The sequence below is a fragment of the Bufo gargarizans genome, chromosome 6 (assembly GCF_014858855.1).
Source record: "Bufo gargarizans isolate SCDJY-AF-19 chromosome 6, ASM1485885v1, whole genome shotgun sequence".
NCBI lineage: Eukaryota > Metazoa > Chordata > Amphibia > Anura > Bufonidae > Bufo > Bufo gargarizans.
Genome location: NC_058085.1, coordinates 249,402,883 through 249,474,971, shown reverse-complemented (window position 1 = coordinate 249,474,971; position 72,089 = coordinate 249,402,883). Strand labels below are relative to the sequence as shown.

The 72,089-nt window shown below is 44.0% G+C and overlaps 1 protein-coding gene across 2 annotated transcripts; it reads left to right on the top strand.

Moving 5' to 3' along the window:
* The first annotated feature begins 27,323 nt into the window (after positions 1-27,323).
* On the top strand, positions 27,324-57,216 carry CARNS1 (carnosine synthase 1). 2 transcript variants are annotated; one of them, XM_044297306.1, is made up of 10 exons: positions 27,324-27,449; positions 29,478-29,493; positions 30,211-30,472; positions 44,394-44,483; positions 44,569-45,032; positions 45,118-45,322; positions 45,962-46,047; positions 46,277-46,508; positions 53,283-53,566; positions 54,379-57,216. In XM_044297306.1, the coding sequence occupies exons 2-10, from the start codon at positions 29,491-29,493 to the stop codon at positions 55,765-55,767; spliced, it is 3,015 nt and encodes a 1,004-aa protein (XP_044153241.1). In that variant the 5' UTR covers positions 27,324-27,449; positions 29,478-29,490; the 3' UTR covers positions 55,768-57,216. The 2 variants fall into 2 exon arrangements, with proteins under 2 accessions (XP_044153241.1, XP_044153240.1); XM_044297305.1 differs by having other exon boundaries at positions 27,328-27,449; positions 29,472-29,493.
* Positions 57,217-72,089: the final 14,873 nt, after the last annotated feature.

The window sequence follows — 72,089 nt, the reverse complement described above, 5'->3', positions numbered from 1 at the left end:
GGTGACGTCATATCACCGCGCCGGCCCACGTATTGAGGCCGGCGGTGCGCATGCGCATGGCGCCAATAGGGAGACTGCAAGCGGGCGCCGCCAAGTTTAAATAGACCGGCGGCGCCCCGCTCAGCAGTCAGGTAAGTGACCCGGACCACCACCCACCCACATACAGAGAGGATCATCCCTGGACGAAACGAGCCCCCCTGGATAACGAGCATAAGTATCACCCCCTATACCACCAACGCTATCTACCCCCTTCTATAACCCTCCTATACACTATCTACCCCCCCTATACCACCAACGCTATCTACCCCCTTCTATAACCCTATCTACCCCCCTATATCACCAACGATCTACCCCCTTCTATAACCCTCCTATACGCTATCTACCCCCTCTATAACCCTCCTATACACTATCTACCCCCCCTATTCCACCAACGACCCTCCTATACCCTATCTACCCCCCCTTATACCACCAATGCACCCTCCTATACCCTATCTACCCCCCTATACACCCTCCTAACCTCTTGTCTCCCTTATTTTCCCCATACCCTTACTGCCCCCTATAATATACCCTCATCCCCTGTACCCCTGGTGACCCTCATCTTCCCCTGTCCCAGGTCCTGTTCCCCGGTGTCTCTACCCCCGCGGCTGTCCTGCTTACCCCAGCAGCACCGTTTATGAAATAACCCCTGATTTTACCCCGTAGGGATAGTATATAGACAGGTTTGGGTGGGCGTCCGTTAAAGTGTATGAATTGTCGTTAATACTAGTTAGATCTTGGGGTGGATTTGGGACTGTGTTAGTGTAGTTAGTACCGTGTTAGTGTATTGTATTAGTGTGTGTATCTATATTATAGTGTATTGTATTAGTGTGTGTATTTATATTGTAGTGCGCGGTTATAACGATATATATCTATCCCCTTGTTATAGATATATATAGTTATAAACCTAATACCTTTATGGTTGTAAAGTATCGCCGCAATAGAGTTAGTATATTGTTGGCATTGTATTACTAATGTATTATTAATAAATACCGTGTCATTTATACCTATTGTGTAACGTGTGATTACTAGTGGTAGTCAGTAAGGCGCGTGCAGCTAGTTTAGTGATTAGTGTAGGGCAATTAGCAGTGATTTGTTATTCATTAAGGCTTAAATAGGCGGAGTCATCATAAGACGATTACGCCTATTTATGAATATTAATTATCGAGATTTGCATAAATATCAATAATTAATATCCCCTTTAACAGATCACAATATGAAAAAGAATCACAATTATAACACCATATTAGGTCTGACATACATTTTGTAACTATCTGAATCCCATCTTCCAATTCTTTTTATCAAAGCCTTATCCAAACCCATTCGAGAGGCTTCAGTAGCCGCCCCAAAGCGAAATGAATGGGATGAATAACGCTCAGATCCTAAACCCAACAATGACAAGCATTTTTTAAACACAGCATTAAATTGAAATTTTTACAAAGAGGAACAATCCTCATGAATTAAAAAACAATTACCTCCAACTGGACGAACCTCTAGAAATTCCTTAACCGCTAGCACTGGGCAAATTTCAGAATCCCAGATCCGATTTAATGAAACAACTGAACCTCTACCCACTTGATCTGTCTTGGATTTCCTGATTGCAATTACAACTGAATTTTCAAACACTTGAATATAAGACAATAACAATGATGAATCTGCACGAACATTAGGGGCAACTAACTCACTGACTCTGAATGCACCAAAAAATGCTAACACAAATGCTGATCTAAACAACCTAAATTAAAAAATTGAAGAAGAAATATGATTTACTGAAACAATTAACTTAAACAATGAATCAACTGTGATCGGTCTACGAACATCAGCAACAAAACTACCTTTCTTAACCCCTTAGGGACACAGCCTTTTTACACCTTAGGACCAGGCCATTTTTTGCAAATCTGACCAGTGTCACTTTAAGTGCTGATAACTTTAAAACGCTTTGACTTATCCAGGCCGTTCTGAGATTGTTTTTTCGTCACATATTGTACTTCATGACACTGGTAAAATGAAGTCAAAAAAATTATTTTTTTTGCACAAAATAATACCTAATTTACCAAAAAATTTCAAAAATTTGCAAATTTCAAAGTTTCAGTTTCTCTACTTCTGTAATACATAGTAATACCCCCAAAAATTGTGATGATTTTACATTCCCCATATGTCTACTTCATGTTTGTAGCATTTTGGGAATGATATTTTATTTTTTGGGGATGTTACAAGGCTTAGAAGTTTAGAAGCAAATTTTGAAAATTTTCAGAAATCTTCAAAATCCCACTTTTTATGGACCAGTTCAGGTTTGAAGTCATATTGTGAGGCTTAGATAATAGAAACCTCCCAAAAATTACCCCATCTAAGAAACTACACCCCTCAAGGTATTCAAAACTGATTTTACATATGTCGTTAACCCTTTAGGTGTTGCACAAGAGTTATTGGCAAATGGGGATGAAATTTGAGAATTTCATTTTTTTGTCTGATTTTCCATTTTAACCCATTTTTTCCACTAACAAAGCAAGGGTTAACAGCCAAACAAGACTGTATCTTTATTGCCCTGACTCTTCCGTTTACAGAAACACCCAATATGTGGCCGTAAACTACTGTACGGCCACACAGCGGGGCGTAGAGTGAAAGGTGCGCCGTTTGGTTTTTGGAAGGCTGATTTTTATGGACTGGGTTATTTACACCATGTCCCATTTGAAGCCTCCTGATGCACCCCTAGAGTAGAAACTCCCTAAAAGTGACCCCATCTAAGAAACTACACCCCTCAAGGTATTCAAAACTGATTTTACATACGTCGTTAACCCTTTAGGTGTTGCACAAGAGTTATTGGCAAATGGGGATGAAATTTGAAAATTTCATTTTTTTGCCTTATTTTCCATTTTAACCCATTTTTTCCACTAACAAAGCAAGGGTTAACAGCCAAACAAGACTGTATCTTTATTGCCCTGACTCTGCCGTTTACAGAAACACCCCATATGTGGCCGTAAACTACTGTACGGCCACACAGCGGGGCGTAGAGGGAAAGGTGCGCCGTTTGGTTTTTGGAAGCCAGATTTTGCTGGACTGTTTTTTTTACACCATGTCCCATTTGAAGCCCCCTGATGCACCCCTACAGTAGAAACTCCATAAAAGTGACCCCATCTAAGAAACTACACCCCTCAAGGTATTCAAAACTGATTTTACATACATTTTTAACCCTTTAGGTGTTGCACAAGATTTAATGGAAAATAGAGATACAATTTCCAAATTTCACTTTTTTGGCAGATATTCCATTTTAATATTTTTTTTCCAGTTACAAAGAAAGGGTTAACAGCCAAACAAAACTCATTATTCATGGCCCTAATTCTGTAGTTTACAGAAACACCCCATATGTGGTCGTAAACTGCTGTACGGTCACACGGCAGGGCGCAGAAGGAAAGGAATGCCATACGGTTTTTGGAAGGCTGGATTTTGCTGGACTGTTTTTTTTGACACCATGTCCCATTTGAAGCCCCCCCTGATGCACCCCTAGAGTAGAAATTCCAAAAAAGTGACCCCATTTTAGAAACTACGGGATAGGGTGGCAGTTTTGTTGGTACTAGTTTAGGGTACATATGATTTTTGGTTGCTCTATATTACACTTTTTGTGCGGCAAGGTAACAAGAAATACCTTTTTGGCACAGTTTTTATTTTTTTGTTATTTACAACATTCATCTGACAGGTTAGATCATGTGGTAATTTTATAGAGCAGGTTGTCACGGACGCGGCGATACATAATATGTATACAATTTTTTTTATTTATGTAAGTTTTACACAATGATTTCATTTTTAAAACAAAAAAAGTTTTAGTGTCTCCATAGTCTAAGAGCCATAGTTGTTTCAGTTTTTGGGCGATTATCTTGAGTAGGGTCTCATTTTTTGCGGGATGAGATGACGGTTTGATTGGCACTATTTTGGGGTGCATATGATTTTTTGATCGCTTGCTATTGCACTTTTTGTGATGTAAGATGACAAAAAATTGCTTTTTTTACACCGTTTTTATTTTTATTTTTTTACGGTGGTCATCTGAGGGGTTAGGTCATGTGATATTTTTATAGAGCCGGTCCATACGGACGCGGCAATACCTAATATGTATACTTTTTTTAATTTCTGTAAGTTTTACACAATGATTTCATTTTTGAAACAAAAAAAATGATGTTTTAGTGTTTTCATAGTCTAAGAGCCATAGTTTTTTCAGTTTTTGGGCGATTATCTTAAGTAGGGTCTCATTTTTTGCGGGATGAGATGACGGTTTGATTGTTATAATTTTGGCGTACATGCGAACTTTTTGATCACTTTTATTACCTTTTTTTTGGGAAGTAAGGTGGGCAAAATTTCTATTTCATCATAGTTTTTAATTTTTTATTTTTATGGCGTTCACCGTTCGGGTAAAGTAACATGACCGTTTTATAGATCAGGTCGTTACGGACGCGGCGATACCAAACATGTGTAGGGAATTTAATTTTTTTCATTTTTAATCAGTGATAAATGTGTTTTTTGATTTTTACTTTTTTTTCACTTTTTTTACTTTTTTTTTTACCCAGACCCACTTGGTTCTTGAAGATCCAGTGGGTCTGATGTCTGTATAATACAGTACTGTACTCTATATAGGGTACTGCACTGTATTTTACTTACACTGAACAGATCTATGCTTTCAGCACAGATCTGTTCAGCACCATGGACAGCAGGACGCCTGAGCAGGCGTCCTGTTGCCATGGGAACCTTCCCCGTCTGCCACAACTTCGCAGATGGGGAAGGGTGAGGACTGGGGTGTCGGGGGGCTGTCTGGGGGCTCTCTCCCTCTCCCATCGGGGGGCTGCAAAGGCACAGCAGCCCCCCGATCGGAGAGGGAGGGAGCTCCCTGCGCTGTTAACCTTTTCCATACAGCGGTCCGTACGGACCGCTGTATGGAAAGGGTTAAACGGCTGACATCGCATCAACGATGTCAGCCGTTTATACCAGGGTGCCAGCAATGTGCTGGCACCCTGGTATACCCACTAGAAACCAACGATTATTCAAGGGGAGGCGGGCGGGGGATCGCGATCCCGCCTGCCGCACCGCCCGCCTCCCGCACCGCCCGCAACCCTCCCCCTGCACCACCCGCCCACTAAATATCATTCAGGGGTGCAGGGGGAGGAAGAACATATATATTCTGGGCATTGTAAAGTTTCTGATCCCCGCGGTCAGGGACCGCGGGGATCAGAAATGGCAAAAAGCGCATCAAACCGCAGGTCTGAATTGACCTGCGGTTTGTTGCGATCGCCGACATGGGGGGGTCACGGGACCCCCCCGCGCATTTAGCCTAGGTGCCTGCTCAATGATTTGTGCAGGCACCTTGTTCCGATCACTGCCAGCCGGGCGGCAGTGATCGGAACAACACATGACGTACCGGTACGTCATGTGTCCTTAAGTACCAGGGCATCATGACGTACCGGTACGTCATGTGTCCTGAAGAGGTTAAAACCTTTCATAAACTGCTTTACTGTAAAATAACTATTAATAGGAGAAAAACCCAAACCCGCCCTAACCAATTGACAAATAAAATCCATAACTGACCCCACTTTGCTATGAATTTTTTTTTAACTGTACTCATTACAGAATCGCACCCATTTGTTCCATGCTAAAGCATACCCACTCCCAGTATTAGGTGCTAGCAAATTCCGGATCTGTTCACACATCAGTGCCAGATTATCTCCCATAGGTAAGGTGGACACGGGATGCCTTCCTTCTCTGCGTTCGGAACCAGGGCATAGAATTCCGACCAATGCGCACGAGAAAGAGAGTCTGCTATAGTATTCAATTTACAAACCGGATTCCAAAAAAGTTGGGACACTATACAAATCGTGAATAAAAACTGAATGCAATGATGTGGAGGTGCCAACTTCTAATATTTTATTCAGAATAGAACATAAATCACTGAACAAAAGTTTAAACTGAGAAAATGTACCATTTTAAGGGAAAAATATGTTGAATCAGAATTTCATGGTGTCAACAAATCCCCAAAAAGTTGGGACAAGGCCATTTTCACCACTGTGTGGCATCTCCCCTTCAACTTACAACACTCAACAGACGTCTGGGGACCGAGGAGACCAGTTTCTCAAGTTTAGAAATAGGAATGCTCTCCCATTCTTGTCTAATACAGGCCTCTAACTGTTCAATCTACTTGGGCCTTCTTTGTTGCACCTTCCTCTTTATAATGCGCCAAATGTTCTCTATAGGTGAAAGATCTGGACTGCAGACTGGCCATTTCAGTACTTGGATTCTTCTACGCAGCCATGATGTTGTGATTGATGCAGAATGTGGTCTGGCATTATCTTGTTGAAAAATGCAGGGTCTTCCCTGAAAGAGATGACGTCTGGATGGGAGCATATGTTGTTCTAGAACCTGAATATATTTTTCTGCATTGATGGTGCCTTTCCAGACATGCAAGCTGCCCATGCCACACGCACTCATGCAACCCCATACCATCAGAGATGCAGGCTTCTGAACTGAGCGTTGATAACAACTTGGGTTGTCCTTGTCCTCTTGTCACGAGGGTGTCAAGAGCCACGCCTGACTCCGTTGTACCCGGGGTCAGGAGGTCGCAGCGGTTGGCTGCACGCTCTATGTAAGATAGGGATGTTTCCTCATTGTAGCTTTCTGGGTTTGCTTTGCAAACCCTTTTGGCTCACTCAGGGATCCGTAGCTCCTTCTCTCAGCTGTTCCTTGTCCAGCACTCCCAATCCTCCTTATATTCCCCTCTCACACTTCTCTGGTTGCCAGATATAGAGCTTCCTGCCTGGACATCTATTCTGACCCACTGGAGCTGTGTTGCTGCGTTCTCTGATTGTTGCTTTAGAACGCTACCCTCGGGATCCCTGTTGAACCTTTGTGGACAGTTGTTGTCGTCCACCTGGGTGTTTGTGTTTGTCTGTGTTTGTCTGTCCTCTCCCTGGTGTTTCCCTCTTAGTGCAGTGGTGAGGACTAGCGATCCCACCGGCCCGTTCATTATCTAGAGTTCATTTCAGGGAAAGCCAGGGTTTAGGCACGTGATCGCCGCACGGGTGAGGAACCCGTCTAGGGACGTCAGGGCAGTCAGGTGCCAGCCGCAAGGAGAGTTAGGGGTCACCACCTTTCCCTCTCCCTTGGGCAGGACTTTCCCTTTTTCCTCCCTGTGCGTGTTGCCAGTCATTACACCTCTTTGGTCCGGATGACATAGCGTCCCAGATTTCCAAAAAGAACTTTGAATCGTGACTCGTCTGACCACAGAACAGTCTTCCATTTTGCCACACTCCATTTTTAATGATCCCTGGCCCAGTGAAAACGCCTGAGCTTGTGGATCTTGCTTAGAAATAGCTTCTTCTTTGCACTGTAGAGTTTCAGCTGGCAACGGCGGATGGCACGGTGGATTGTGTTCAATGACAATGGTTTCTGGAAGTATTCCTGAGCCCATTCTGTGATTTCCTTTACAGTAGCATTCCTGTTTGTGGTGCAGTGTCGTTTAAGGGCCCGGAGATCACGGGCATCCAGTATGGTTTTACGGCCTTGACCCTTACGCACAGAGATTGTTCCAGATTCTCTGAATCTTCGGATGATGTTATGCACAGTTGATGATGATAGATGCAAAGTCTTTGCAATTTTTTGATGGGTAACACCTTTCTGATATTGCGCAACATTGTGGGAATTGGTGATCCTTTACCCATCTTGGCTTCTGAGAGACACTGCCACTCTGAGAAGCTCTTTTTATACCCAATCATGTTGACAATTGACCTAATTCGTGTTAATTGGTCTTCCAGCTCTTCGTTATGCTCAAATTTACTTTTTCCAGCCTCTTATTGCTACTTGTCCCAACTTTTTGGGGATTTGTTGACACCGTGAAAATTTGAATCAATGTATTTTTCCTTTAAAATGATACATTTACTCGGATTAAACGTTTGATCTGTCATCTACGTTCTATTACAAATAAAATATTGACATTTGCCATCTCCACATCATTGCATTCAGTTTTTATTCACAATTTGTTTAGTGTCCCAACTTTTTGGGAATCCGGTTTGTACTAGCTATATACGTAGTCTTGAACCATATATTTTTAGAAAGACAACACAGAACCACCACATGTAATAACTTCACTACCATCTTATTGCTAGAAGATAAACAATTCACCGCAAACAATACCTCTTTTTTATCAGTATGCAATAACACTCTCCTATCAGCTAGCTCCTTATCCCAAATAATCTATGAAACTACTAATGGAAATAATTCAAAAAAAACTAAATTTTGTGTAACCCCTCCTGCTCTCCAAGACTCGGGCCATGGCTCAGCCAACCACTGACCTTGCAAAAAAGCTCCATAGCCCCAAGAGCCAGAAGCATCCGTGATTAAACCAAGTGCATCCGCATCTATAAACTCCCGTTGCCAATGGTTGCCAAATGCTAGTACCATTAAAGTGAATCAAGAACTCCTTCCATACTCTAAGGTCATCTTTTAACTCTCTAGATAATCTCACATGCGATGATGGAGATTTAAGGCCACTAGTAGCCATGTATAACCTTCTTGAAAATATCCAACCAATAGGAATAACTCTGGAAGCGAACGCAGACAGGCCTAACAAACTTTGTAATTCTCGCAATGTTGTTTTCTTAACCACCGACATCCTTCTAATCAATTCCTATAGTCTGCTCACTTTTTCAATGGGAAGCCTAAATTCCATTGATGCCGTATCTATTGTTATACCCAAGAATTCTATCAAACGACATGGCAAAACAGTTTTCTCTGCTAATGGGATACCGAAATGACTGCAAACCTCATAAAAACGATTTAACACAAAGAACAAACATCTGAACTAGGAGGGCCAATAAACAAAAATTTATCAAGATAATGCATTAAACCACCTTCTTTAACTGAATATATACAAACCCAATGGAAAAGACTCAAAATAAGAACACGATAAAGAAAAACCCATCAGCAAACACTTATCAAAGTAATATTCCCCTTCAAATTGAAATCCTAAAGAATTAAACCCCTCTGGGCACACTGGTAATAAACGAAACGCTGATTTTATATCTGCTTTAGCTAATAACTAAGCAATCCTGACCAAACAAATTCAACAACTTAACTGCCTCATCAAAGGAACTATAAGATACAGAACATAACTGACTTTCAATTTCATCACTAAGAGAATGTTTCTCAGGGTAAGATAAATGATGGATCATCCTAAATTCTTTGGAAGCTTTCTTAGGTACCAGACCCAGAGGGGAAATACGAAAATCTTGAAATGGCAGATCTGAAAAAAGACCCACCACTCTTCCAGCCAGAACATCCTTGTTATTTTAGTCCCTAACCACTTCAATATTTAAATGGACAGCATTTAAATTCTCAGTCCAAATACATCCTGGACCTGTAAATCTGGGAACAAAGAGACCCTCACTAAAACCTCTAAACAGAAGCTCTGCCTTCTCCCGATTTGGATATATTTCTAACCACGGAAGCATGTTTTGTAACTTCACCGAAGTCTGTGCTTTTTGTAAATTCACGACTAGTGTAGGTCTGTTGGGATCCAGAAGCCCTTTTGAAACACCTGAACATAGGGTGTGGACCGGAACAGTCTGAGTATTCATACTTATACCTACATGAATTCAGCCATTTACACGCAGGCTCGTTGAAGGTGAAACATGAACCCTTCTTTATAATATTTTGTGATCCTCCACTCTGCTGCTTTGCTGAAACAACTGATATCTGAAGAAGCATCAGACTGAGCCATAAGCCCACGTCCTTGTTTCCCCACTTCAAACCTGGGTGAACTGCTCATTTCTGTCAAAAAGTTTCATCATATTGAAACCACGAAAACCCACCGAAATTACGGTAAGCCTCCAAAATCGTATCAACATGCTGAAACAATCCAACACATAATTGGGGATACTTTGCAACTAAAATAGAAGCATAGATACAGAATGCCTGTAAGCAATTGTTAAATGATCTAGGTACGACTCTCCTCCTTTCATCCTCTGACCTTTCATCCGACTTTTTTATCAACTTTGAAAACCTCTTTGGCAGAAGGGAGCAGGGATAAAATGTCCACATACTCGCCTCGCCAAATCTTTTCTTTCACAGCATTAGTCAGATGAAAGCCCAAGGGTGAAGCCTCGCAGGACAAAGCCTCTTTCAGACAAGACTCATTAACCCCTACTGCATTTTCAAGAACTGCTCCCCACCCTCACCAGAAGCAACAATAGCCACCGATGAAGGACGGTCAGCCCATGCCACAACAGGCGAAGACAAAGCTGGTTCAGCCCTAGCCGCTGCACTTTGGCCCAGATCAGAAAAGACTCTAGCTAAACCCTGTAAGAAGGAAATATTTTGATTATCAGGCAGCAATGAATGCCTGCCACTGCTCTCACCACAGCACTGTTGCTCCAGGTCTTTAGGCGGCAACCTAGTTATCTCCTCAGGGCCAGGCTGCGAGACCGCTGACCTGGGAGGTGACCGCTGGTGCCTGCCCACTCCTGAACTTTTCTGTGGCGAGTAAGCAACTCTTGGTCTCTTCCTAGCAGATGACCTGGCCGGCGCTTCCAAATGACGGGATCCTACACGGACAGCCACTTCCGGTACCAGACTTGGAGTTGAAGCACTTCCGGGCGCATCGTTGTGACATCTTGTACGTGGCTCCTCCTCCAGCGTGTGAGCAACTGCCACCTGCTGAAGAAGTCACACTGGACATCGGCAATATCGGCGCCTCCCCAGCCAGAAGGTAAGAGCTCTTTTGTGAATCTGGCTGAGGAGAGCCTCAACTCTGTCGAGCTCCATGCTCATCAACTGGACAAACCTCTAGAAATCCCGGTAACTTGAATTAAGAAATCTGTAAAACCAGCGCCGCTCTTCTGCCTTCACAGCCGCTGCTTCTCTGGTCCAGACGTCAGGAAAAACTTCTGACCGCCGCTAGTTCTTCTTCACTGGAGCTGCCGCCGAATCCCCGCTGATGCCGACACCGCCGCCGATTCTTCAACCGAAGGAGATGGACAAACTTCCAGCTTGAATCTTGACACGGTGACTGAATCCTCAATGTAAGCCCCTCCATAAATAGCTAAAATTCCCACCACAAAAGGCACTCCACCAATCAAAGTTCAAGTTAAAATTGGAAATATGCCCAGCAAACAGGCAGCAACAGATTTAACCAATAGTAACACTGGGTAAGCTTGCCCAGCAACCATCCAGCAACCAAATTGACCAATCCTGACGATGTCTGAACTGTCACTGGCTTACTGTAAATCTGAGGAGAAAATAAGCGAAAATGGGTGGGGGGAGAGAAAATACCACAAAAAAACATACTATGTCTCAATGACACCATGAGGGGCAAAGCCAGTTCTGGCTATGCCCCTAACAATCTTGTGCTGTCTTGTATCTCGATCACGAATCCCCACGTCCGTGTTTAGGCCTAGTTATACGCTACTGCGGGTTGGTTTCTTACCCTATATAATCCTGTTAGCGGACTGGGCTTATGTCAAACAAAAAACTGGTGGCAATCTTCCTGGGCTGAGAACGCGCTGTTTCATTGGGGCAGTGAAAAGGCTCTCTCAGCTTGTTGCCTCTCTGTGCCCGTGTGGACAGGAGGGGTCTGTGAAAACTGTATCAAAACTGAACTTACCCGCTCCTCCAGGAGGGCGTAACGTCACGCCTTGGTAACCAGTGACCATACCGTATCTCGCTGGCTCTATGTAGTTGACGTCTGACATCAGTCGGGGTATAGTATTCATCACACCACTAATATTTGTTCATTGGGAATTGGACCTCTGGGATGCCCATTTCTATACATTTTTGCAGTGTGGCTTTCAGACCATATCACAAACATAAATAGTAACGTTATACAGTACTGACCCTTCAGCCAGGGGCATTGCTAGGGCCTTAAAAGATCTGGTGCTCAAGCCCCAATTATTATGGCCCAGTTCTCTAAGTCGACCCCCTCCCCCGCACTTTCCTGTACTTGCTATACAGCAGCACATACTTGTCACATCTATTGCCTCCAAGGTGACGTCTCCTCTAATGTAGGTCTTCTCTGTCATCATCTTCTCCATTTGGTCCGAACAACTTCTTTCAGCAACGTCTCGTCTCTGCAGAGTGTGACTCACAGACACCTTAGCTTCCTCACTTTTCTATCATCATCCCCAACCTGGAGTCCCCCCAGTGTTATTCTGCTTGCTGTGCTCCCCAATAACCCCAAATACTATCCTAAACAAAACTGCATGACCCCCATAGTGCTCCTCATAGTCCCATCAATAGTAATTTCCTTCTAGAATGCCCTCATTAGTAACACTGTTCCATACAGTGCCCCCAACTGTGATAATGCTCCCCAAGAATGCCCTCATTAGTAGAAGAGCTCTCCAGTATTAATAATACCTTCGCAGAGCCCCCAGTAGAAATTAGGCCCCCTATTGTTCCCCCAGTGGTAATAAAGCTCTCTACAGACCCCTCAGTAGTTAAAAGGCCCCATAGTGCTCTTAGTAGAAATAAGGTGGATCCATAAGTCCCTCTTATAGAGCCCCCAGTATTAATAAGAACGCCTAATGTCCCCTGAATTTATAATACCCCTACAATGCCCCCTGTAGTTATATTCCTCCCTCCACCATACAATCCCATGTAAATAACATCACACCATCTCTCCTGGTCCCTCCAAAATACAGTCCCATGTAAATAACATCACTCCCCTCCCTTCGCCGTAGAGTCCTGTGTAAATAACATCACACCATCTCTCCAGCCCCCTCCAATATACAGGGAGTGCAGAATTATTAGGAAAGTTGTATTTTTGAGGATTAATTTTATTATTGAACAACAACCATGTTCTCAATGAACCCAAAAAACTAATTAATACCAAAGCTGAATATTTTTGGAAGTAGTTTTTAGTTTGTTTTTAGTTTTAGCTATTTTAGGGGGATATCTGTGTGTGCAGGTGACTATTACTGTGCATAATTATTAGGCAACTTAACAAAAAACAAATATATACCCGTTTCAATTATTTATTTTTACCAGTGAAACCAATATAACATCTCAACATTCACAAATATACATTTCTGACATTCAAAAACAAAACAAAAACAAATCAGTGACCAATATAGCCACCTTTCTTTGCAAGGACACTTAAAAGCCTTCCATCCATGGATTCTGTCAGTGTTTTGATCTGTTCACCATCAACATTGCGTGCAGCAGCAACCACAGCCTCCCAGACACTGTTCAGAGAGGTGTACTGTTTTCCCTCCTTGTAAATCTCACATTTGATGATGGACCACAGGTTCTCAATGGGGTTCAGATCAGGTGAACAAGGAGGCCATGTCATTAGATTTTCTTCTTTTATACTCTTTCTTGCCAGCCACGCTGTGGAGTACTTGGATGCGTGTGATGGAGCGTTGTCCTGCATGAAAATCATGTTTTTCTTGAAGGATGCAGACTTCTTCCTGTACCACTGCTTGAAGAAGGTGTCTTCCAGAAACTGGCAGTAGGACTGGGAGTTGAGCTTGACTCCATCCTCAACCCGAAAAGGCCCCACAAGCTCATCTTTGATGATACCAGCCCAAACCAGTACTCCACCTCCACCTTGCTGGCGTCTGAGTCGGACTGGAGCTCTCTGCCCTTTACCAATCCAGCCACGGGCCCATCCATCTGGCCCATCAAGACTCACTCTCATTTCATCAGTCCATAAAACCTTAGAAAAATCAGTCTTGAGATATTTCTTGGCCCAGTCTTGACGTTTCAGCTTGTGTGTCTTGTTCAGTGGTGGTCGTCTTTCAGCCTTTCTTACCTTGGCCATGTCTCTGAGTATTGCACACCTTGTGCTTTTGGGCACTCCAGTGATGTTGCAGCTCTGAAATATGGCCAAACTGGTGGCAAGTGGCATCTTGGCAGCTGCACGCTTGACTTTTCTCAGTTCATGGGCAGTTATTTTGCGCCTTGGTTTTTCCACACGCTTCTTGCGACCCTGTTGACTATTTTGAATGAAACGCTTGATTGTTCGATGATCACGCTTCAGAAGCTTTGCAATTTTAAGAGTGCTGCATCCTTCTGCAAGATATCTCACTATTTTTGACTTTTCTGAGCCTGTCAAGTCCTTCTTTTGATCCATATTGCCAAAGGAAAGGATTTAATATAATAATTATGCACACCTGATATAGGGTGTTGATGTCATTAGACCACACCCCTTCTCATTACAGAGATGCACATCACCTAATATGCTTAATTGGTAGTAGGCTTTCGAGCCTATACAGCTTGGAGTAAGACAACATGCATAAAGAGGATGATGTGGTCAAAATACTAATTTGCCTAATAATTCTGCACTCCCTGTACAGTCCCATGTAAATAACATAGAAACATAGAAACATAGAATGTGTCGGCAGATAAGAACCATTTGGCCCATCTAGTCTGCCCAATATACTAAATACTATGGATAATAATGCAAATAACATCCCTCTCTTTCTACAGCCCCCTCCAAAAATAAAGTCCCATATAAATAACCTCACCTCCTCCCCAGCTGCCTTCAACATACAGTCCCATGTAAATAATATCACCCCCTCACCAGCCGCCCCAACATGCAATCCCATGTAAACACCCCCTCTCAACATTCAGTCCCATGTAAATAACATCACTCCCTCCCCCAGCCACCTTCAACATACAGTCCCATGTAAATAACATCACTCCCTCCCACAGCCCCTCCGACATACAGTCGAAAGTAAATAACATCACTCCCTCCCATAGCCGCCTCCAACATACAGTCCCATGTAAATAACATCACCCTGCCCCAGCCCTCTCCAACATTCAGTCCCATGTAAATAACATCACTCCCACAGCCACCATCAACATACAGTCCCATGTAAATAATATCACCCTGCCCCAGCCCCCTCCAACATTCAGTCCCATGTAAATAACATCACTCCCTTCATCCCTAAAATACAGTCCCAGTTAAATAACCACAACTCCCAGCATTCCTCTGCCTCTCCCTTCACTTACTCCTCATGTAGCAGACACTACCACAGCATTTTCCCCAGGACTTCTCTTCACTGCCGTACTCTCCTGCACTGGTCCCATGACATGATGTAATCACAGGTCCCCCTGAGGACAGCAATACAGTTGTATCTAGCAGGCAGGCAGTACATGGCCAGGCCCTAAATGTTTTAACCTAGCAACTCCCCTGCCTTCAGCCATCTTTATTGTAATATGAGATGGGGAAACAGCTCTCCTAGTCTGAATACTGTTTGTGTAGATTAAATTATCTGGACTGACATTCTGCTGTTTGGCCACAAGATGCCGCTGTTTCCTAAACATAGCTACAGACATAAATTTCCATATTTATGAGAGGTGGAGTTACACAGAGCCTAGAGAGGAATAGAGATGGAGCAGCCATCTTAGAGGGAGCGGAGACTGGGGAACTTTGTCAGCAGAGGATCCAAAGGCATTCAGGTGTGAGCGCATCCCTCAGCGACCAGAGCTGCAGCTAAGTGAAGCTGATCATGTTCAAGACCCTGATCCTGTCCAAAGGAACGAGGATTGCTTCCAGGAACGCTGATGAGCAAAGCTACATACACTGCGGTACCGCATGCTTGTTTAAGAGGCATTTGTTCTGTTCAGAGTCATCAGCGGATGCAGAGCAGACCCTGGTCGGTAAGATCGTACACGCACCTCATTACAGTGTTGGCGCCTAGAGACTGAGGACAGGCATGTAGTTAGTTAGTTAGGGTCTTTGTTTTTGTCAGGCCACAAGTGATGCTATTGTTACACTTGAGAGTTGATAAACTTCTCACAAACTCAAGCCAGGCTGACGTTTTGCTCAGGAGGAATAATCAGGCACATGCTACACCAGTTATGGGAGGGGGAATCCTGCAGAGAACTGTAAGGCCTCATGCACACGACCGTTGTGTGCACCCGTGGCCGTTGTTCCGTTTTCCGTAAGTTTTCTGCGGATCCTTGACTTTCAATGGGTCCGTTGAAAACTCGGAAAATGCACCGTTTGTCATCCGCCTCCGTGATCAGTGTTTACTGTCTTTCAAAAAAATATGACCTGTCCTATCTTTTGGACGGACAACGGTTCACGGACCCATTCAAGTCAATGGGTCCGTGAAAAAACACAGATGCACACAAGATTGGCATCCGTGTCCGTGATCCGTGGCCGTAGGCTACTTTCATACAGACGGATCCGAAGATCCGTCTGCATAAAAGCTTTTTCTGAGCTGAGTTTTCACTTCGTGAAAACTCAGATCCGACAGTATGTTCTAACACAGAGGTGTTCCCATAGTGATGGGGACGCTTCTAGTTAGAATATACTACAAACTGTGTACATGACTGCCCCCTGCTGCCTGGCAGCCCCGATCTCTTACAGGGGGCTGTGATCCGTACAATTAACCCCTCAGGTGCCGCACCTGAAGGGGTTAATTGTGCGTATCATAGCCCCCTGTAAGAGATCCGGGGCTGCCAGGCAGCAGGGGGCAGACCCCCCTCCCTCCCCAGTTTCAATTTAATTAGTGGCCAGTGTGCGGCCCCCCCTCCCTCCCTCTATTGTATTTATAACATTGGTGGCCAGTGTGCGCCCCCCCCGGCCCCCCCTCCCTCTATTGTATTTATAACATTGGTGGCCAGTGTGCGCCCCCCCCGGCCCCCCCTCCCTCTATTGTATTTATAACATTGGTGGCACAGTGTGCGGCCTCCCCTCTCCCCTCTCCCCCCGCTACTGCAGTCCTGGTTGCCATGGTTACTTAGCAATATTAGAAGCATCATACTTACCTGCTGGCTGCTGTGCTGTCTGTGACCGGCCGGGAGCTCCTCCTACTGGTAAGTGACAGGTCTGTGCGGCGCATTGCTTAATGATCTGTCACTTACCAGTAGGAGAAGCTCCCGGCCGGTCACAGACAGCGTAGCAGCCAGCAGGTAAGTATGATGCTTCTAATATTGCTAAGTAACCATGGCAACCAGGACTGCAGTAACGTCCTGGTTGCCATGGTTACCGATCGGAGCGCACACTGTGCCACCAATGATATAAATACAATAGAGGGAGGGAGGGGGGCCGCACACTGGCCACCAATGTTATAAATACAATAGAGGAAGGGAGGGGGGACCGGGGGGGCCGCACACTGGCCACCAATGTTATAAATACAATAGAGGGAGGGAGGGGGGCCATACACTGGCCACCAATGATATTCAAACTGGTATGCCCCCTGCTGTCTGGCAGCCCCTGGTCTCAACCAATGTTGTTACTGCTATAGAGGGAGGGGGGCCGATGGGGGGTGCACACTGTGCCACCAACTATTTATTACAATAGAGGGAGGAAGGGGGGCCCGATGGAGGGCGCACACTGTGCCACCAACGATTTATTACAATAGAGGGAGGAAGGGGGGGGCCCGATGGGGGGTGCACACTGGCCACCAAGCTATTATTACAATAGAGGGAGGGAGGGGCAGCACTGGCCACCAATGATATTCAAACTGGGGAGGGGGGGGGTCTGCTCCCTGCTGCCTGGCAGCCCTGATCTCTTACAGGGGGATATGATAGTACAATTAACCCCTTCAGGTGCGGCACCTGAGGGGTTAATTGTGCTGATCACAGCCCCCTGTAAGAGATCGGGTGCTGCCAGGCAGCAGTCATGTACACAGTTTGTAGTATATTCTAACTAGAAGCGTCGGATCTGAGTTTTCATGATCTAACTCAAATCCGATGGTATATTCTAACATAGAGGCGTTCCCATGGTGATGGGGACGCTTCAAGTTAAAATATACCATCGGATTGGAGAAAACTCCGATCCGATGGTATAAAAGGGACTCCTGACTTTACATTGAAAGTCAATGGGGACGGATCAGTTTGCAATTGCACCATATTGTGTTAACGTCAAACGGATCCGTCCCCATTGACTTGCATTGTAATTCAGGACGGATCCGTTTGGCTCCGCACGGCCAGGCGGACACCAAAACGACTTTTTTTTTTCATGTCCGTGGATCCTCCAAAAATCAAGGAAGACCCACGGACGAAAAAACGGTCACGGATCACGGACCAACGGAACCCCGTTTTGCGGACCGTGAAAAAATACTGTCGTGTGCATGAGGCCTAAGATTGTAAGCTCCTACCACACACCCATACAGTTATTCTTTTTTTTTTTTTTAGGGTAATAACAGGTAAGGTGTGGCAGTTTAGTTGTGCCCGCCAGTAGGTAAATTACCACGCTTTCCACCTGCATCCATCGGAGGGTGCTGCACTGTGCAGCACAAGAGTCTCAGCCTTCGGGCTGGATGTATGTAAATTTATTGTCTATTCCCAGCATTTGTGGTTGTGTTCATTACCACGTTTAAGTAAAATTCTGTTTTGGCAAAATCTGGTGGAGTTGTTTTCCTTGTTCGTGACTTCGGTGTATCCAGGGGAGCCCACCCTGGTACACGGCTTACATCTTAGTCAGCGTAGTCAGCAGGATACAGCAACCGTTATGGATAGGAACGTGGTGGGAGACCTTTCCCGGCGCCAATGGCACCGGTCCAGGACCCAGCTCAGGGTGTGCAAGTGCAAGGCCAACTTGCCCCAACACCGCTGATACAGCTTGCCCCTGCCATGCCCGCCCCGTGGGGGCGCTGTTGTGTCATCTGTCAAAATTTAACGGTAAAAACATGACATTGCAGGACTGGACTGAAAGGGGGTGAAGTGTGGTTTGAATGTGTAACCTGACCCCGAGCTATTATAAAAGTAGAGAAATTGAAATTTGGAAATTTGTTAATTTTTCAACATTTTTATAAAAAAATAAATAAAATTTTACTCCTTTTTACCAGTGTCATGAAGTACAATGTGATGAAAAAACTATCTCAGAAAGGCCTCCCTCCCTCAGATCTGAATATACCTGTGGCCATCTCCCTCAAATCAGACCACAATATTCATGTGCCCCCTTAACTTCCTCAGATGCTTGCAAACCTAAAATCAGACCCCAATATTTATGTGCCCCCTCCCTCAGATCTCTGCAGACCTCAGATCAGACCCCAATATTGATGTGCCTAGCACCCTAGCTCAGACCTCTACAGACCTCGGATCAGACCCAAATGTGCACCCCTCCCTCCTTTTGATGCTTGCAGACCTCAAATCAGACCCCCATTTTCATGTGGCCCTCTCCCTTAGATTTCTGCAGACCTCAAATCAGACCCCAGAATTCATGTGACCCACTACCCCTCCCTCAGATCTCTGCAGACCTGAGATCAGGCAAAAAAACAACAACAACTTACCTCTCTGTTTGTCACATGCACAGTAAAGGGATAGAAATGGCCCATCTGCCCTACTGGTAAGTGATGACAGATGCCCTTTAAAGACAGATTTGCGTGGGGATTACATACTGTACAGCTCTTAAAAACATGCAGCATCACATGCCTATTACATCTATTGGCGTTTCCTCTGAACAGACCACCTTGATGATTTCTTTCAGCTGCATCTCAAGTTTAGCTCACAGATATCTTGGGTCTCTAACTTTTTCATCATCCCCCTCCTGGTTCCCCAATAGTGTCATCCTGCTTCTACTCCAAGTACTGTGCCCAATGTGCTCCCCACCAGCCTCAAACACTATACTGCAGAAATAATAGTGCTAATAGTACTGTATTTGTCGCCCCATAAGACGCACTAACCCCCCCCCCCCAACAGTGGGGGAAAAGTGCCCCTGCATCTTATGGGGCGAATGCTGGCAATTTACATCGCAGACTGCAATGTATTAGTGAGGAGGGTCTGTAGTAGGCGGGGAGAGTGGCGGGCAGTGCAGGCACTGTACCCTGGCCTGCCGCTCAGTATGTACTGTATTATACCTAGTGTTAATCATCATATCTAAACTGCGCTCCCCCTGCTCCCCATCTGTACCGTACATACCGGTACATGTCACACTCCGTCTCCTGTAGTAAGCGCTAGCAGGCAGGCCGGGATGCAGGCAGCCGTAACTCACTGAGGTCACGTGCCTGATGAATGAAGCAGGCGGAGCAGGCACGTGACCTCAGTGAGTTACGGCCGCCTGCAGCCCGGCCTACCTGCTAGCGCTTACTACAGGAGACGGAGTGTGACATGTACCGGTAAGTACGGTACAGATGGGGAGCAGGGGGAGCGCAGTTTAGATATGATGATTAACACTAGGTATAATACAGTACATACTGAGCGGTGGGGCCGCTCTCCCCGCCTACTAAGACCTCTCCTTAGGGATCTGTGGATGGGATAATGATGGGGGGGGGGGGGGTCTGTGGATGGCATTATGATGGGGGGATCTGTGGATGGCATTATGATGGGGGATCTGTGGATGGCATTATGATGGTGGGGGGGATCTGTGGATGGCATTATAATGGGGGGGTCTGTGGATGGCATTATGATGGAGGGGGTCTGTGGATGGCATTATGATGGGGGGATCTGTGGATGGGACTGTTATGGGTGGATCTGTGGATGACACATATAGCAGTGTCATCCACAGATCCACTACCCCATAACAGTGCCATCCACAGATCCACTACCCCATAACAGTGCCATCCACAGATCCCCCCACCATCATAATGCCATCCACAGCTCCCCCCATAACAGTGCCATCCACAGATCCCCCACATAACAGTGCCATCCACAAATCCCCCACCCTATAGCAGTGCATCATCCACAGATCCCCCATAATAGTGTCATGCACAGACCGCCATTAGTTCAAACCCACCAAAAGCACACCTTTTGGTTAAAATTATTTTTTTCTTATTTTCCTCCTCAAAAACCTCTTATAGGCCGGTGTGTCTTATAGGGCGAAAAATACGGTAATAATTCTCATTCAGACTGCTCTGATTTGTAATAGTGCTACAGTGCCATTAATAGTGATAATGCTCCCCAACAGTGCCCCCATTAGTAGCAATGCCCAACAATAATGCCCCCACTGCACCATAGTGTCCCCAGTACACATACGGCCCCCTACAGTGCCTGCAGCAGTAACAAGGCGAGGTATCTTAATGGAGCCACCAATAGTAGTAAGGCTCCCTATAGTGCCCCAGTATTTATAATGCCCCCTGTAGTCCCCTCAGTATTTATAATGACCCCTTTAATGTCCCTTTTAGTTATAATTAGCCCTGAAGCGCCCCCAGTATTTATAATGTCCACCTGCAGTTATAACCCCCCTGTAGTGCTCCCTGTGTTATAATGCCCCCTATAGTGCCAGTATGTATAATGCCTCCTATAGTGTATGATAATGCCCCTCTTGTACTCCAGCCTGTAATGCCCCCCTGTAGTAATCCAGCCTGTAATCCCTCCGGTAGTGCTCCAGCCTGTAATGCCCCCCTGTAGTGCTTCAGCCTGTAATGCCCTGCTGTAGTGCTCCAGCCTGTAATGCCCCCCTGTAGTAATCCAGCCTGTAATCCCTCCGGTAGTGCTCCAGCCTGTAATGCCCCCCTGTAGTGCTTCAGCCTGTAATGCCCTGCTGTAGTGCTCCAGCCTGTAATGCCCCCCTGTAGTAATCCAGCCTGTAATCCCTCCGGTAGTGCTCCAGCCTGTAATGCCCCCCTGTAGTGCTTCAGCCTGTAATGCCCTGCTGTAGTGCTCCAGCCTGTAATGCCCCCCTGTAGTACTTCAGCCTGTAATGCTCCCACCTGTAATGCCCCCCTGTAGTGCTCCAGACTGTAATGCTCTCCTGTAGTGCACCAGCCTGTAATGCCCCCCTGTAGCGCTCCAGACTGTAATGCCCCCCTGTAGTGCTCCAGCCTGTAATGCCCTCCTGTAGTACTCCAGCCTGTAATCCCTCCTGTAGTGCTCCAGCCTGTAATGCCCTCCTGTAGTGCTTCAGCCTGTAATGCCCCCCTGTAGTGCTTCAGCCTGTAATGCCCTCCTGTAGTGCTCCAGCCTGTAATGCCCCCCTGTAGTGCTCCAGCCTGTAATCCCTCCTGTAGTGCTCCAGCCTGTAATGCCCTCCTGTAGTGCTCCAGCCTGTAAGGCCCCCCTGTAGTGCTCCAGCCTGTACTGCCCTCCTGTAGTACTCCAGCCTGTAATGCTTCAGCCTGTAATACCGCCTTTAGTGATCCAGCCTGTATTGCCCTCCTGTAGTGCTCCAGCCTGTAATGCCCCCCTGTAGTGCTTCAGACTGTAATGCCCCCCTGTAGTGCTCCAGCCTATAATGCCCTCCTGTAGTGCTCCAGCCTGTAATGCTCCAGCCTGTAATCCCTCCTGTAGTGCTCCAGCCTGTAATCCCTCCTGTAGTGCTCCAGACTGTAATGCTCCAGCCTGTAATGCCCCCTGTAGTGCTCCAGCCTGTAATGCTCTCCTGTAGTGCTCCAGCCTGTAATGCCCCCCTGTAGTACTCCAGCCTGTAATGCCCTCCTGTAGTGCTCCAGCCTGTAATGCTCCAGCCTGTAATCCCTCCTGTAGTGCTCCAGTCTGTAATGCCCCCTGTAGTGCTCCAGCCTGTAATCCCTCCTGTAGTGCTCCAGCCTGTAATGCCCCCCTGTAGTGCTCCAGCCTGTAATGCCCCCCTGTAGTGCTCCAGCCTGTAATGCCCTCCTGTAGTGCTCCAGCCTGTAATGCCCCCCTGTAGTGCTCCAGTCTGTAATGCCCCCTGTAGTGCTCCAGCCTGTAATCCCTCCTGTAGTGCTCCAGCCTGTAATGCCCCCCTGTAGTGCTCCAGCCTGTAATGCCCCCCTGTAGTGCTCAAGCCTGTAATGCCCCCCTGTAGTGCTCCAGCCTGTAATGCCCTCCTGTAGTGCTCCAGCCTGTAATGCCCCCCTGTAGTGCTCCAGCCTGTAATACCCCCCTGTAGTGCTCCAGTCTGTAATACCCCCCTGTAGTGCTCCGGCCTGTAATGCCCGCCTGTAGTGCTCCAGCCTGTAATGCCCCCCTGTAGTGCTCCGGCCTGTATTGCTCCAGCCTGTAATGCCCCCCTTAGTGCTCCAGCCTGTAATGCCCTCCTGTAGTGCTCCAGCCTGTAATGCCCCCCTGTAGTTCTCCAGCCTGTAATGCCCTCCTATAATGCTCCAGCCTGTAATGCCCTCCTGTAGTGATCCAGCCTGTAATGCCCTCCTGTAGTGCTCCAGCCTGTAATTCCCCCTGTAGTGCTCCAGCCTGTAATGCCCCCCTGTAATGCTCCAGCCTGTAATGCCCCCTGTAGTGCTCCAGCCTGTAATGCCCTCCTGTAGTGCTCCAGCCTGTAATCCCACCTTTAGTGATCCAGCCTGTAATGCCCTCCTGTAGTGCTCCAGCCTGTAATGCCCCCCTCTAGTGCTCCAGCCTGTAATGCCCCATGTAGTGCTCCAGCCTGTAATGCCCCCCTGTAGTGCTCAAGCCTGTAATGCCCCCCTGTAGTGCCCCAGCCTGTAATGCCCTCCTGTAGTGCTCCAGCCTGTAATGCCCCCCTGTAGTGCTCCAGCCTGTAATGCTCCAGCCTGTAAAGCCCTCCTGTAGTGATCCAGCCTGTAATGCCTTCCTGTAGTGCTCCAGCCTGTAATGCCCCCTGTAGTGCTCCAGCCTGTAATGCCCCCTGTAATGCTCCAGCCTGTAATGCCCCCTGTAGTGCTCCAGCCTGTAATGCCCTCCTGTAGTGCTCCAGCCTGTAATCCCACCTTTAGTGATCCAGCCTGTAATGCCCTCCTGTAGTGCTCCAGTCTGTAATGCCCCCCTCTAGTGCTCCAGCCTGTAATGCTCCCATGTAGTGCTCCAGCCTGTAATGCCCCCCCGTAGTGCTCAAACCTGTAATGCCCCCCTGTAGTGCTCCAGCCTGTAATGCCCTCCTGTAGTGCTCCAGCCTGTAATGCCCCCCTGTAGTGCTCCAGCCTGTAATGCCCTCCTGTAATGCTCCAGCCTGTAATGCCCTCCTGTAGTGATCCAGCCTGTAATGCCTTCCTGTAGTGCTCCAGCCTGTAATGCCCCCTGTAGTGCTCCAGCCTGTAATGCCCCCCTGTAGTGCTCCAGCCTGTAATGCCCCCCTGTAGTGCTCCAGCCTGTAATGCCCCCTGTAGTGCTCCAGCCTGTAATGCCCTCCTGTAGTGCTCCAGCCTGTAATCCCGCCTTTAGTGATCCAGCCTGTAATGCCCTCTGGTAGTGCTCCAGCCTGTAATGCCCTCCTGTAGTGCTCCAGCCTGTAATCCCGCCTTTAGTGATCCAGCCTGTAATGCCCTCTGGTAGTGCTCCAGCCTGTAATGCCCCCATGTAGTGCTCCAGCTTGTAATGCCCCCCTGTAGTGCTCAAGCCTGTAATGCCCCCCTGTAATGCTCCAGCCTGTAATGCCCTCCTGTAGTGCTCCAGCTTGTAATGCCCTCCTGTAGTGCTCAAGCCTGTAATGCCCCCTGTAGTGCTCCAGCCTATAATGCCCTCCTGTAGTGCTCCAGTCTGTAATGCCCTCCTGTAGTGCTCCAGTCTGTAATGCCCCCTGTAGTGCTCCAGTCTGTAATGCCCCCCTGTAGTGCTCCAGCCTGTAATGCCCCCCTGTAGTGCTCAAGCCTGTAATGCCCCCCTGTAGTGCTCAAGCCTGTAATGCCCCACTGTAGTGCTCCAGCCTGTAATGCCCCCCTGTAGTGCTACAGCCTGTAATGCCCTCCTGTAGTGCTCAAGTGTGTAATGCCCTCCTGTAGTGCTCCAGTCTGTAATACCCCCCTGTAGTGCTCCAGCCTGTAATGCTCCAGCCTGTAAAGCCCTCCTGTAGTGATCCAGCCTGTAATGCCTTCCTGTAGTGCTCCAGCCTGTAATGCCCCCTGTAATGCTCCAGCCTGTAATGCCCCCTGTAGTGCTCCAGCCTGTAATGCCCTCCTGTAGTGCTCCAGCCTGTAATCCCACCTTTAGTGATCCAGCCTGTAATGCCCTCCTGTAGTGCTCCAGTCTGTAATGCCCCCCTCTAGTGCTCCAGCCTGTAATGCCCCCATGTAGTGCTCCAGCCTGTAATGCCCCCCCTGTAGTGCTCAAACCTGTAATGCCCCCCTGTAGTGCTCCAGCCTGTAATGCCCTCCTGTAGTGCTCCAGCCTGTAATGCCCCCCTGTAGTGCTCCAGCCTGTAATGCCCTCCTGTAATGCTCCAGCCTGTAATGCCCCCCTGTAATGCTCCAGCCTGTAATGCCCTCCTGTAGTGATCCAGCCTGTAATGCCTTCCTGTAGTGCTCCAGCCTGTAATGCCCCCTGTAGTGCTCCAGCCTGTAATGCCCCCCTGTAGTGCTCCAGCCTGTAATGCCCCCCTGTAGTGCTCCAGCCTGTAATGCCCCCTGTAGTGCTCCAGCCTGTAATGCCCTCCTGTAGTGCTCCAGCCTGTAATCCCGCCTTTAGTGATCCAGCCTGTAATGCCCTCTGGTAGTGCTCCAGTCTGTAATGCCCCCTCTAGTGCTCCAGCCTGTAATGCCCCCATGTAGTGCTCCAGCTTGTAATGCCCCCCTGTAATGCTCCAGCCTGTAATGCCCTCCTGTAGTGCTCCAGCTTGTAATGCCCTCCTGTAGTGCTCAAGCCTGTAATGCCCCCCTGTAGTGCTCCAGCCTATAATGCCCTCCTGTAGTGCTCCAGTCTGTAATGCCCTCCTGTAGTGCTCCAGTCTGTAATGCCCTCCTGTAGTGCTCCAGTCTGTAATGCCCCCCTGTAGTGCTCCAGTCTGTAATGCCCCCCTGTAGTGCTCCAGCCTGTAATGCCCCCCTGTAGTGCTCAAGCCTGTAATGCCCCCCTGTAGTGCTCAAGCCTGTAATGCCCCACTGTAGTGCTCCAGCCTGTAATGCCCCCCTGTAGTGCTCCAGCCTGTAATGCCCTCCTGTAGTGCTCCAGTGTGTAATGCCCTCCTGTAGTGCTCCAGTCTGTAATACCCCCCTGTAGTGCTCCAGTCTGTAATACCCCCTTGTAGTGCTCCAGCCTGTAATGCCCCCTGTAGTGCTCCAGTCTGTAATGCCCCCTTCCCCCTGTAGGGCTGCAGCCTGTAATGCCCCCCTGTAGTGCTCCAGTCTGTAATGCCCTCCTGTAGTGCTCCAGCCTGTAATGCCCTCCTGTAGTGCTCCAGTCTGTAATGCCCCCCTGTAGTGCTCCAGTCTGTAATGCCCTCCTGTAGGGCTCCAGCCTGTAATGCCCCCCTGTAGTGCTCCAGTCTGTAATGCCCCCCTGTAGTGCTCCAGTCTGTAATGCCCCCCTTTAGTACTCCAGTCTGTAATGCCCCCCTGTAGGGCTCTAGTCTGTAATTCCCCCCTGTAGGGCTCCAGCCTGTAATGCCCCCCTGTAGGGCTCCAGTCTGTAATTCCCCCCTGTAGGGCTCCAGCCTGTAATGCCCCCCTGTAGGGCTCTAGTCTGTAATTCCCCCCTGTAGGGCTCCAGCCTGTAATGCCCCCCTGTAGGGCTCCAGTCTGTAATTCCCCCCTGTAGGGCTCCAGCCTGTACTGTGCTCCAGTTGTTTACAGCCATGACCACCTTCATGCAACTTTGTGCAAATATGGAATCCTTTCACTTAGCATAAATGCTACTTCACATGTATTCCTTTTAACCCCTCTAGAAGTTATAAAACACGTGGTGTGGATACCTCAGACCCACGTGCCACTGTATGTGAGAGAATGGGGCTCCATGAAATGCTTGGGGTTTTATAAAGGATATGTTTCTAGCTTATGAAGTTTATTTTTGCTTACTAAGCTACGATTGCCTTCCAATCACACATGATAATGCCTAAGAGTACAAGCATGAAAGTGGCCTTTAATAGAGGGCCAGAGCATACAAAACGTCTTTTATATTGTGTTCTGCCCGTGGAAGGGCCAAATGCCAATTTTGGCATATAATGGCCGGGAGTGTGATGGTGACATCAACACAGAAGCAGAAGAAAAGAATTCTCAGTGCTTTGTTTGCGTTCAGTACACAAAGGATTAGATGTGCGCTGTGTAAATCACCCCATGAGATCATACCAGGAGTAGCATGGTACGGGGTGTGTTATTACATAGACAGGAGTGATATGGCACTAATGGGGAGATAAGAACTTCATCAACCCTGATATCTATAGGAACGAAAAAGGGAAGCTTTGCATAATTTAAAAATGTATTTTTATCATTTCTATTTGAAGAAGACACATGTAGATCACAAATGCCTCCTGGATTTGTTGACTCCATTATCCTACCATTAATAGTCCAGGGGCATGAGAGTCTGGAAGGGAATGGAAGACATCAACGTCAGAAGGAGCACATGAATCGTGGCCTGTTCAGTACATAACAGCTGGGTTTGTGTTTTGTACCGGAATAGCAGGGCAGAATACAGCAGTTGGTATAATAGAGCAAGTTCCTAATTTCACATCAGTATGACTGATAGGCACTGCTGTACTGTTGAACTGCTGATATGGCCCTGGCTGAGTGACAGCTGGGAGCAGCTCAAGTAAAGCCAGGCAGGGAGGGGGCAGGCGGGGGAGCAGGATTTAAAGAGACGTTCTAATCCTCTAGAGCTCTCTTTCTGGCTGTCTGTCTGGTGAGAGTTCCCTTTACCTGTCGTTATTTCCGTGAGGACACTTAGAGGTGAGAACTTATATTTCAACATTGAACCTCTGGAGGAATGTCTGCCGACGTAAGGAGAGGGGGCATTGACTGGTCTGATTTTATAACAATTCCCATAGTCTTTTGTGGCAATTTTAGTAGGGATGTTATAGCATTATTACATAATAGGAAAGTTGTGCGGCATAATTTACATATTGGGGCTCAAGCATAATTGTAGAAATTCTCTAGGGTAGGACTAAATGGTGGAAATGTGTGTGTGCTGTGTATCCATACACTTGAATTCTTCATGTTCTGCAGGTATGCATTGTAATGCATTGTAGTCTCAATATATTCTGGAAGGTTCCCTAAAATTGACCCAAATATTTCTATGTATTGTAATTTATTTCGCCCTTTCCTATGCTTTAGGGCTCATGCACACTAATTAACTTTCTTTCCGTGTCCATTCCATTTTTTTTTTCTTGCGGACCGTATATAGAACCATTCATTTCAATGGGGTGTGCATTCTGTTTCTGTATGTCCGTTCCACAAAGGGATAGAACATGTCCTATTATTGTCCGCATTATGGACAAGGATAGGACTGTTCTATTAGGGGCCAGCTGTTCTGTTCTGCAAAATACGGAATGCACACAGTCGTCGATCCTTATTATTTGAGGATCAGTTTTTTGCGGACTGCAAAATACATACGGTCATGTGCATGAGCCCTTATAGACATTACAAGTCTCATTAAACTTTAGAGAGTGCCAAATGGCAAGAACTGTTGGCTCAACTCACAACGCTCATATGGGTCTGCTGCAGAATACTTATGGCATGTTCACATGGTGGACTTCTCTGTTGGATAAAGCCACAGCAGAGTCCGAGGCAGAAAACTAAGACTAAGAGATATTCATACAGTCAGTGTTCGGTCAGTGATTTCCATCAGAGCGGCTCTAAACACAGAACAGGGGCAGATCTTTCCCTTGTACCTTATGCCTGTGGAGGCTCCAATCCTGGTTTTGGCTCACAATCACTGATGGAAATCACTGACTTTGAGAATAAGGCTTAACTTTTGGATTTCTGCCACAGGTTTTCAGTTATATTTGCTGCTCCTCTACCTATGGATTTAGTCCTATTCATTGGAGGTAATCCACAAGTGGCTACCAGGCAATAAATTAGACAAGAATGTGCATGTCAATAATGTTCTTCCACAATGTGGACATCAAATCCACATACAAAAACAATTGTGCTGTTTGAGCCACGACCTGGATTCCTATTAAAATCAATGCAAGGTCAATTTGAGAGTGTTTCCCTTGTAGTCAGTGCCGTAAAAACTGTGTGAACAGACCTCTTTTGTCTTGGTAAACTCTCTGAGACATTGCGTTCAGGTTGTATATTCTCACTGGGTTTGACTTGGGTTACATCAAGGAGTTGTAGATTCCTACCACTGTTAAAAAAAATAAGCTATAGAAGAAGCAGTATCCTCTTTCGAATCACTGTCTGTAAAATGCATTTGTGACTGTGGCACAGCTAAGGCTATGTTCACATTAGTATCATGGCTTATGTTCACAATCAACCCATAACAGCACTGCCAAAGAAATAGTAGTCTCAGTAAGGGATACTAAGTCTCAGTGGAGGTTCCAGTGATTTTAATTTAGAAAATCACTTTCTATTGGATAAAAATACTAAAAGCAATCTGATTTGGTTGTGTAACATTTAGCTCCATTCCCAGACGTGTCTTGCAGCACTATGTGACTACAGCCACTGGTGTCAGATGGTATTCATAACACATTCTCCGGTTGATGAAGTATATTCAAGGCCTCTTTCAGGGGGCGGCAAAGTGGGCAAGCTGCCCAGAGACCTGTTTTCTAGAGTCCCCCTGAAACAACGAGCAGCAACTAGCAACTGTGGAGCAGAGAACTCATTTAGACCAAGTGATCTGCCCGGCAGTACAGAGAGCCTTAACCTAAAATAATATAAGGCCTTCTTCTGAGGGTTGACAGAACATTATAGAGCTTTAAAATTGCAATATGTTTGTACACTTCTATTAACGTGTAACATTTCTTTAAGTTTCAGGAGAGGAATCACAATGGTGAGTAGAGTCTAACAACCTCATCACTCCACACCTGTCATAGGCTACTTTCACACCGGCGTTTTAGTTTCCATTTGTGAGATCCGTTCAGGGATCTCACAAGCGGTCCAAAACAGATCAGTTTTGCCCTTAATGCATTCTGAATTGATAAGGATCCGCTCAGTTTGCCTCCGTTCCGCTTTGGAAGAGGACACCAAAACGCTGCTTGCAGTGTATTGGTGTCCGTCTGACGAAACTGAGCCAAACTGATCCGTCCTGAAACACAATACAAGTCAATGGGGACGGATCCATTTTCACGGACACAATATGGCTCAATAGAAAACGGATCCGCCTCCCATTGACTTTCAATGGTGTTCAAGACAGATCCGTCTTGGCTATGTTCAACATAATACAAACTGATCCGTTCTGAATTATATTTGTATTATCTGAACGTATGCGTTTGTGCAGATCCATGACGGATCAACACCAAACGCGAGTGTGAAAGTAGCCTTATTTTTGGCTGCTCCCTGTCACATGTGTCACTTTGTGTTCAGTAGCTGTCTTCCCCGTTAAGCTGATTAGCTGTTAGTGCTACTATGTCACTACAATTAAGTGCCTTTCAGAAGGATCTAAGTGACCTGTGTGGTACTGTATAGTTGTGTTGTCACTTTTCTCCCATCCTTGCTGTCTCATTTTGCCTTTCTTCCACCTTTTTGTTTGCTCAACATGGTTCTCTAGCTGTCTCTTGACCAGTTCATATTGGATCACCCTATGTACTCCAAAGATGGAGAATTGAGGGAGGTGTGGGTATCTGGGGTTGCCCCAGATGGCCCTCCTTGGGGAATGAGGACATCCACAGAAACACCACAAGGCAAGACTAACGGGTACAATGAAATGCAACAACATGAAAATATTATAGAGAGCTATGAAGATCTCCAGAAGGTTCTAATCAATGCGGGTCTTCCGGAGACAGAAGATAGGAGCAAGCAACCTCGTACAGGTAGGTAAAGCCAATACTATCCCTCAAGCCATGCAGTAGTTTATCTGGGCATGGGGCAACATATTTTGGCTTGTTCATTTGTGCTCCATATTTTTTTGTTTTACTATTTGATTCTTCAATAAAGCCTAACAACTGTATAAACATAATAGTCATAAAAGAAAAACTGCTTACTTCAAATGATATCATGATATCTGCTATAGAACAAGGCATCTCTTTGTCTAAATTTGCTGTTGATATTGGTATGCTTATTAATCATTTATAAATATATAATCTACCTATCACAATGGTATACCTCCAATGGTGAGTGCAACAGACACAGCATTAGAGGGCAACCATGGAACCATAGCACAATATTGGGGCCAAAGCAGAAAAAAATATTGGGGGTAGCAGAAGGAGATCATGGCTGAAAGGAGATGTCAGCCCAGGAGTTTCTGACCATGCTTCTGTTTGGTGAGAGGCAAATTTGACTTTTGCTATGTGGTACTTTGATCCTTTATATATTTTAATTTACATTTTACAAATTGCTGCAACATTTATATATATAAATAAAATATATTTTTATATTATATCGAAATTGCAGCTAAGGATACTTTCACAGTTGCGGCAGAGTGATCCGACAAGCAGTTCCGTAGCATGCCGTGGTTTTATCTCCGTCCTGAAGATACAAAAAGACTGAACTAAAGACACCCTGATGCATCCTGAACAGATTGCTCTCCATTCAGAATGCATGGGGATAAAACGGATCAGTTCTTTTCCGGTATAGAGCCCCTAGGACGGAACTCTATGCCGAAAAAGAAAACGGAAGTGTGAAAGTAGTTTTCAACTGCCAGTTTTCAAGATGGCCCATACTGGGTGTATTTTAAGAATGCTATGGGATATTTACGCTTCTTTCACACGAGTTTTCCACGCGGGTGCAATGCGCGTAGCACCCGTACTAAATCCTGCGCGGGTGCAATGCGCATAGCACCCGTACTAAATCCTGACCCATTCATTTCAATCGGTCTGTGTACATAAGCATTTTTTTAACGCATCAGTTCTGCGTTGTGTGAAAAGCATGTTCTATATTCTGCGTTTTTCACGCAGCCCTGGCCCCAAAGAAGAAAATTCGGCCTCAGTGAAAAACGCATTGCATCGCATGCAAAGCGTTTTTCACTGATGGTTGCTAAGAAATGTTGTTTGTAAACCTTCAGTTTTTTATCCTGTGCGTGAAAAACGCATCAAAACGCATTGCACACGTACGGAAAAATCGGAACAACTGAACGTAATCGCAAACAAAACTGACAAAATGGTGCGAGTATCACAGAACGCATCCTGAATGCACCCAGACCCAATCCGTCATGCTCCTCGAAAGAGGCCTTAGTAATCAAAATGCTCCAGAATTCTGGGAAAATTTGTGCCAAAACACTGGCATACATGCTGGTCACCAACTAAAGACAGTAGAACGTAAAAAAAAAAGAATGTGTATATGGTTCCGCGGTTGGGAAAGTTCTAATGTGCAAATAGTAGATAGTGCTGGCTGAGTATGGAAACACAAATGTCCACCTAAAACAGATTCCTATCACTCACAATACATAGACGTTCTCTCTGCTCAACATCCAATGCTATTAGGACTAACAAAGAGTTAAGTGTTACTTGAAATACGTTCTGGATCCTTCCTTGAGCTCCTTACATCCAAGGTCTCACTGACGGACAAAAGAACTGGCAAATAGTACCCAGCACAGTGTACAGCAAGGGAGTTAGAAATGCCACACATAAAACAAGATCTTCCGTACTATTAAAAGAGGTGCGGCATGCCATGCATTTACCCAACCAAAGGTTTTGCCCTTTTGCCGGGGCACACAGGCTTGTCCTCTAACACAGTATGAGTAACCACTGTTCATATACACATCATAAACTGCCGTCAAAACACAGTTAAAAAGATAAAAATATAGCTTTAAAAAGTATAAACAAACTTAAATCTGTTCATGTGATCATATATTTTTTATGTTTTATCTAGTTACACATTTATCCACAGTAAAAAAAACAAAAGGAGTATATAAACACAAGACTACATGCTATGCAGAAAAACAACACTAGTAACACAAAAGAGACCAGTTTTTAAAAAGATTTTTGAAAACAGTGCTGTTCACCCTGTATACTATTCTACGTGATCAGAAGCATCCTATGAATAGCTACAACTGGCTTTCATTCATAACTTTTCTAGGTCACAAGACCATAAGTTGTTAGTGGGAGAAATACCTGTCCTAAACCTTCATCCATACATTTAAAATCACATTGTTATAATTTCCCAATGAAACACTGCCCTCTATAAACTGGCTGTGGAGATGAATGCTGTGGTCTGCTTTAAGGGGTCTTTACACTGCAGGGGCGGATTGGCCATATGCCTTACAGCGATTTCCCGGTGGGCCGCCTGAGCCCTCCTCACAGCCGCCAGTGGACGTTCTTGGGGATGTATTTTGTGCTGTTGGCAGCAGTATTTTATGATGGGCTGTGGTATTTGGCTCTGTTGGGGTGGTAAAATGTGCCACAATATGGTATTGCTGGCGCCGCCTACTTGTTTTGGCCCTGCCTTCAATCAATTTGGACCCGACTACAAAAGTGGGCCACTGTAATATTTTTTTTTAGGGCCACTTTAGGTTCCCAGTCCTGCAATATTACACTCCAGAAATACATGCAATTACAAAAGTTTTCAGGTCCAGGCGCTGGTTTGAAAATGTAAAATATTTTTCATGGGACAACCCCTATAACATAGACAACTTCCAAAGGGATTTATATAACTATTCTAACAACGAATCCATATTAAAAAATGGCAGAAAATGCTCCCAAAGTAAAGAGTCATTGAAACATCAAGTAGCTTTCAGTTCATTTGAAGCGGATTCATTACAGACCACCTCTGACAACATGGACCCTGATACTACCGTAAGAGAGCCTAATGTTTCAATAAAAGCCTCCTATGATAATAAATCTGAGGACAAAGGAAGTAAAAAAAATGTGTGGGGTGGGGGCAGATGGAAGCACAGATAAAATGAACCCTTGCTAATTTGGATGTCTTGCACACGACTGTATGCCCTCCGAGACATACGGTCCGTGAGCGGGCCATACATCGTGCGCACGGGCCACCCATGGGGCTATTGTCCTGCACTCATAAGATCATATGAGTGCAGGACAATAGTCCCGCGGGCGGCCCGATTCGCACAGTATCATAGTAACCTATGATGCTGTGCAATCCCGTGCGCACGATGTATGCCGCTCCGGGACATATGGCCCGCTGACGGACCGTATGTCTCAAAAGACATACTGTCGTGTGCATGAGCCCTAACTCTTACACAGACACAAATGGCGTTATTATCATTAACATTTGTTCCATCCACATTTTTTTACTGATATTGTTGGGCAGACCACACAAAAGACGCTAGAATTTAGATCTTCAAATTCCTCTTTTTATTCATGGGAGTTAAAGGGGTTTTCTTGTCTCAACATTTATGGCATATTGATTAGATAGACCACAACGTCAAATAGGTGTGGGTCCTATCTCTGTGACCCGCCTCTCTCACCAAACGGGGCTCTGAAGTAATGGGGAGAGCAGCTGCACATCCACGTCCTACTATCTATTCACTGCTTTGGGAGATTTGAAAATAGCCAAGTCAGCACTCGGCTATTTCCTGCAACCCCATAGCAGTGTATGCGGAGGGGACTGCTGTCCATTCAATCCCTTAGGCCTCTTGCACACGAACGTTGTGTGCCCGTGGCCGTATTGCAGCCCACAATACACAGGCGCTGGCCTGTGTGCGCTCCGCATCACAGATTCGGACCAATTCACTTGAATTAGTCCGCAATCACGGAGGTACGGAATGGAAGCATGGATTGGAACCCCACGGATGCACTACGGAATGCTTCCGTGTTTTCTCTGTCAGTGCCTCCGCACCGCCCAAAAAAAAAAATAGGACTTGTTCTATGCGGTGCAGACAGATCACGGACCCATTCAGGTTAAATGGGTCTTGATCCATCCTGACCGCCCCACGGACGTTGCCCGTGCATTAGGGACTGCAAATTGCTGACCCCAATGCACGGAACGGATGCACAATGTTCGTGTGCAAGAGGGCTTAGGAGCTCTAAAAATAGCTAAGCACACCACGCTGCTATTTTCAGAAGTTCCATAGCAGTGAATTGAGAAGATGCAGAGCACGTGTTATATGCTGTCCTTCACTTCAGAGGCCCCATTCTCTCTTTTACAACTGACTCCATGGAGAGGTCTCTCTCTATAATCTTTTCAGATTCTCCTCTCATCACTCTCCATAACAGTTCCTCACAGCCCCTTCTTTCTAGCTCTTTCTACGACATCTGACTCAGGCTGTCTGAGCATGCTCAGTGCACTCAGTCACATATAGTAATATTGAAACACTAGACTTGAGGACGCTCAGCAGCTGTACTGGAGCCTGGCCTGCTGATCACCCCTCAGCTAAAATACACTGCCCGGTCCCAAAAAAAAGTCACCACCAAAAATATTTAGTTAGATTGCCTTTAGCTTTGATTACGGCACGCATTCGCTGTGGCATTGTTTCGATAAGCTTCTGCAATGTCACAAGATTTATTTCCATCCAGTGTTGCATTCATTTTTCACCAAGATCTTGCATTAATGATGGTAGAGTCTGACTGCTGCGCAAAGCCTTCTCCAGCACATCCCAAAGATTCTGAATGGGGTTAAGGTCCTTGTGGTGACTGTGGTGACTAATCCATGTGTGAAAATGATGTCTCATGCTCCCTGAACCACTCTTTCACAATTTGAGCCCGATGAATCCTGGCATTGTCATCTTGGAATATGCCCGTGCCATCAGGGAAGAACAAATGCATTGATGGAATAACCTGGTCATTCAGTATGTTCAGGTAGTCAGCTGACCTCATTCTTGGAGCACATACTGTTGCTGAACCTAGACCTGACCAACCGCAGAAATCCCAGATCATAGCACTGCCCACACAGGCTGGTACAGTAGGCACTAGGCATGATGGGTGCATCACCTCATCTGCCTCTCTTCTTACTCTGATGTGCCCATCACTCTGGAACAGGGTAAATCTGGACTCATCAGACCACATGGCCTTCTTCTATTGCTCCAGAGTCCAATCTTTATGCTCCCTAGCAAATTGAAGCCTTTTTTTCTGGTTTTCCTCACTGATTAGTGGTTTTCTTACAGCTATTCAGTCCCAATCCCTTGAGTTCCCTTCGCATTGTGCATGTGGAAATGCTCTTACTTTCACTATTAAACATAGCCCTGAGTTCTACTGTTGTTTTTCTTCGATTTGATTTTACCAAACATTTAAGTGATCGCCGATCACAATCATTTTAGGATTTTTTTCCCACCACATTTTTTCCTCGAATACGATGGGTCCCCACTATCCTTCCAGTTTTTAATAATGCGTTGGACAGTTCTTAACCCAATTTTAGTAGTTTCTGCAATCTCCTTAGATGTTTTCTCTGCTTGATGCATGCCAATGATTTGACCCTTCTCAAACAGACTAACATCTTTTCCACAACCACGAGATGCGTCTTTCGACATGTTTTTTTTTTTAAGAAATGAGAAGCAACTTATTGCATCAGTTGGGGTTAAATAACTTGTTGCCAGCTGAAAGATAATCGCCCATGCAGTAATTATCCAATAGGAGGCTCATAACTATAACTAGGATCCTGATCAGTCTTACAAATGCCATCATTTGGCATACGTATTGACGGATCCGGTAGGCAGTTCCGGCGATGGAACTGCCTGCCGGATTCCTCTGCCACAAGTGTGAAAGTAGCCTTATCCTATTGGAACACTTAGTGCATCTAGGAACTGCATGAACTTCACTGGAACTGCTGTGGTCGGATATCACTACCACGGGCTGTAAGCAACTGAAACAAACACAACGGCCGTGAGTAATAGCAAAAGGATCACATGTGGCACTAACCCAGTGTGTTTGTAGCTCAGTGTTCAGTCCTTCTGCATATGTGGACAGACTATCACTTACACCTTGATTACAATATATCTGAAGAAGCGCATGAATTTTGCTGGAGGTGTGGCGGTCAGATATCGCTCTCATGGACTGCAAACAACTGAGAGGACAGACGTTATAGTCAGCACACAGAGCGCTGAAGCACAGATGTAGTTGTGCTAAACATATGGGCTCTGAGCCATTTATAACGATGGGATTCTGCCTAGCATAGCTGAAAAGGTATATATTTGAAATATATAAGTAGATCTCTGTTCACAAGGAAATATCCCACTAACTTTATAGCCGCTTGTAGTTATATTTTATTTTTCACTAATAATGCGAGAGCTCCGCATTCAGGGACCTGGATCATCTAATGTATTACATTTTATATATAAGGTTTTAATAATATATGAATTCTATAGTATTCCCTGTGTAGACATTTTTAGAACTTATAGACTTTTGTATGTATAGGGGGGATTTAATAAAAGTCGCAAATATTGATGACCTATCCTCAGGATCTGCTGGAGGAAGAGAAGGTACAAGCTGTGCTGCTGATCCTGAGGACAGGTCATCAATAAAAATAGCTTGGACAACCCCTTTAACTCCTTAAGGACACAGCCTTATTTCACCTTAAGGACCAGGCCATTTTTTGCAAATCTAACCAGTGTCAGTGGTGATAACGTTAAAACGCTTTGACTTATCCAGGCCATTCTGAGATTCTTTTTTCATCACATATTGTACTTCATGACAGTGGTAAAATGAAGTAAAAAATAATAATTTTTATTTATAAAAAAATACCAAATTTACCTCTTTTTTTTTTAAATTGCTAATTTCCAAGTTTCAATTTCTCTACTTCTATAATACATAGTAATACCTACAAAAATAGTTATTACTTTACATTCCCCATATGTCTACTTCATGTTTGGATCATTTTGTGAATGATATTTCATATTTTGGGGATGTTACAAGGCTTAGAAGTTTGGAAGCAAATCAAAAACCCAATTTTTAGGGACCAGTTCAGGTCTGAAGTCACTTTGTGAGGCCTATATAATAGAAACCACCCAAACGTCATTAACCCTTTAGGTGTTCCACAAGAGTTAATGGCAAATGGAGATAAAATTTCAGAATTTAAATTTTTGGGCAAATTTTCCATTTTAATCTATTTTTTCCAGTAACAAAGCAAGGGTTAATAGCCAAACAAAACTCAATATTTATTGCCCCAATTCTGTAGTTTGCAGAAACAACCCATATGTGGCCGTAAACTACTGTACGGGCACACAGTAGGGCGTAGAGGGAAAGGTGCGCCATATGGTTTTTGGAAGGAAGATTTTGCTGGACTGGGTTATTTACACCATGTCTCATTTGAAGCCGCCCTGATGCACCCCTAGAGTAGAAACTCCCTAAAAGTGACCCCATCTAAGAAACTACACCCCTCAAGGTATTCAAAACTGATTTTACAAACTTTGTTAACCCTTTAGGTGTTGCACAAGAGTTATTGGCAAATAGGGATGAAATTTGAGAATTTAATTTTTTTGCCAAATTTTCAATTTTAACCCATTTTTTCCACTAACAAAGCAAGGGTTAACAGCCAAACAAGACTGTATCTTTATTGCCCTGACTCTGCCGTTTACAGAAACACCCCATATGTGGTCGTACACTACTGTACGGCCACACAGCGGGGCGTAGAGGGAAAGGAGCGCCGTGAGGTTTTTGGAGGGCTGATTTTTATGGACTGGTTTATTTACACCGTGTCCTGTTTCAACCCCCCTGATGCATCCCTGGAGTAGAAACTCCCTAAAAGTGACCCCATTTTGGAAACTACGGGATAAGGTGGCGGTTTTGTTGGGACTATTTTTAGGGTACATATGATTTTTGGTTGGTTCTATATTACATTTTTGTGAGGTAAGGTTACCATCTGCCATTAACTGTTGAGGAACATCTAAAGGGTTATTAAAGTTTGTAAAATCAATTTTGAATACCTTAAGGGGTGTAGTTTCTTAGATGGGGTCACTTTTAGGGAGTTTCTACTCTAGTGGTGCATCGGGGGGCTTCAAAATGAACATGGTGTCAATAAAAAAGGCCATCAAAATCGGCCTTCCAGAAACCATGTCGGTCCTTTCCTTTTACGCCCTGCCTTTTAGTGATACAGCCGTTTACAAGCACAAATGTGGCGTTTCTGTAAACTGCAGTATCAGGGTAATAAATATTACGTTTTGTTTGGTTGTTAACCCTTGCTTTGTTACCGGAAAAAACGGATTGAAATGGAAAAGTGGCAAAAATAGCTGTTTTGGCACCGTTTTTTTTTTTTTTTTACACCCTGCTAATCTGGGGGGTTAGGTCATGGGGTATTTTTATAGAGGAGATTATTACCGACGCGGCGATACCTAATTTGTATACTTTTTTTTTATTATTTTAGTTTTTACCATTTTTTTGGGTGTCTCAAATCTGAGAACCAGTTTTTTTATCTGATTGTCAGTGGCTAAATTGGAATATAAATTTAGTACTCCATGGAAGTGTGGTACTCCCTGAAGCAACCATCAATGCAGAGGCCCTGAGGATCGGGGGAACGTGTCGCACTAAGTAGTGGTGTATATAACACTCTGCACTTTTTTGGGGGTTCGTCCCTTCTTTCCAGTATGGGGGACCACACCTGGAAAGTGTTGGACAGGGACGATCCGGGCGCCTCCAGTTTCCGAGGTACTCGGCCTGCTCTTTCCCGGTCCGAAAAGATCAGGGCCTTGAGGACTGCCTCATAGAACTGAAGGAATGTCCCTGTGTTGCCAGCGCTCTGGGACAGCACAAAAGAGTTGTACAAGGCAACCTGCACCAAGTAGACCACAACTTTTTTGTACCATACCTGGGTTTTGCGCATGCCGTTATATGGCTTGAGGACTTGATCAGAGAGATCAACTCCTCCCATATACCGATTGTAGTCGACGATACAATCGGGCTTGAGGACTGTTGCCGCACAGGGAAAGGGGTGATGCCATTGCCATGAATTGTGGACAGTACAAGGACATCCCTCTTGTCCTTATATCTGACAGGCAACAGGTTTTCACTGGTAAGGGCACAGGTCTCACCCCTGGGGATATGTACCTGGAGGGGGTGGGCAGGGAGGCCACGTAGATTTTTCCGCACGGTCCCACAAGCAGACGTGGATCTGGCGGCGAGGGACTGGAACAAGGGGATACTAGTATAAAAGTTATCCACGTACAGGTGATAACCTTTATCTAGCAGTGGGTGCATAAGGTCCCACACAAGTTTCCCGCTAACACCCAGAGTGGGGGGACATTCTGGGGGTTGAATACGGGAATCTCGCCCCTCGTACACACGAAACTTGTAAGTGTACCCTGAGGTACTCTCACAAAGTTTGTACAGCTTCATGCCATACCTTACCCGCTTTGAGGGAACATACTGGCGGAAAATGAGTCTCCCCTTGAACGCAATGAGAGACTTATCAACCGTGACCTCCCTTCCAGGTACATAGGCCTGGATCACCTTGGAGGGGACATGCTGCATTATCTGAATAATGCAGGCATTTCCGAATGGCCTCAAACCGGGTACGCGTCATGGCCGTACTGTAAAGTGGGGTCTGGTAGAGGACGTCCCCACTCCAGTAATGCCTGACACTAGGTTTCTTGTCTAGGCCCATGTGCAGCACAAGGCCCCAAAATGTCCTCATCTCGGCTGCACTGACCGGGATCCAGCCACCGGGCCTAGCCAAAAAGGAGCCCAGGTGTTGAGCAGCGAACTGTTGGGCGTACAGGTTCGTCTGCTCCACCATTATGTTTACTAGTTGGTCACTGAAAAAAATACAAAGAAAGTCATATTTAGTGAAGCCCACTGTGGAAATCTGGATTCCTGATTGGCCTACAAACTCAGAAATCACGGGCTCAAATCGCTCTGGGGTACACCAGACAAGTTCACCGACAGGGGTTTCCGGTGGATTTAACTGGTGGGCCGGAAAACTAGTACGAGCCACAGAGCTGCTTGTACTAGGGTGGGCCACAGGGTCCCTATCATGGCGGTCCCCTTGTTCCGCCTGGTGGCGTCTCTGCGGGTGTTCACGTACTTATCCCTAAAACTAAAAAAAAAGATTAAAAACAAAAATAATAATATTCAAAACCGCTGATCAACCATCCGAAGTACGCACAAAAATAAAAAAATAAAAAATGCCTGTGCCCCCAAAAAGTTGTGGGGGTGGCAGGGGGGCAAGCAGCAGCACCGCTGGCGGTCTAGGGTTACACAGCTGTGCTGTGGAGACCAGACACCCTACTTAGGGTGATGCAATAAAACTTATTTTCACACTAACTTTCCCTTTATTATCCCTGCCTATCCCAACCCTAGACTTTCCCTAATTAACTGCTGATCAGATGGGGGGTATTGGGGCACAGATCAGGTCCTGGGGGCAAGGATGGGTGCTGGGGCACAGATGGGGTGATGCTGGCTCAGATCCACACGTGCACAGCAGCGCTCCTCTCTCCTCGGGCTCCGGACACAAAAGGATGAGGAGAGGAGCACTGCTACGATTTGAATCTCCCGCCGGCCCGCCCACCTACCAATCAGAGGTGATCCTGAGAGGTGATGTCACCATCACCACTCAGGATCTAAGGATGGTGATTGGTGGGGTAAAAACACACCGCCGATCACCATCCTGTTCCGGGTTATCAGGTCCTCAGAGACCAGAATAACCCGGAAACGCAGCAAACTGCAGGTCTGAATTGACCTGCGGTTTGCTGCGATCGCCTACATGGGGGGTCACAGGACCCCCCGGTGCATTTGCCCCAGGTGCCTGCTCAATGATTTGAGGAGGCACTGGGTTCCGATCACCGCCCGCCGCGCGGCGGTGATTGAAAATGCACAGGGTGTACAGGTACTCCCTGTGTCCTTAAGAACCAGGACATAAGGGCATACCTGTACGCCCTGTGTCTGTAAGAGGTTAAGTAGAGCTAGGAGTACTGTTATTCATACATCCAGAGCTACATTATTACAGGGACAGGGTAAATCAACCCATTAAGCCCATTATGGTATTACAGTATAGTAACCAATTTACACAGATTAGAAATATTTAGTCAGAGGATCACATATTCTACAGGATGGGTGTTGAGTTGTGTGTAGATGGCCACTTAATTTGGGAAATCTCTTGACCCCAAGTATTTACATTACTCCTTAAGAGAACAAAAACAAAACATGGTTGGTTTATAGTTTTTTTAAATTTATTTTTCAATTGTGGACCACACCCCTGCTAAGTATGTAATTATGTAAACTCGAGTGAAAATTTAACAGCTGCCAATGACACATATGAATTCCTAATTAAGCAATTATGCATGGAATTTGTTATAATAAATGTTGCATAGGCTGTGCAGCTAGTCTTTTAAAAATATGCATTTTGGAACATCTCAATTAATATTTCCATTGTATGACGTAATTTTATTTCAACACATGGGGATACACTAAAGAATCAGGAGGCCTATTAGAGGAGAGGGCAATAGACAGGCCTTCCTCAATTGTGAGGCCTATTGGATTTTTCATTGCGATGCTCGTGTACCTATTGGTTTAAGAGGGTTAGCCAATAATTCATTTAAAAAATAAAAATCTGACATCATACAGTACATGACAATCTCTTTATAATAAAGCTAGATCCAGGCCAGTACTGCACATGGATCCAGAGATCTCCCCATATTCACTGCTCCAATTGCTCTCCTAGATTTACATCAAGTTATTGCAGTAGCTCAGATGGAGTGTCCTTTCACAAGGCAGTGTGTCCCTACCACACTTGCTATGATTGGTTATATGTTTCAGGATTTAAAATCTGAATATCCTATGTGACACTTATGCTATGACTAAAATCAGGTTTTATGCTACATGTGCTGGTTATTTTTCTTTTGGATGCCGAAACACTGGGCTGGAGCTACAGTCATGTGAAAAAATTAGGACACCCTTTGAAAGCATGTGGTTTTTTGTAACATTTTTAATAAAAGGTTATTTCATCTCCGTTTCAACAATACAGAGAGATTAAAGTAATCCGACTAAACAAAGAAAACTGAAGAAAAGTCTTTTCAAGATCTTCTGTAAATGTCATTCTACAAAAATGCCTATTCTAACTGAGGAAAAAGATAGGACACCCTTGCCCCTAATAGCGAGTGTTACCTCCTTTGGCTGAAATAACTGCAGTGAGACGGTTCTTGTAGCCATCTACCAGTCTTCGACATCGGTCTGAGGAAATTTTACCCCACTCCTCAATGCAGAACTTTTTCAGCTGTGAGATGTTTGAGGGGTTTCTTGCACGTACAGCCCTTTTCAAGTCACCCCACAGCATCTCAATGGGATTCAAATCTGGACTTTGACTTGGCCATTCCAGGACTCTCCATTTCTTCTTTTTCAGCCAATCTTTGGTTGATTTACTAGTATGTTTTGGGTCATTGTCATGTTGCATGGTCCAGTTCCGCTTCAGCTTTAATTTTCTAACTGATGGTCTCACATGTTCTTCAAGCACCTTCTGATACACAGTAGAATTCATCGTGGATTCTATGATGGTGAGCTGACCAGGTCCTGCTGCAGCAAAGCAGCCCCAAACCATGACACTTCCACCTCCATGCTTCACAGTTGGTATGAGGTTCTTTTCTTGGAATGCTGTGTTTGGTTTACGCCAAACATGTCCTCTGCTGTTGTGTCCAAATAATTCAATTTTGGACTCTTCTGTCCAAAGAACATTATTCCAGAAGTCCTGGTCTTTGTCAACTTTATCTCTGGCAAATGTCAGTCTGGCCTCGATGTTTCCCTTGGAAAGCAAAGGTTTCCTCCTTGCACACCTCCCATGCAAGTTAAACTTGTACAGTCTCTTTCTGATTGTAGAGGCATGTACTTCTACATCAACAGTAGCCAGAGCCTGCTGTAGTTCTCGAGATGACACTTTAGGGTTTTTGGAGACCTCTTTTAGCATCTTGCGGTCTGCTCTTGGGGTGAACTTGCTGGGGCGACCAGTCCTGGGCACGTTGGCAGTTGTTTTGAAAGCCCTCCACTTGTAGACTATCTTCCGGACAGTGGAATGGCTGATTTCAAAATCTTTTGAGATCTTTTTAAATCCCTTCCCAGACTCATAGGCTGCTACAATCTTTTTTCTGAAGTCCTCTGACAGCTCTTTTGCTCTCACCATGGTGCTCACTCTCACTTCAACAGTCAGGAGCACACCAAACTAAATGTCTGAGGTTTAAATAGGGCAAGCCTCATTCAACATGCAGAGTAACGATCTACTAATTATGTGCACCTGGTGTGATATACCTGTGTGAGATCTGAGCCAATTTAAGAGGGAATACATGTGAGGGTGTCCTATCTTTTTCCTCAGTTAGAATAGGCATTTTTGTAGAATGACATTTACAGAAGAAGAAGTTTTCTTTGTTTAGTTGGATTACTTTAATCTCTCTGTATTGTTGAAACGGAGATGAAATAACCTTTTATTAAAAATGTTACAAAAAACCACATGCTTTCAAAGGGTGTCCTAATTTTTTCACATGACTGTATATCCATGACATCTGATCTGCAACTGCTTCCTCTTCAAGCTGACCACTTTTCTACTTATCTGTGTCATGGGCCTTTCCTCCAGGACTCCAGCAGTCATCTGAAAAAGGGAATACACTAGAACAGTATATTACTGTACCTTCTCTTTACTACTGACACAGTTTCACATGTCCATGCCGCTGACCTGGGTCAGGCTGAGCTGTAATACCAGGCACATGTGGATGAATGTAATTGTGTTGTAATCAAGGGGCCGATGTGTGTAGTAAGCGCCACTCGCCTCCCATTGTGATAATGATTTAGTGTTCCGCAACATTCAGACACTGATGACCTATCTTAAGTAAAAAAAAAACTTAAAAACTTTGAGATAAGTCAGCTGAGATACCTGAATAAGGATGAATGAAAACATGAGCAAATTCTGTATTTTTTTTTTACTTGTCAGGTCATACCATGGATACCACAACAATATGCGTTTTTGGGGCTCCCAGTTTTGCTATGTCTATTCTGCTGGAGGGTGCGAGACAATGTCCTGGTAAGTAAGGCACAGCAATAGAGCCCATGATATGGAGGAACAAAGCGAAAACATTTCTAAGTTGCTCTTTTAAATTTCTTTTCAGGAAAAATGCTACTTTGCCTCTCCACCTCTTGGTTTTGCCCAGCTCCACCTTCACCAGCCACCACAGTTCCTCTTTTCATTAAGCAAGCTGTCACTTTTGACCTTGGGGGTTGCACTTACTTGGACACTTTTTCACCTCCAAGACGTGTCACTTACCTCTCTTGGCTGGGTGGACCCCAATTCCTGATGGGAGAGCAGTGGGACTGTCCAATAGGAGGATCTCCCCAACTTTCTCTCCTCCTTGCTAATACCTTGGGGGTACGAATCCTTTTGGATACTAAGGGACTACCTCTGACTCCTGCCCTGCTTCTTAGTAATTCTTACCAGTTAGGCTCTTGGGGAAAATGTACTATGAAGGCCAAATCTACAAGGGTGGTAGAGCTTTGTCAAAAAGGCAGAGAAGAGACAATTCGACAAGAGATCTCTACATTTCTTTCCTCACTAAAGATGAAGGGCTATCAGAAGGTATTCACAAAAGTTCTTCCATTGATCCATAGTTTTTATTTGCCTTAGTATTGTTTGCTTTCTAGTCACTCTTTATTTTTCTTAGGTCGTTTTGAAGACCTCCTGGCCTTATCCTGGACGATCTCCATCCACAAGTTTCTATTCATCTCAAGACACTCTTCAAGTGTCAAATGTGGTAGTGGGTTTTTTTTCTGAGCTCCCACTAGGACAAGCAGTCCTGCTTGAGGGCTTTGTGATGACCGTGCCCCCATGTAGGATCAAGCCATCACCACCTCCAGCCTGTATACCACGTAAGCAAGGGGATTTTTGCGGGGAAAAAATATTCTGCATGGGAGGGGCAAGGAGAGAGTGATACTCTGTAGAATCCTCTCCCAACACCACCTTCCTTCTGTCTCTTTCTTCCCATTTGTATTATTTTTCTGTCCACTTAACTTTTTTGTTAGCTTCTATATTTTCGATACAATCCCTCATCTATGCATACATTTCTCATCATGCCTCAATTTCTTGATTCATAGTCAGTCCGTATTTTTTCATGTTATTTATTAAACATGTTCCTCTCTTATTGCATACCCTGTCAAACTTTTCTTTTTACTTCCTCTATATTACACTGGGCCCTTACTCAATAAATACATCTGCCTCCTGTGCTGGAGAAGATTTTATTTCATTTTTTTTCAGTTCAGTTTCATTTTTTTTCCCCAGCACTAGACAGCAGCTTCATGGAATTCTGAGAAGAGGATTCCCTCTTCATATCCCAGATATACAAAATTGTCAGATTTGATTGTATCTGTATTGAAGGAGGGTCAGTTCTTTCTTTCTCTCTCTCTCTTTCTTCTATCTATACTTCTTTCATTCTTCACTTTCTTCGACCTCTACCTTCCTCCTTCTCCCACTCTCTCTTCCTATATTACTGTCTCTGCCCCACCCCCCAGGCTGCTCCGTGCGCCCCCCAGAGCTGACGATCCGTCTCTGTGCCGTTGTCTGCCGATCTCGCGGAGACCAGCCAATCCTAAGCAAGGTAACGGGGCTGTCCCCATTCTCCAGGGGCTTGTGTCCCCCCCAATCTTCAAACCCATATCCTGAGCCCCTGAAGAGAAGAGTTCTTTAGATTTTTTTTTAATAAGGCATCACTTTCCCAGATGTTTTATGAACATATATTGTATATTCACCATTGATTGTTTTATCTTTTTGTGCTGGTTTTATAGTATTTTATGTAATTCATAAAAACTACGATGATTCTTTTGCAGGTGGTATGTATGGTTGGACGGGCAGAGAAGCCTCTCTGTCACCGATTCACACTTCCACAGTCCTTGGATACCACACTAGAGTTATGGGGAGTGCTAAATGAGACTCAGAAAAGAAAGATAATGGTCCAGATCAAGGATGCCGCAGAAAAAGCCATGAAAGCAATAATGGAGGAAGAAAAAAAAATGAATGATAAAGAAAGGGGAGGAAGCAAAGTGCAAACTGACATACTCGGTATTTATTTCAATTGAGTAAAAATTAACAGAGAAAAATATTTATCTTTGCTTATGTGCTTTAAAGGACAATCATCTTGACTATCTCATACATAAATTGGACTTGCAACTATTTAGCATATGATTAGTTATGCAGATTCTTGCCATGTAACTGCATTGTTACTGTTTTGATCCTGGTTTGTGGAATAATGTTTTTCTTCTTGTATACTACAAATTACAACCTATTCTCACATTCCATAATATCTCAGTGTGTTATTAGTTTGATTCCCAAACGAAAAGTCATTGGTTCAAATCCAGGAGCAGCCATGAAGAATTCCCAAGAAAAGAGAAACAGCATCATCCAGCTCATCGATAGCAGTATCTTTGCCATGAAAAGTGCCAAACTGCATCATGTGAGTGTCAGGACGGTTGGAACAATATGAAATAAATTCTATCCATCCATTCCAAAGCCAAGAGGTGGACGTGGAGGCAAAATATCAGAGTCAACAAGTCGGCAGTGGAGGTGGCTCACATGCTTCGTAATAGTGAGATCACATACATCCATGTAAGCACAGTGTGATGCTCATTACACAAGTCTGGAATGGGAGCTCAAAAGAAAGGTGGAGAAACCTATCATCATAAGAAGCATCAGCTCGAGTCTGCAAAAAAGTGTGGACAGTAGAAGATTGGAAACTGGTGATTTGGAGCGATGAGATAAAAGTCAATAGACTGGGCTCTGATGGGTGCAAATGGGTCTGAAAGAAACAAGGGAAAAGGGGGCTAACAGATTGAGAAATTAGTCTTCCAGCAGGACAAAGACCTGAAGCATATATCGATATTGGCGAAGAAATGGTTCAATGACTATGAAGTAGAGGTGCTAGATTGGTGCCCACAGTCCCCAGACGTCAACCCAATCAAACACTTGTGGGTAGAGTTGAAAAAAAAAGCTGTATTAGTACCGAAGTGAGTCGGCCAGTATGCACCAACATTGGGAACATGTAGAAGAGACCTGAGAACAGATTTCGGTCAAGACATGCTTGAATCTGATCAAGAGTATGCCGAGAAGGATTCAGGCAATGTTGAAAGCCAAAAGTGGATTTGCAAAATACAAAAAAAATGATAAAAATACAAATTTCAAATTTTAGGAGCAAAACTGTAACAATGCAGTTATATGACAAGAATCTGCATAACTAATCATATGCTAAATAATTGAAAGTCTAATTTATGTATGAGATAGCCAAGATGATTGTCTATAAAATGATGGTAGTCTCACGTTCAAAGCTGTAGTGGATAGCGAGATATGGAGCCTAAAAATCAAGTTCAGAACATTGTTACCCTTTGCTCATCAGTGTATATCTGGTGGACATTTAACACCAGATACCCTTGCCATTTAGTTGCTCAGGAGTAGCTCCGTTGCTGGAAGGAGGCACCGGAACTACACAGCTATATCTATTGTTTAGTGGAAGGAGTTGGTTATTACAGCTCTGCTTCCATTAACTTCAATGGAGAAGCAGTACAGTTACCAAATCTGTCCACTACACAATGGACAGAGCTGGTAGTTCCAGCACCAACTTCTGGCACAAGAGCTGCAAGGTAACAGCTGATTGGCGAGGGTGCCAGTTGTCAGACCCCCACTGTTATGATATTGATGGCCTATCCTGAGAAGTGGCCATCAAAATCCTAGACAATCTCTGTCAAGCACTGGATAATCAGTTAAAATAGGGGACACTGACTACAAAAAACCCTGCTAATATGGTAATATCAGTATTCTAAACTATGGACATATACTGTATTATAATCTTTATCATTGATTTTGTTTTTTCCATATGTCCTAAAAATGTTAATTGTCTATGATTTTGGGATAAGTTGTCCAGTAAAAAGAAAAAAAAATGGTTGCCAATAGAGATAAGCAAATTTCTTGAAATTCATTTTGGGTCCAATTCTAGCAAATCAGTCAGCAGATTCAAATGGGGTATGAATAAATTCAACCCAAATTGAGAGTGCTCAGATTGCTTAGAAAAGTCATGTATGACGTATAGCTAGTACCATGGCACTCATCAGTTTATATTAATTTATTGATTCATATTGTCTCAATAATTCCGGAAAAACATGAATATGTAATTGCCAGAAATAATCATTACTAGTGATGAGCGAAGTTTTTGATTAGTTAAGAATCACATTCCATTGTGTGGAGTGGGTGCAATGATGGGGAACGGCAATCGCACAGCCCCCTGTCATTGAACCCCTCAACGATGATCGTGGCATCTGAGAGTCACATTTGGGCCTTTCAGGGGTTAATTGGAGGTTAAAAAAAGTACATACTCACCGCATCCATTTGATCGCAGAAAGACCATCGCAGGCATCTTGATTGAAGAAAACATGCCAAATCTCTTGCGCTGATGTGATGACATCGCCACGTCATCACACTGGCTGGACGTGGTGATGAGCAAATTTGTCCTGAAACTCAGATCGAAGTCCACTTCGTTGACTTTGATTTTCTCAACTCTACTCCTCTACTACAATTCCTCAGCACAATAAGTCTATGCAAAAAACAAAAAATAAAGCAAAAATACTGTAAGAATATACATAAATAACAAAAACAAGTGGCATCATCATAGGATCAAAAAATAATAATGTTCTGTATGGCGAAAATAGCCACCAATATTGCGGAAACGTAGCGCATATATCAAAGTGTGATATGGAATCATGTATAATACTTAATGTGGTATGACACTTTCAAGACGGCATTAATTCTATCAAAGTGGCATATATGGCTACGGGTAACCGCATGGAAGCCGGTGGAAGCAAACAGCCTGTGTAATAACACACTGCACTGTCCAATTTTATTTTTAAATTAAAACATGATCTGTCTGTAAAATGTTGGCTGCCATATTCAGAGATTTGTCTGACTAGAACTGCAAAAGATTTGGCTCACTCTGAGGCTGTAAAACGGTGTCATACATTTTAGATAGCTGTCAGATAAAAACTCCTTTGGCTAGCAGTTATCTCTCCAGCCCCCTTTATACACATGCATGCTTAATGCAGCTGAGCATGCGCATATTCTGCATGGGGAAAGTGGATTAATCTTCTGCCAGATACCTCAGGTGGAGGCTTAGCTCCCTGAGAACAGAAGGATCGGGCATGTTAAAATCTCACTGCCCGATCCTTCTCTTCCGTGACATCTGCCCTCAGAGGTTAGTTTGTGGGGGCTTGTATACACATTAGATGGTCGGGTGGTCCCACCGAAATCATCAGGTTCAAAAGATGTAAATCTAAGGCTACTTTCACACTGGTGTTTTGGCTTTCCGTTTGTGAGATCCGTTCAGGGCTCTCACAAGCGGTCCAAAACGGATCAGTTTTGCCCTAATGCATTTTAAATGGAAAAGGATCCGCTCAGAATGCATCAGTTTGCCTCCGTTCAGTCACCATTCCGCTTTGGAGGCGGACAACAGCGTTCCGTATACGGTACCATTCATTTCAATGGTTCCGCAAAAAAACGGAATGTACTCCGTACGCATTCCGTTTCCGTATTTCCGTTTTTCTGTTCTGTTGAAAGATAGAACATGTCATATTATTGCCCGCAAATCACGTTCTGTGGCTCCACTCAAGTCAATGGGTCCGCAAAAAAGACAGAACACATACGGAAATGCATCCGTATGTCTTCTGTATCCGTTCTGTTTTTATGGAACCATCTATTGAAAATGTTATACCCAGCCAAATTTTTTCTATGTACAAACCGGATTCCAAAAAAGTTGGGACACTATACAAATCGTGAATAAAAACTGAATGCAATGATGTGGAGGTGCCAACTTCTAATATTTTATTCAGAATAGAACATAAATCATGGAACAAAAGTTTAAACTGAAAAAGTTTACCATTTTAAGGGAAAAATATGTTGAATCAGAATTTCATGGTGTCAACAAATCCCCAAAAAGGGACAAGGCCATTTTCACCACTGTGTGGCATCTCCCCTTCTTCTTACAACACTCAACAGACGTCTGGGGACCGAGGAGACCAGTTCCTCAAGTTTAGAAATAGGAATGCTCTCCCATTCTTGTCTAATACAGGCCTCTAACTGTTCAATCGTCTTGGGCCTTCTTTGTTGCACCTTCCTCTTTATGATGCGCCAAATGTTCTCTATAGGTGAAAGATCTGGACTGCAGACTGGCCATTTCAGTACCCGGATCCTTCTCCTACGCAGCCATGATGTTGTGATTGATGCAGAATGTGGTCTAGCATTATCTTGTTGAAAAATGCAGGGTCTTCCCTGAAAGAGATGACGTCTGGATGGGAGCATATGTTGTTCTAGAACCTGAATATATTTTTCTGCATTGATGGTGCCTTTCCAGACATGCAAGCTGCCCATGCCACACGCACTCATGCAACCCCATACCATCAGAGATGCAGGCTTCTGAACTGAGCGTAGATAACAACTTGGGTTGTCCTTGTCCTCTTTGGTCCGGATGACATGGCGTCCCAGATTTCCAAAAAGAACTTTGAATCGTGACTCGTCTGACCACAGAACAGTCTTCCATTTTGCCACACTCCATTTAAAATTATCCCTGGCCCAGTGAAAACGCCTGAGCTTGTGGATCTTGCTTAGAAATGGCTTCTTCTTTGCACTGTAGAGTTTCAGCTGGCAATGGCGGATGGCACGGTGGATTGTGTTCACTGACAATGGTTTCTGGAAGTATTCCTGAGCCCATTCTGTGATTTCCTTTACAGTAGCATTCCTGTTTGTGGTGCAGTGTCATTTAAGGGCCCGGAGATCACGGGCATCCAGTATGGTTTTACGGCCTTGACCCTTACACACAGAGAATGTTCCAGATTCTCTGAATCTTCGGATGATGTTATGCACAGTTGATGATGATAGATGCAAAGACTTTGCAATTTTTCGCTGGGTAACACCTTTCTGATATTGCTCCACTATCTTTCTGCGCAACATTGTGGGAATTGGTGATCCTCTACCCATCTTGGCTTCTGAGAGACACTGCCACTCTGAGAAGCTCTTTTTATACCCAATCATGTTGACAATTGACCTAATTAGTGTTAATTGGTCTTCCAGCTCTTCGTTATGCTCAAATTTACTTTTTCCAGCCTCTTATTGCTACTTGTCCCAACTTTTTGGGGATTTGTTAACACCGTGAAAATTTGAATCAACGTATTTTTCCTTTAAAATGATACATTTACTCGGATTAAACGTTTGATCTGTCATCTACGTTCTATTACAAATAAAATATTGACATTTGCCATCTCCACATCATTGCATTCAGTTTTTATTCACAATTTGTTTAGTGTCCCAACTTTTTGGGAATCCGGTTTGTATTTACTGTATACTGTATATGCCATACGGAAAAACGGAACAGAAACGGAAACACAACGGAAACAAAAAACGGATCAGTGAAAAATGGACTGTAAAACACTGAAAAAGCCATACGGTTGTGTGAAAGAGGCCCTAGTTTTGCTTGAAATATGAAATAATCCTATTTAAACATGGAAACAAACAAACTTTAAGACCATAAGGAACATACTTCCTGTCAGGTGTGTCTGATACGATAAACCAATTTTTTCATGTTTTTTCACGCTTATGCTTACTGTTCTTCATGGCCAATCTGTTACAAAGATGAGAGAAGTTGTCTCACTAATGTAACAGCTTTCCATATGCAAAAGTAGGGCATATAAAAGATATTGAGGCCTCCATCCTTAGGCTCCATTCACACGTCCGCAATGTGTTTTGTGGATACACGGAGCCACGGATCCGCAAAACACGGAAATCGGCAATGTGCATTCCGCATTTTGCGGACCGCACATTGCCGGCACTAATAGAATATGCCTGTTCTTGTCCGCAATTGCGGACAAGAATAGGACATGTTCTATTTTTTTGCGGAAACGGAAACACGGATGCGGAAGTGCGGATCCGCAAATGTGGATGCGGACAGCACATTCCGGCCCCATTGAAAATGAATGGGTCTGCACCCATTCCGCAGAATTGCGGAACGGATGCGGATCCATTTTGCGGACGTGTGAATGGAGCCTTATGACCACCCTTTTATAAGCTAGAGAAGAGAACCAATACAAACAAGTGCCTATCACTTTGGAGAACTGGGCTCATTCATGTATCTACATTGAAGACCATTTGTAAGGTGAAACACTCCATTTTGTCTGCCTCAGTACTCATGTGTGATATTTCTGTTCCTGTAGTGGTGATATTTTTTTTTCTATAGAAAAACCGCACCAGCATTGGTTGTCCCACCATGACAACCTGTGACCTATTCATAGATCAAAGGATATGTATCTGATCAGTGGGAGCCTGACTGCTGGGACCATAACCGATCACAAGAGTACAGTACTTATTATCTACAGCTGTACCATAGAGATGAATATCATAGCGTACCATAGGGATGGATAGCACAGCAGCGTGCATGCACGAAAATGGCTCCTTTCACTATTTAGAGCTCAGGGGCTCCCTTTCTTGCAGTCCCAGTGGTCAGACATTTACCCAGTGGTCAGATACCTATTAGCTATGTATATGGTAGGACAACCCATTTAGTGATAACATTCTGACTGTAGCCAATAGGGGGAGCTTACTGCATACTGCTTTATTACTGAGCTCAGTAGGGACTACATAAATCAGTGTGCAGTGACCCCTTCCTCCATCCCAAGTGGAGGAATTTTATGAAGTGAGGGATTCAGAGCCCTGTGTTCTACATTTTGTATGTTTGTTCTTATGGTTGTTAAAGACAAGACAATTTTTACACATCAAATTTCTCTTTGCTTTTTCCTCTATGATTTTAAGGTGTTGATATGCTACTTACATATGTTGACTACATGGTATCACCAGTCATTCTTGGTGTAACCACTGATCTCTGTCTGGAAAGCTGTGGGATCCATGAATCAGTGCTCGGAAGCCTGGCAGCTGGAAAGTCCACATCTGCAGGCTCTGCTTCGGGACTTCTTATCGAAACAATGCTTAGACGTTCTATGATGTATGTAATGGAAGGAAAAGAGGTTTTGGTGATCGGTGCTGGTGGCGTTAGCAAAAACTTCATCTGGGAGGCTGCTCGGAATTATGGGATCAAGGTAAAACAATGACCCACATTTGCTAATGTGAGTGAACCTAGTCCATGGCGTAAATGTAAATTGCATCAAAATATGCAAATGATCTATGTCTAGTTGGAAAGGGGGCATGAATTACCAGAAAGGGGGCATAAGTTCATGGAAAAATGGGCATAGCCTAATGTGCAACATTTTGCGCCACAAGTGTGTACAAATCTGAAAAATCCGTCTTAAACTAAGCCAACCAAGAGTTAGGGAGTTAGATACTGTAAATGTGTCTAGCCATGCACCAGGTTTATCATCCAGCCTGAGCCCCTGTGATAAATTTAGTGCATGACTACACAGTCTGTCATTCTGCCAGACCTGCAAAGGAAAGATGACTTGCCTTCTTCCCGGTGCAGGCTCCCCTTCTCCATTGTTGACATCAAGAGATCCTAGGGGAGCATCAAAGGTCTGCAGGAGAAGGAGCAGGAATAAGGTAAGTCATTTTCCCTTTGCAGGTTCTTGCACAACCCCTTTAAGCTGGTTTCTTGTGAGGGGGCCCAAAAGGACACTCTGCCAAGGGCATACTATAGACTGATGAAGCACATGGTGGCTGCAAGGGTGAGGGTTGGTAACAAGCCCTAGCTAGGGTATATAAATACAGGACTACAGCAGCAAACAGATTTCTTTTCCTGAGTAAAAGGAAATCTAACTATATTCCATATGAAAAAAACAGAGCTATAAATGATGTGTTAGATGATGCCCCCCTGTTACAGGTTTGTCTTTTGCGCCCAATAACATGACACAAAAATATACATATTCAATATATTTTACACATATTTCTCTCTTTACAGATACATTTGGTGGACTCAAACCCAGAGCATTTTGCCTCATCACTTGTTACCTCCTTCATCCATTATAATTATGAAGATCGCTCTTGTGATGATGAGGAGCATGCACAGAACATCTTATCTACAGTTAGGGAAAAGGGTCTACATTTTTTGGGTTGTATGACATTTTGGGATGAGTGTACTATCCTTGCTGCCATAATTTGTCATATGCTGGGTCTAGCTGGGCCACCTCCAAATGCTGTGAGACTTGCCAAGCGCAAGACTCAAACACAGTTGCGTCTCCTCAACATGACAGCTCCATCTCCACCATTTCCATATGCTGGGGCATTTGCTGTGCCTTGCTTTCCTCTAGGCCCTGGAACAGGGGGGGTAGAGGCAGCAGAGTCAGTTCTCTCTTACCCATTGGTTTTAAAGCCAGAATCGGGAGCAGGAGCTGTGGGTGTGCGATTAATCCAGGATGCAGAGGAATGCAGAAGGTTAGTTAAAAAAATGGGGGTAGAACCTGAATCTTGTAACCTTTTAAACAATGATGGGCACTCTACCATAGATGCAGGTGGAGTCTGTCATAAAGAAGAAGTTTGTAAGCCAAGAAATGTGGTGCGATATGAGCCAGAAGTTCCTGAGGTAGGACTATCAAATGGAGTAAGCAGTATTGATCCTACACTACCAATAAAAGCAGCAATTCAGACACCTCCACCACTACTAGCAGAGTACATCACAGGCTCTGAGCACGATGTGGATCTGGTCATGGGTTTTAATGGTCGTCTTTTGGCAGCTTATGTATCAGACAATGGGCCAACTTTACTCCCTGGTTTTACTGAAACCGCAGCAGCACTTCCTTCCCGTCTTAGTCATGAACGATGCTGTCAATTGGTTCAGGCTGCTTCACGTAGTTGTAGAGCACTAGGCCTGTACCCTGGGGTTTTCAATGTGGAGCTCAAAATGACAGATTCTGGTCCACGGTTGCTGGAGATTAACCCGCGAATGGGTGGATTTTATTTGCGTGATTGGATTCGTCATATCTATGGCACTGACCTAGTGCTTGTTGCCCTAGCACTGTCTTGTGGGCTGGAGCCTGGATTGCCAGAAAAGGGTGCCCAGGAGAATGGAGTTCTAGTTGGGGTTATGTGCACTGGCGAATCTCACGAGGAGGCTTTAAGAACCACTGCAAATCCACAGAGGTTGTCTGAGCTGCATAATTCTGGATACATCAGATTCAACCGTATGGAGGGTAGTCCAGTGCATAGACCAGATCAGGAACCATATGGCAATGTGGCATGTCAGGGCAAGAGCCAGAAGGAGGCCAGGGAAAGACTTCTAGGAGTGTGTTCTGTGCTTGGGCTAGATTCTCAAGGATATCCACTGCATTATCTGACAGGAGAGTTCCAATAAGCTGTGTTAGATAATGAAAACTATGTTTTCAAAGTGGAAGAGTGCAGGATTGGTGGGAATACATATAATGGGATCCTCTTTCCTTCTGTTAACATAATATGGCCCCATTATCACTATATATTTAAAGTAGGCATCCATGCACACATCATCCTTGACACCCAGTGTGGTAAAGAGGTATTTCCATGTCAGTCATTTATGGCCATAAATAACAGACAAGTCTGGGCCTCACCTCTGGGACCTTTCCCCTTTGGGGAGAATGGGGATCCCCTTATCATTATGTATCATTGTTTGTTCCACTGGCTACAAAGCAAAGTTGGTCGTATGCCATTTAGACCGTGAGAGTTACAGAAAGAGCTAAGCAGACAGCAGTCAACTCTTTGTATAACTCTCATAGACTTCAGTGGAGAGAGCAACCACTCAATGAAATCAATGCAACTCAGGACTGCTTTATATTGGCAAGTAGAATTCATGGGACCCTCTTACTTCCAAAAGATGGAGGTGCCAGAGGTGAGATCTCCACCTAACAGATATTTATAGCATATTCACTGGATGGGGAATCCCCTTTAAGGATATAAAATCTAAGTACTGTATATTTGTAGGTATCTTGAAGAACATAATACACAGAACAGAGTGCAAGTGTTCTTCCCACTAATCTAGTTGGAGATTACATTTCTGGGTATTATTTTATATGTATTAAATGCATTTGATATGTTTTAAGTATGCAATAAGGAATGGGATCAACATGATCTTGTACAGGCTTGGTAGGATCAGGGTAATTAGTATAAATACTGTAAGAGAAATTATATTCAGTTTGTTAATGAACATTTTAGAGTATTTGCCCTGTCATAAGAATGAACAACATAAAGCTGTTTTCCACCTATTCTTTTGCTCTAATTCCAGAAAAACCAACCATCAACAGTATGGGGCAGACCTGTAGTACCATATGTAATGCAGTAAGTCTACTGTGTTATGTGCCACTTGTGCAGGGGGTGGAAGACTAGGGGCCCACCAGGGGATTCACCTGTAATCCTGTAGGCCAGACTGAGTCTGGCCACACATGAGGATGATCTTCGATAAACACATGCTTTGTTAAACCTGAAATGCACTCTGTAGCCATATTCCAGATGTTAGACCTCCACCCATCCACTGATAAGGATAGGCCATCCATGGTTTTTTTTCTGGAAAATTCATTTGATGAAACATTTTGTAAAAAAATAAATAAAAATTAAATCTCCAAATGTACAATCTATTCTATAAACAATAAAAGATAGATATACATGATTCTTCTATGCTCATGACATCACAGGTCAGAATGAAGCATGCAATATGTTATTATGTCATTGTCATGTTATCTGAATCAGTTTCTTTTGTCACTACTCCTACCTATCAGCTTTCTAAAGGGACTATGGGTGGTTGGGGGCACATTCCTTCAAAATACTTAAGGCATCATGAAGATGTATTACTTTTGATTGATCAGTGATCCTGAATTTTATAGAGGTCTTAGTGGTACTTCCCCAGTCCTTCCTGAAATAAACATGCTCAACACTAGGTTAAGGCCTCTTTCACACAGGCGTGTGCGGCCCGTTGCCGTATTGAGGCCCGCAAAATGCAGGCCGCAATACACTAGCACAGTGTGTGGGGCAGCCGTAGCGGATCGCAAAAAGACAGGACATGTTCTATCTTTTTGCGGAACGGAAGTATGGGACGAAACCCCACGGAAGCACTCCACAGTGCTTCCGTAGGGTTCCGTTCCGTGGTTTCGTTCCGCACCCATGTATTGTGGATCCAAAAATGCGGTCCGCAATACGGCACACGCCAGTGTGAAAGAGGCCTAAAGAGAACCTGTCACCGAGATTTTGTGTATAGAGCTGAGGACATGGGTTGCTAGATGGCCGCTAGCACATCCGCAATACCCAGTCCCCATAGCTCTGTGTGCTTTTATTGTGTAAAAAAAACTATTTGACTCATCTCAGGGACAGGACTCATCTCAGGTTAATTTGCATATGTATCAGGTTTGCATATGTATCGTTTTTTTTTACAAAATCAAAGCACACAGAGCTATGGGGACTGGGTATTGCGGATGTGCTAGCGGCCATCTAGCAACCCATGTCCTCAGCTCTATGCACAAAATCCCGGCGACAGGTTCCCTTTAACAATCACTTCATGTAACTATTATATACATATTTCTGTTTTCACGTATTAAGGTAACCGTTCTTCTAGAATACCTGGAGATCTACTGTGAAAAAAATATGAAAATCAGAGGAGGTGGGGACAGCTGGGATCTCATAAATATCAGGACTCATCGGCTCATGGTGTGTATTGAACAACTCCAGGGATGGAGCTGTTTAATACAAGGTTTTAGAAAAATGGCTAGGTCAGGGCTACCATTCACCAGTTTATGCCACCCCTGAACAGCAAAAAAATTGTGACCGATTCCCTTTACTAGTACCACTGGGGAACTCCCATTATTGGTGCTTTCTGAGTGCTCAACTTTAATGGTGCCATTAGAGTTTGGAAATAAATAGTAATGGCCAGAAAACCCCTAATAATGCTGCCAAGAATCCCAATAACAATGATGGCACAAACTTCCAATAATAGCAATAGTCACAGACCTCCAATAACTGTGACTGCTACAGACTCTTAATAACAGTGTCATGTCAACCATAAACTTCACATCTGATGAGCAACATGGCAGTATCCATCACTTAGTGGTGACCATTTCCCACCCTCCTGAAGCTACATGTGCTGTGCGTGAAAGTTGTGAATTGAATTTTCCACACTGGTCCAAGCCCAGGATCTACAATACTTAGCATCCGTCCATGACCTGGAAGATCTGTCAAGTCACCAGTGCTGATACCAATTTCAGTACAATGTTGCGGAATATGTTGGGTAATAATACACAGCAAGAAAAAAATCTAACTGAATACCTAAAGTTCTAAAACTCTTGCCTACATTGCTGTTCAAAGGATTTTTGCCACTGGGTAGGAAATTTGGTAGTTTCCATCCGACCCCCTATTACTCATGAGGAAGAGGTTGTAGTGCATGTGGATCTACAGGTACAGGAGTTATGGAGATTGGTGAGCTAGTAACTGCAAATCAAATGATACAGCCTGTTAAGATGCGGTAAAGGGCTCCCCTTTTCAGAAAACAGTTGCAGGCCAGATTGGTTGGATAAAAGATTTTCTTCACACGTCAGTGGTACAGAAGACTTTTGAGAGCTATAGTTTGCATATTAGGCACTGAAGCCTAATGGTTACGATACACTCTAGGTGGAGCTATTATTATAGCTTCAAACAGATCAATGCCACAGATCTCAGACCACTGATTTCTTTAATGTGGCACAGTTAAATGTTAGCTTTGAATTTTAGTTTCCAACTTTTTGTCCTTTAAACAAAATTTACACCTGGCCCTATTTCTGAGAGTCCATCCATAACCCCCTTTTTTTTTACAACTTCTGTTCAGTGCACTATACCCTAGGGCTCAAACATGCAGGCCACACCACAGGCCTCAGGGCAACCAATTTACCACTATAGACCTAGATCTAAATCCCTACTCTGACATCTGAACATGCCCCAACTATAGACTTTCCCTAGGGCTGAAGTCTTCTACAACCCAAGGTTCTTTGCCTCCCCTCTGGGGCAGACATTGTTTATAGACCCAGCAGACTCTCAAACCTGACTCCTATCAAGATGGACAACAGACACGGCTTCAGCAACAAACCGAACAAAGCCCTGCATGGTACCCCTTCCAACAAAAAGATTATGCCGGACCATTATTTAGAAATGGTAACTAGAGATGGACGAACATCTGCCGGGACAGTTCACGATCGCGGGAACACGATAAAATGTTCGCGAACCGCAAGTTTGCAGCGGGTCTCATTCATTTTAATGGCAGACGAACCTGAAAAACTTTCAGCTCATATTTGCAGCCAAGAAATAATTACTAGAAATGCACAAATAGTCCCACAACATGGACAGTGACATAGCAGATGTATTATTCAAATTTGCGATCTCCATTCATAATTTTTTTTAATGTGAAATATCGGCAATATAATTTTCGCATACGCAAATGCGCAAATGCACTATACAGTACCCAAATGCACTATAAAGAAAGTATATTGGTATATAACACCCCACTTCAATCATTTTTTTTTTTTGGGGGGGGGGGGGGGGGCGACTGGTATATCACACCAGTAGAAATTATTTGTTCAAATAACGCTTGTCCCTCTATATACCTGCAGTAGCGCAGCAGAACCGCACACAACTGCCGCACAATACAAATGCACTATAATATACTTTCTAACATAGAAAGTATATTATAACATTGTACAAGGAAGGCAATCTATTAGAATGTACATAAAGATAAAACGTAACCTTTAATAATGTTACTATGAGGGTCCATTCACATTTGATCGTGTTCCCGCGATCGTGAACTGTCCCGGCAGATGTTCGTCCATCTTTAGTTACCTGGCCATTTTTAGGATGTCTTGCAGATGGGTCAAAGACTTCAGGAACCACTTTATAACCAGATTAAACACATGTGCCATGCAGGGCGCATGGCTCAGCCCCCCTTGACACAACACGGACACCATGTTCTTCCTGTTGTCGGTCACCATGGTTCCGATTTTGAGTTGTCGCGGAGAAAGCCAGGATTTGATTTCTTGATGAAGAACACGGAGCAGTTTCTCCCCTGTGTGACTCAGTTCGCCCAGGCAAACGTGGTGTAGAACAGCGTGACACCGCAGTGCCTTGCCCATGTGGTATGCTGGAGGGGCACTGTGAACTGTCCCTGCAGTGGAGGCTGAGGACACGGTGGAGGATGAGGAGGCAGAGGCGGATATTGTCGCAGGACCAACGGTGTGAGAATGTGGATGCAGAAGCGCCATCACCTAGCCAAGTTGCTGGTGTGGCTGGGCAGGAACGACATTTACACAGTGGGCCGTACAGGACACATATTGTTCTTGACCGAAGTTACAGCTACCGACCAATTTTCCCAAAAAAGGCTGTTTCACAAAAAATGTCACCACTGAATGGCTAATCAACGCAATTACTCAGTCCCTACAAAAGAAAGTCTACATTTATTTTTGCTATTAATACAGCGCCAAAATGTCTGTATGACAATGTAAATTCACCGCAGAACGGCTAATAACACGTACTTATTTTTCCCATTAATGCACCCCAACAATGGCCGTATAACAATGTTGGTTCACTGCAGACCGGCTAATAGGATGTATTCTTTTTCTTATTAATACACCCCAAAAAAATAAATATAACAATCACAATTCACCGCAGAACGGCTAATAGAACGTACGTATCTATCCTATTAATACACCCCGTAAATGGCTGTAATACAATGGAACTTTACCGCTGAACAGCAAATAATATTTTTTTTTGCAATTAATACACGCCAAAAAGGGCTTTCATTTTCCCACTTCACCACACAATGGCTAATAAGCCCTTTTTATTTTCCCCTTCTAATACAGGCCCCCAAAAAAAGGCTTCAGAACATATAACTGCAGCCGTGAACGGCAAATATTTTTTTTTTGTCACTAATACATGCCAAAAAGGGCTGTCATTTTCTCACTTCAACACAGAATGGCTAATAAGCCCTTTTTCCCCACTAATACACGACAAAAAGGGCTTCAGAACATATAACTGCAGCTGTGAACGGCAAATAATTTTTTTTTTTGCCACTAAAACACGCCAAAAAGGGCTGTATTTTTCTCACTTCAACAAATGTAGTGTCCCACTAAGTAAATGTGGGCACTACATAAGGGTCAATTGGGCCACGTTGTTCCCCACCTCCTGTGGGACAGGGTAATTGTATTTTATATAATGTTTTTATGTGTATTTTCCTGTTATCTCTTGTACCAAGCCTGTTAGGGGTGTAGTTCCTCCTCCTAGGCAGTAGAGGGAGCTAGGGAACCCCCTAATATATATATATATATATATAGTCAGGAGAGTAGTGTGTGGTTAGGAGCCAGTGTGACTTTAGCTAGACAGCAGCTGAAGTGCAGCTTCTAACATGCAGCTAGACAGTCCAGGGTACTAGCCTGCATCCAGGGGAAGAGTTTGCCTCCTGAGAAACCAAGTTCCTTTACAAGTACAGTGCAGAGCCAAGTTTATTCCAGTCAAACAGAAAGCTGAAGGGCAGAAGGATATTTCTACAGCAAGGAGACATATACCAGAGGAAGATTTCCCCTACCTAAGGATAAAGCCAGCAATAGGGCATACAGGCCTTGGATAAAGCCAGACAGGAGCTGAGAAAAATACAGCCTGATCTGTAAGTGTTATTCCCTCTGAGTATCTTGCAAGGACTTTGCCTGCCGTGTATGTAAAGCCTGCCTGTGACAAACTTGTACACGTGAAACTGAATAAGGACTGTAAATAGTTGAACTGTTTCAGTAAAAGGAAGTTCTGGTTCACTGCAACTTGTGTTCCTCAATTATTCCTACAATAAATCGGTGTGCCACCGTTACCGGTACTGGCGTTACAAACTTAAAGGGACCTTGCCCCCGGCACATTAAACCTGCAACACCCAGGGCACCTCACCTACTACCTGGCCTGGTCCCTATACATAGAGAGTGCCCCAGAGGATCCCTGTGCCAGCCTCTCCGTCACTGCTGTACGCCTGCCCAGGGTATATAAAAACTGTGAGTACCAAAAACACCCTCGGTTAGTAACTACCCCTGTGATCTCACATTCGCTCACCCTGTAGGGCTGCGTACTGCACAAACAACGACTAATAAGCCCCCTTTTTTCCCCCACTAATACACGACAAAAAAAGGCTTTGGTACATACATATATATAACCGCACAAGGGCTAATAAAACCCCAATAACAAGAACGGTTTGCTGGAATTACAGAGATATTGCAAACTTGAACTGAGCAGCAGTATAATGGCAATTTGGATCCCCAGTCAGTGGAGCAAGGTGTAATAGGATTGTTCCTATTACCCAGGCTGTAACCTCCCCTATTGAACGCTGTTCTGCTTCAATGCTGTGGAATAATTCCTCCCTATCCTTTCCCTACACTTCTAATGCTCTTTCCCTGAACTTCTATTAAGAAAATATAAGTTTTTAAGTCTTTCCTAGCACTGTCCCTAGCGCCTGCTAACGTCTCTCCCTGTACTAAGTACACTAGAAAATGGCTGAATCCAAGATGGCGGAGGCTATTTATAGGGCTGTGAAATCACAGGGCTGGCTGCTGATTGGCTGCATGCATGGCATTGTGGTTGATACCTCGTTCCCAGAGTTCCTTGCTCCATGTCCTAATATTCCACTTTGTCAGCTTCGATTTGCTCATCTCTAGTCTTTACAATGTGGTTATCTTTTGGAGACCTTTCAGTGCACATCATCTCCCTGTTGTTTGCTATAACAGAGACATCTAGTGGCAACAACAAATATTACAGCCTATGATTGTAAACCTGTGATTGCAAGCCATCAGGACATAAGGGCAGGGTTGCAGAATTCTTCTTTTTCTAGACAACTTATCTCAGAATCACAGACAGTCAACATTTTTTACTAACAAATTGGAAAACCATAATGAATTATGAAGATTATAAGAAACACATGTCTATAGCTCAATATCCTGAGAAGAACTCATTACCAGCATTTACTGTGAGATGTAAAATAATGATAATTACCACCAAAATAATCTAGTCAAGTACAACCAGCCTCAAAAAAATCACGGACACATCTATTTTTTTCATGGACACAGGAAAAAAGTCACCTATTTTTATGGACTGTCCAGAAATTCTTGCACAGTTGGCATCCCCAACATAAGGAACTCCAACATTAAACAAATCGCGGCCAATAATGTGTGATAATGCAACAACAAACACCAATTTGAGAACACACATATTCAAAATATCAAATTTTATTACGGTATATACCTTGATTACACTATAGACACAATAAAACCTATAAGGGACAGATTATACAGGAGAGAATATGGAAACAATGTGTGTCCCCCGATTACACTGAACTGGTAAGGACACAAAGGCAACAACAACAAATTATAACCATCATAGTTAAGTAACAAACACTGCCCGAATCCTACACCCACCCAGCATCCATCAATAACACTCCATATCAGAGGGCACAACGCCTAGCTGTGTAAACACAATATTACTCTTGAGCAGCCTAATAACATACACATACATGGACACAGCTGTGGGGATACCAACCAGCGGTCAGGAGACACACCACCCCGACGCCGCTTCCCATAATTAGTCCCTTATGGGTTTTATTGTGTATATAGTGTAATCATAGTACATAATACAATTAGATATTTTGAATATGTGTGCTCTCAAATTATCCCCACATAAGGGTTACATTCTGCTCTATCCCCTTCTATCAACACTTCAGTGCCATAATGCACACCCTTACTGGACCCACACTGATGTTTGCACCTCCTATGGAACGTTACATCCTACCATGAATGAACAAGTTGTTATCACAATGTACCATAGAACCCTACTCCCTAAACCTGCACACCTCAAGGTGCAAGAGACATGCATGGTACCATACAAAACAGCCTAATCCAATGTATGTCAATTACAGTAATACATCTAGGTGACAGGATAGATGTAACTATAGAACTCTACATGGCTCCCACCAGCAATAAGGTTAATGCAGGGCTGGCCTTAGGGTACATGGCACTCTGTATGAGAAGCCTGTTTGGCGCCCCCCCCCCCCCCCCAACACACATACCCCCACAACCATTATGGGACTTTCAAAAGTAGCTGAGCACTGGCTATTTTCATAAGTTCCATAGCAGTAACTAAAGAGGACGCTATATATGCATAGAAGTGGTAGTAGACATACCAGAACCAAGCTCATTATATAAATACAGCACCAGAACCGAGCTCATTATATAAATATAGCACCAGAACCAAGCTCATTATATAAATACAGCACCAGAACCGAGCTCATTATATAAATACAGCACCAGAACCGAGCTCATTATATAAATACAGCACCAGAACCGAGCTCATTATATAAATACAGCACCAGAACCAAGCTCATTACATAAATACAGCACCGGAACCAAGCTCATTATATAAATACAGCACCAGAACCGAGCTCATTATATAAATACAGCACCAGAACCGAGCTCATTATATAAATACAGCACCAGAACCAAGCTCATTATATAAATACAGCACCAGAACCAAGCTCATTATATAAATACAGCACCAGAACCGAGCTCATTATATAAATATAGCACCAGAACCAAGCTCATTATATAAATACAGCACCAGAACCGAGCTCATTATATAAATACAGCACCAGAACCGAGCTCATTATATAAATACAGCACCAGAACCAAGCTCATTATATAAATACAGCACCAGAACCAAGCTCATTATATAAATACAGCACCAGAACCAAGCTCATTATATAAATACAGCACCAGAACCGAGCTCATTATATAAATACAGCACCAGAACCAAGCTCATTATATAAATACAGCACCAGAACCGAGCTCATTATATAAATACAGCACCAGAACCGAGCTCATTATATAAATACAGCACCAGAACCGAGCTCATTACATAAATACAGCACCAGAACCAAGCTCATTATATAAGTACAGCACCAGAACCGAGTTCATTATATAAATACAGCACCAGAACCAAGCTCATTATATAAATACAGCACCAGAACCGAGCTCATTACATAAATACAGCACCAGAACCAAGCTCATTATATAAGTACAGCACCAGAACCGAGTTCATTATATAAATACAGCACCAGAACCAAGCTCATTATATAAATACAGCACCAGAACCGAGCTCATTATATAAGTACAGCACCAGAACCAAGCTCATTATATAAATACAGCACCAGAACCGAGCTCATTAGATAAATACAGCACCAGAACCGAGCTCATTAGATAAATACAGCACCAGAACCGAGCTCATTATATAAATACAGCACCAGAACCAAGCTCATTACATAAATACAGCACCAGAACCGAGCTCATTACATAAATACAGCACCAGAACCGAGCTCATTACATAAATACAGCACCAGAACCAAGCTCATTACATAAATACAGCACCAGAACCAAGCTCATTACATAAATACAGCACCAGAACCAAGCTCATTTTATAAATATAGCACCAGAACCGAGCTCATTACATATATACAGCACCAGAACCGAGCTCATTACATAAATACAGCAGCAGAACCGAGCTCATTATATAAATACAGCACCAGAACCAAGCTCATTACATAAATACAGCACCAGAACCGAGCTCATTATATAAATACAGCACCAGAACCGAGCTCATTATATAAATACGGCACCAGAACCGAGCTCATTATATAAATATAGCACCAGAACCAAGCTCATTATATAAATACAGCACCAGAACTGATATCATTATATAAATACAGCACCAGAACCGAGCTCATTACATAAATACAGCACCAGAACCAAGCTCATTACATAAATACAGCACCAGAACCGAGCTCATTATATTAATACAGCACCAGAACCGAGCTCATTATATAAATGCAGCACCAGAACCGAGCTCATTATATAAATACAGCACCAGAACCAAGCTCATTATATAAATACAGCACCAGAACCGAGCTCATTATATAAATACAGCACCAGAACCAAGCTCATTACATAAATACAGCACCAGAACCAAGCTCATTATATAAATACAGCACCAGAACCAAGCTCATTACATAAATACAGCACCAGAACCGAGCTCATTAGATAAATACAGCACAAGAACCGAGCTCATTAGATAAATATAGCACCAGAACCAAGCTCATTATATAAATACAGGACCAGAACCAAGCTAATTATATAAATACAGCACCAGAACCGAGCTCATTACATAAATACAGCACCAGAACCGAGCTCATTACATAAATACAGCACCAGAACCAAGCTCATTATATAAATATAGTACCAGAACCGAGCTCATTACATAAATACAGCATCAGAACCGAGCTCATTACATAAATACAGCACCAGAACCGAGCTCATTATATAAATACAGCACCAGAACCGAGCTCATTCTATAAATACAGCACCAGAACCAAGCTCATTTCATAAATATAGCACCAGAACCGAGCTCATTATATAAATACAGGACCAGAACCAAGCTCATTATATAAATTTAGCACCAGAACCAAGCTCATTACATAAATACAGCACCAGAACCGAGCTCATTATATAAATATAGCACCAGAACAAAGCCCATTACATAAATACAGCACCAGAACCAAGCTCATTATATAAATACAGGACCAGAACCAAGCTTATTACATAAATACAGCACCAGAACCAAGCTTATTACATAAATACAGCACCAGAACCAAGCTCATTACATAAATATAGCACCAGAACCGAGCTCATTATATAAATACAGCACCAGAACAAAGCCCATTGCATAAATACAGCACCAGAACCAAGCTCATTACATAAATACAGCACCAGAACCGAGCTCATTACATAAATAAAGCACCAGAACCGAGCTCATTATATAATCTGTGCCCCTGAATACAGTCATGTTTTCATAAGTTCCAAAGCAGTAACTAGAGAGGACGCTATATATGCATAGAAGTGGTAGTAAACATACCAGATCCAAGCTCATTATATAAATATAGCACCAGAACCGAGCTCATTACATAAATACAGCACCAGAACCGAGCTCATTATATAAATACAGCACCAGAACCAAGCTCATTATATAAATACAGCACCAGAACTGAGCTCATTACATAAATACAGCACCAGAACCAAGCTCATTTTATAAATATAGCACCAGAACCATGCTTATTACATAAATACAGCACCAGAACCAATATCATTATATAAATATAGCACCAGAACCAAGTTCATTACATAAATACAGTACCAGAACCAAGCTCATTATATAAATACAGCACCAGAACCGAGCTCATTATATAAATACAGCACCAGAACCGAGCTCATTATATAAATACAGGACCAGAACCAAGCTAATTATATAAATACAGCACCAGAACCGAGCTCATTATATAAATACAGGAGCAGAACCAAGCTCATTATATTAATACAGGAGCAGAACCAAGCTCGTTATATAAATACAGCACCAGAATCAAGCTCATTACATAAATATAGCACCAGAACCGAGCTCATTATATAAATACAGGAGCAGAACCAAGCTCATTATATTAATACAGGAGCAGAACCAATCTCGTTATATAAATACAGCACCAGAACCAAGCTCATTACATAAATATAGCACCAGAACCGAGCTCATTATATAAATACAGCACCAGAACAAAGCCCATTACATAAATACAGCACCAGAACCGAGCTCATTATATAAATACAGCACCAGAACAAAGCCCATTACATAAATACAGCACCAGAACCAAGCTCATTACATAAATACAGCACCAGAACCAAGCTCATTACATAAATACAGAACCAGAACCAAGCTCATTACATAAATACCACACCAGAACCGAGCCCATTATATAAATACAGAACCAGAACCAAGCTCATTATATAAATACAGGAGCAGAACCAAGCTCATTATATAAATACAGGAGCAGAACCAAGCTCATTATATAAATACAGCACCAGAACCAAGCTCATTACATAAATCTAGCACCAGAACCGAGCTCATTATATAAATACAGGATCAGAACCAAGCTAATTACATAAATACAGCACCAGAACCAAGCTCATTACATAAATACAGCACCAGAACCAAGCTCATTATATAATCTGTGACCCTGAATACAGTCATGTTTTCATAAGTTCCATAGCAGTAACTAGAGAGGTAGCTATATATGCATAGAAGTGGCAGTAGACATACCAGAACCAAGCTCATTATATAAATACAGCACCAGAACCAAGCTCATTGCATGACTACAGCACCAGAACCAATTCCATTATGTAAATACAGCACCAGAACCGAGTTCATTACATAAATACAGCACTAGAACCAAACTCATTACATACAGTCAGGTCCATAAATATTGGGACATCGACACAATTCTAACATTTTTGGCTCTATACATCACCACAATGGATTTAAAATGAAACAAACTAGATGTGCTATAACTGCAGACTGTCAGCTTTATTTTGAGGGTATTTAAATCCAAATCAGGTGAACAGTGTAGGAATTACAACAGTTTGCATATGTGCCTCCCACTTGTTGAGGGACTAAAAGTAATGGGACATAATAATAATCATAAATCAAACTTTCACTTTTTAATACTTGGTTGCAAATCCTTTGCAGTCAATTACAGCCTGAAGTCTGGAACGCATAGACATCACCAGACGCTGGGGTTCATCCCTGGTGATGCTCTGCCAGGCCTCTACTGCAACTGTCTTCAGTTCCTGCTTCTTCTTGGGGCATTTTCCCTTCAGTTTTGTCTTCAGCAAGTGAAATGCATGCTCAATCGGATTCAGGTCAGGTGATTGACTTGGCCATTGCATAACGTTCCACTTCTTTCCCTTAAAAAACTCTTTAGTTGCTTTTGCAGTATGCTTTGGGTCATTGTCCATCTGCACTGTGAAGCGCCGTCCGATGAGTTCTGAAGCATTTGGCTGAATATGAGCAGATAATATTGCCCGAAACACTTCAGAATTCATCCTGCAGCTTTTGTCAGCAGTCACATCACCAATAAATACAAGAGAACCAGTTCCATTGGCAGCCATACATGCCCACGCCATGACACTACCACCACCACGCTTCACTCATGAGGTGGTCTGCTTAGGATCATGAGCAGTTACTTTCTTTCTCCATACTCTTCTCTTCCCATCAGTTGATCTTGGTCTCATCTGTCCATAGGATGTTGTTCCAGAACTGCGAAGGCTTTTTTAGACGTCGTTTGGCAAACTCTAATCTGGCCTTCCTGATTTTGAGGCTCACCAATGGTTTACATCTTGTGGCAAACCCTCTGTATTCACTCTGGTGAAGTCTTCTCTTGATTGTTGACTTTGACACACATACACCTACCTCCTGGAGAGTGTTCTTAATCTGGCCAACTTTTGTGAAGGGTGTTTTCTTCACCAGGGAAAGAATTCTTCGGTCATCCATCACAGTTGTTTTCCGTGGTCTTCCGGGTCTTTTGGTGTTGCTGAGCTCACCGTTGCGTTCCTTCTTTTTAAGAATGTTCCAAACAGTTGCTTTGGCGACACCTAATGTTTTTGCTATCTGTCTGATGGGTTTGTTGTGTTCTTTCAGCCTAATGGTGGCTTGCTTCACTGATAGTGACAGCTCTTTGGCTCTCATCTTGAGAGTTGACAGCAACAGATTCCAAATGCAAATAGCACACTTGAAATGAACTCTGGACCTTTTATCTGCTCATTGTAATTGGGATAACGAGGGAATAACACACACCTGGCCATGGAACAGCTGCGAAGCCAATTGTCCCATTACTTTTGGTCCCTTAACAAGTGGTAGGCACATATGCAAACTGTTGTAATTCCTACACTGTTCATCTGATTTGGATGTAAATACCCTCAAATTAAAGCTGACAGTCTGCAGTTAAAGCACATCTTGTTCGTGTCATTCAGGTGTTACGGCAATTAACCTGCTGAACTAGCTCAACATACCGACGTGCTGGGATCCACGCTTGTTCCATCTACCAAGCTTAGGTTGCTCCGGAAGATTATCATCTACGCACGTTATCAGCGAAGTCCTGTGAGTACAATCTGTTTGCAGGAGTGCAAAGTGTTGCTACATACTACACTATAGTGTTCTTCTTTGTAACAGATTTCGAAGAAAGACACTATTCAGATATCTACACGCCTTCACTAGCGGAGTTTTGTGAGTATAGCCCATTCACATGGTGCGTTAGGTGTTTGGGGCTTACTACACCATAGTGCGCTTTCTCATCACATTACAGGTTTCCTACCAGTGTTGGATTGTGAAGTTTGCATGTGGTCCTATTAGCTGAAGATTACATAAAAAGAACTTTATTACCCAGAGAAGATTTCTCTCCTGCAGCGCAATCCTTTTCTATATTTTCTTGATCAATACACATATAATTTGCATAGTCAGGTTAGCTCTTGACATAAGTATGTAAAGTGTAAAACTACAGGTTCAAGCATGGCCTGAACATGTGTAAAGTTATGCTGGGAGTTGTAGTTTCACAAGAGAATGCTACCACCCATCATCACGCTGTACAGTGACTACAGTACTGATCACACAGAGTAAGTGGTAAATATTTACATTTAGTGACTTACAGGTGACGTCTCATCCGGAGTTCTTCTCTTTCCTTACCTTTTTCATCCAGTTCAGACACTGGGATGACTTCTCCTGGCCACTACATGTTTCTGCAGAGTTAGCCACCCAGATGTCTTCAGCTTCTCACTTTTCCAACACATCGGGAACCTACATACTAAGGACTCTTGCATACGGCCGTATGGCTTTTTCAGTATTTTGTGGTCCGCAAAAAACTGATCCGTCCGTTTGTAGTTTGCTTTCCATCCTGGGATGCGGAGCAAGACGGATCCGGCATGTCAATAGGGATATATCAGTTTTCTCTGCCACAATCAAAAACGGATCCGTCCTCCATTGACTTTCAATGGAGTTCATGACAGATCCGTCTTGGCTATGTTAAAGATAATACAACCGGATCCGTTCATAACGGATGCAGATGGTTGTATTATCAGTAACGGAAGCGTTTTTACTGAACCCTGCTGGATCCAGCAAAAACGCCAGTGGTGAAAGTAGCCTAAAACAAAATCATCTTAGTGCCACATGCTGTGTCCTGAATATAATAGCAGCATAATCTGTGCCCCTGAATACAGTATAAAGCACCACATACACAGTGCTCTCAATGGTAGTGCCCCCCTTGTATAGTGCCACACACTGTGTGCCCCATGTATATGTAGCCAACTCTCTGTGACCCCTGTATATAGTGCCACATGTGTTGTGCCCACTGTATATAGTGCCCTGTATTTAGTGCCAGGATCTATGACCCCTTTAAATAGAGCCAGGATCTGTGACCCCTTTATATAGTGTCTCTTACTCTGTGTCCCCCATAGTGTGCCTCATGCTATAACCACTTCTACACAGGCCTGCATCTGCGGAACATTGCAACGCCACCTGCAATGCAAAAAAAAAAGCTACAAATAGCTGTGCAGGGAACTACTGGCTACCTGCCTCGACATTCAGAACTTTTTGTGATGAAAGTGGCCCCAAAACATCATTGTGCCACCTGTAACATTATGCAGATGCAGGCTTGTCCAGAGGAAGCCATACTGGCATCTGCAGAATGTTGCAGCTGCAGCATGTGCCTGCCCTTTCACCGTAGTTATGCCCCCTTAGTTTTCCATCACAGTAATA

Excerpts from the sequence above, each read along its gene's own strand:
- CARNS1 (XM_044297306.1), top strand. Across the intron at positions 45,033-45,117 it reads AGATGAAGGGCTATCAGAAG|GTCGTTTTGAAGACCTCCTG; the intron begins GTATTCACAAAA and ends TATTTTTCTTAG. Across the intron at positions 46,048-46,276 it reads ACCAGCCAATCCTAAGCAAG|GTGGTATGTATGGTTGGACG; the intron begins GTAACGGGGCTG and ends ATTCTTTTGCAG.